Source organism: Theropithecus gelada, chromosome 2 (assembly GCF_003255815.1).
Source record: "Theropithecus gelada isolate Dixy chromosome 2, Tgel_1.0, whole genome shotgun sequence".
In the NCBI taxonomy this organism is placed as follows: domain Eukaryota; kingdom Metazoa; phylum Chordata; class Mammalia; order Primates; family Cercopithecidae; genus Theropithecus; species Theropithecus gelada.
Window position 1 is genome coordinate 192,526,254 of NC_037669.1, and position 57,879 is coordinate 192,584,132.

General features: G+C 54.4%; 1 protein-coding gene and 1 pseudogene across 1 annotated transcript; both read left to right on the forward strand.

Moving 5' to 3' along the window:
* The first annotated feature begins 2,231 nt into the window (after positions 1-2,231).
* MELTF (melanotransferrin) lies at positions 2,232-29,496 on the forward strand. Its single transcript, XM_025375636.1, has 16 exons — positions 2,232-2,395; positions 4,396-4,550; positions 5,544-5,643; positions 7,917-8,099; positions 9,263-9,419; positions 10,923-10,990; positions 14,822-15,009; positions 15,752-15,932; positions 16,597-16,748; positions 22,204-22,300; positions 23,180-23,374; positions 24,036-24,192; positions 24,277-24,344; positions 26,206-26,393; positions 28,877-29,075; positions 29,417-29,496. The coding sequence occupies exons 1-16, from the start codon at positions 2,347-2,349 to the stop codon at positions 29,494-29,496; spliced, it is 2,217 nt and encodes a 738-aa protein (XP_025231421.1). The 5' UTR covers positions 2,232-2,346.
* Positions 29,497-53,240: 23,744 nt separating this feature from the next.
* On the forward strand, positions 53,241-54,131 carry LOC112619067 (annotated as a pseudogene).
* The last annotated feature ends 3,748 nt before the right edge of the window (positions 54,132-57,879 follow it).

Here is a 57,879-nt window from a genome sequence, read left to right on the forward strand (position 1 = left end):
TAGAGACGGGGTTTCACCATGTTAGCCAGGATGGTCTCGATCTCCTGACCTCGTGATCCGCCCGTCTCGGCCTCCCAAAGTGCTGGGATTACAGGCTTGAGCCACCGCGCCCGGCCGGCCTCCTCTTTCTGAGGCTGCCTGTAGTGCATTCCCTCCATGTGATCTACTGTTCCTCAATTCCCTGACAAGCAAGCTCGATGCTTCTGGGCACTCTGAATCCTTGGAGAGCCAGAGCTGTGTCTTTGGCAAGAGTGGAGAAGAGCTCCTTGTGTTTCATACTATGGGGTAGGGCCAGGGAGTCAGGCAGAACTGCTTAGGCCCCAAAATCTTATCAAAGTGTTAGTGAAACAAGGTCCTTTAGTTTGTGTGCTCTCCCTCTAACCTCAATATGAGTCTAGAATGGGGACCAAACTAACCTCAGCTTCTGCTCCTCCAGAAGGCTGTTTGTGGCTTAAACTACTGGTTTATTACTCTCATTACATCACACCCATTTCTCTGGCACACTCAGGTATGTCTGGACCCCAGAAATGGCAGAATCCCGGCTCAAGCTGAGGCAGAGTTCCCCATTCCACAAAGGTGATACACGTTCAGCCAACCCTGGGCAAATGGGCCCCATGCAGAATCCCCGAGAACCCAGAGGCAGCAAGTTCACTGATGAGTCACAGGTGACTGACACCCAAGGGATAAGGGAAGAGCCTCATTGTGAAAGAGCTCAGCAATCCGCTTAGGTTATGGTCGTTCTCACTCCCTATCAGTGTCACTTGGAGTTTTGCCAAAGGAAGGACTTAGTCAATAAAGATGCTGCCAGGAACCTGGTGCCTCCTGGAATGTGCCAAATGAGCCTTTCTATCCTCATGGTCAGGAGGATGAGGCTTGTTAAGAACACTTCTGTTTATTCTACCTTCTTAGGACAACCCGTGAGCCCCTCTGGCAGGGCTGCCTGCTAGTCCATTCGGCACCTTTGTGCGAACTGGGAAGAAGGGACCCACCTGCAGGGGATGGAGAAACGGCTTCCACAGCGCCTGCGCTCTCCAGAGCAGACAGGAGAGGGGAGTGGGCGTGCCAGGGCCGTCCTGACCCACCTTTTACATACGGGGAACAAGCCCAGAGAGGGCAATAGACTTGCCCAAGGTCCGTAAGTCTTTGGTTTTTAAAAAGTGGAGCTGGAGTCTCCTGAAGCCCAGCCTATCTTCCTTCCCCGGATCCAGTGTGTGACAAGCAGTAGCTTCATGGCCCAACAGGAGGAGGGAGGGCTTCCTTCCCCAGGGCACAGAGCGAGCTCAAGGACAGACAGACTCACAGGGCTCTCCTCTCTCACTGTTTTACTTACCCGTGTCAGAGAGACAGACATCATTTCTGAGGACTCACGAGGGGCTGATGACACAGGTGAGGCCTAAATGGAGGCAGATGACTAACAACGTCTTCAGTTCGTTCCCCACATCCCCAGCCACATGGGGAGCGAAGCTGTTGCCTGCCCGGAACAGTGGTTCTCAACATTTGCAGTGCCCCAAAATAAAAACAGATTGTGGGCCCCGGCCCCAGAGCTGTCGATTCAGTGTTGGAGGTGGGGCCTGAGCACTTGGATTTCCAACAAGTTCCAGGGTGATGCTCACGTTGCTGGCCTAGGGACCACACTGAGAACCGCTGTCCTAGAAATATGGTCAACCCACCCTTTCCTCCCTCACCTTCTTCACTCTTCTTCCCCTTCTCTGCCTGTTTCTCCTTTTCTGCTTCCTCCAATTCCTCTCCGGTCCTCTTCTCACCTGCCACTGACTGGATGCCTGACCGAGTCACCTCCCGTCTCTAGGCCCGAGGAGAGGCCGTCGGCTAGGCCGAGATGCCCCCGGTAGCTGTTCGCTCGCCGGGCAGTGGGCCGGGGCTCCTCTGTATCCCTAGATCTCTGTGCAGGTGCGTTGGGAGGGAGCTGCTGCGGGAATGAGATGACCTCCCGGCTACCTCCAGCCCCGACCCTGGCATTCTGACCTCTTCTTCCTGCCACACCTGAGCTTTTCTCTCTCCAGTTAGACGTGGTGTTTGGAGTCTTTTAGGACAAGAGGAGGGGAGCATCCCTGGGATGCAGGCGAAGAGGCCGGAACCGCTGTGCCCGGGCCCGAGCGTCAGGCCGCGCTCCAGCAGGGGGCGCGCCGGGGCAGCCCAGGTGTGCGGTCCGGGCCCGGCGGGGGGCGACCTGCGCCCCAGGGGCGTGGATTCCGCCCGGGAACTCCCGGCCGCACTTAAGGAGCTCGGGCCCGCGTGAGGAGGCAGCGGGGAGGAAGCCCAGCGGCTGCTGACTCCCTCGGACCTGGACCCAGCCCCAGCCCGGCCCCAGCCAGCCCCGACGGCGCCATGCGGGGCCCGAGCCGGGCCCTGTGGCTGCTCCTGGCTCTGCGCACCGGTGAGGCCCCGCCGTGAGCGCCGAAGGCGGGCGGGTCCTGGGCCTGGAAATGTGCCCGAGCCCGCGGCTCTGGGGGAGTGAGGAGGGGACGCAGGGGCTCGGGGTGGAGAGAGGACGGCGGAGGGAACTCGCAGCGAAGCGCAGACGGGGATGTCTGGAAGGCTTCTTGGAGGAGGCGGCCTTGAGCCGGGCCTTGAAAACGTCCGGCGCTGCAGGGAAAAGCGCGGGCCGAGGCGTGGCGGGGAGGCCGCGGATGTGGAGAGGAGCTCCCCGAGGGCGGCCCCTCCTGACGGGCGCGGGAACTCAGGACGACTGTGGGGGCCAGAGCGGCTCTTTGCCCCGACCCCGCGGGAGAAGACTCAGAGGGACTGACCCGGAGGGGCGCGGGGTCCCCCCGAGGGGGCCTTGCACATGCAGGACGGAGGTGGGGGCGGAGGCTGGGTCCCCTCGCGTCGGCGCCCCAGGGAGTCGGGCCCGGGATGGTGGGACGGGAGGCGGGACCTCGGGGAGCGGCTCGCGGGGGTCGCAGGCGGCCACCGCCGGGGGGATGGAGCTCGCGGCACCGCTGTGGCCGCAGGCGACGCACTCATCGATGCAAACAGTGAAGCCACGACCACCCGCCGTCTGAACTTTGCCGTTTCCCGCCCGGGAGCTTGGAGCGCTGCGGAGGGGAGGCCAATTCGACTTTCCAGGGCGCCGCCGGGAGTGGGGAGGGGAGGGCTGTGCAGGAAGCTGCAGTCTCGGCCCTCGGACTGGTGGGGCTGCCACAGGAGGGTGACCTGGTTGCAAGGGAGGTCATGCGTTTCCCTCCAGCACAGGCCTCTGGCAGTGCTTGGCTGGGGCAGGGTGATTGGCAGAGGAGCTAAGGCCTGAAAGTCTTCAACCCCAAGGGGCTCCAGCACCCCTTCCTCTGGGGCCCTAGCCTGGAGGTCTCGGGGACCCTGACCCGGTCAGATCCTGAGGCATAAGCAGAGGTCCCCTGAGGATCTGTGTGTCTTGGGCTCTCTGTGTGCGTTTCCTTTCAACACAGAAGGTGGGGCTTTTTATCTGCTTTATCGGAAGATGAAGCAGGCTCCGAGAGGCTTGAACCCACCCTGATGGGTCCTCAGCCTCCCCTCTGTGCCTGCTGCCTTCCCTTGGCAGGGCCTGGCACTGTGCCCACCGAGGGTGGGTTTGCAGCCAGCGTAATCGCAGACACTCCCTGAGGGTGCAGGGCTCCCGGAGGGCAGTCCACCCACAGCCCCCTCACCTCACTCTCCTGTCACAGTTCATAAGAAAGGCCCAGGGACGGCCGGGCGCGGTGGCTCAAGCCTGTAATCCCAGCACTCTGGGAGGCCGAGACGGGCGGATCACGAGGTCAGGAGATCGAGACCATCCTGGCTAACACGATGAAACCCCGTCTCTACTAAAAAATACAAAAAACTAGCCGGGCGAGGTGGCGGGCGCCTGTAGTCCCAGTTACTTGGGAGGCTGAGGCAGGAGAATGGCGGGAACCCGGGAGGCGGAGCTTGCAGTGAGCTGAGATCCGGCCACTGCACTCCAGCCCGGGCGACAGAGCGAGACTCCGTCTCAAAAAAAAAAAAAAAAAAGAAAGAAAGGCCCAGGGACACTGCTGGGTGAGGGAACCCACACGAGCTCGCTCTTTGGGAGGCCTGGAGAAGGGAAGGAGCTTCCACTTCCAGGGCCTGCCGAGACTCCCTAGCCAGTGCTCCCATCAGGTAGGGGTAGCTGAGAAGCGACCTGTAGACCTTCCCACACCTCTGTAAAGGGCCGGGTTCTGGGCCATTCCATTTGCTAGCAGCCGTGTCCCTGGTCAGAGAGGCCCTGAGCACAGGAATACCAGCCCTTCCCCTGTCTCTGTGCCTGTGGGAGGGCAGGGCGGCCGTAGAGGACTGGCTCTCCAGGTGGATGGGCTCACACAGAACTGCTGGAGCCCCCTCCATGGTGGGCCGGGACTGGGCTTGGTGGGGGAGCTGGGCCTCACAGTTCCCTGCCCGCAGTGCTCGGTGGCATGGAGGTGCGGTGGTGCGTCACCTCAGACCCGGAGCAGCAGAAGTGCAGCAACATGAGCAAGGCCTTCCGGGAAGCGGGCATCCAGCCCTCCCTCCTCTGCGTCCAGGGCACCTCGCCTGACCACTGCATCCAGCTCATCGCGGTGAGTCCTCTCCGTTCCGCCCTGCCGGAAAACAGGGCTCTGACTCAGGAGGGAGCACACAATAGCCTCATTCAGCCGGAAAGGAGCCGACCCTGCCCTGCCGGGCCCAGCCGATAGGATCTCCCGAGTCTCCCTGGCAATGAGGCCAACTCGCCTTCTGCGGGGCCCAGGCCAGGAGGTGGGAGCCTCAGGAGGACCCACTGCTCAGAGGGGCGCCAGCAAGGAAAGGCACTTGAGAGGCTTCCCTTCCACAAGGCCCCTGCCAGGGGGCCCAGATGGTGGTGACCCCTCAGTGGCCGCAGGTGGCTGCTTGCTCATTTTGCCATGGGGCTTTCCAGAATGGGGCTTGTGTGGTTTCTGGGAAGGAGGAGCGGGGGCTGGACTCCCAGGTGGGTGAGTATGGGGTAGGAAGGCAGGTCTGCTGAGACCGGCTGAATGACACTGACAGTCCTCAGAGGCACCATGAGGGAGTGGCGTCCCTCCCAGGTGGGCGCAGAGGGAGCTGGCTTTTCATTCCAGCTCTGCCCCCAGTACGCCCCCAAGACCTCATCCAATCATAGGCCCACAGTGGGGCCAAGGCTGTGGGTCAGGCTCCATGTGAGGGCAGAAACCGCAAGCACAGACCGTCTTAGAGAAAAAAAGCTGGAAAACCTAGGGTGGCAGTAGAGGCACAGGGTGGAGGGACAGAAAGCGAGGGAGACTCACTTTTCACTGCCTGCCGTTTTCTACTATCTGATTTTTTTACTAGGATATCTGAGTCCTGCAAAACTAATGATTAGTATTTTTTTAAATAACATTATTAGGAAAACAAGGTGAATCCTTGGCCTGGGAAAGGGGGAGAGCCCTGAGCCCTGGTTGGACTCCAGGGCCAGATAAGAACAGCACAGCCCTCCGGGCCTTGGGGTGGGGCCCCAGGCCATCTGGTTGGTGTCCCAGGTTCTTTGCTGAACAGGCCAGCTGGGCCAGGCTTGGCTGAGCCACGTTTCCTTGCAGGCCCAGGAGGCTGACGCCATCACTCTGGATGGAGGAGCCATCTATGAGGCGGGAAAGGAGCATGGCCTGAAGCCCGTGGTGGGCGAAGTGTATGATCAAGGTAGGAGGGTGCAGTGGGAGGAGAGAGGATGGGCTGTGCTCCCCAGGCTGCCCTTGCTGGGCCTGGTCTGAGCTGACCATCAGCCCTGTCCACAGAGCAGTCCTGGAGTCCCAGCCAGACGAACGCCCTAAGTCTCTCTGAAATTCCCCAGGGGCAAGAGCTCGGGACACAGAGAGCTGCCCCAAGTCTGCTCTTCCCCACAGGGAGCCCTGCAGCCCCCTAGCCTGTGCCCACTCAGTTCTTACTGCAGGCTGCCCCGGGCGTGGTGCAGTGCCGGGCGTGGTGCTGCCCGGGGCCTGGTGCGGTGCCGGGCGTGGTACTGCCCGGGGTCTGGTGCGGTGCCGGGCGTGGTGCTGTGTGTGTAACTGCCTGGGGTGAGCAAGGTGTCCTTCATGCCGAGCCACCTGCACACTCAGTGCCTCCCTGTCAGAAGCTTGGCTCTGGGTAGGGAGGTGCTGCCTGGCAGCCGCACAGCTCAACAGACCCAGCGCTTCCCCTTCCCATGACTTCTGTGACCTTGGCCAACCGCCACTTCCCGGACTGTAAAATGGGGAGAGTAACACCTGCACTGTCACCCAGACTAAATGAGCCAGGCCGTGTGTCCACCTGATGTGGTACGTGCTGGAAAGCGTGAGTTCCTTTGCCCAGTGCCCGCATCACACACGGGACCTGCCTCCAGCTCAGCCTGCTCCTGCGTCTCCCCCGCCACCTCTGCTTGGCCGGCGCCTGGCCTCCATCACAGTCCAGCGCAACTGTCACCTCCTCCAAGGTGCTCCCTGAGCCCCTCCCTCCCTGGAGCGGGGCCTCTTGCCTGCACCCCCACAGCCTCTGCAAGCCTCTGCCTGCTCAGTCTCGTTAGTCCCCAGAGGAGGGTCCAGTCTTCCCCTGTGTCTATCCTCTGGAACTCCACACAGCGTCTCGCTTGGAGAAAGCACTGGCCGGTTCCTTGTTGAATTAATGACCATCCAATGACACACAGCACAGTCCAACCCTGCACACCCATCAGCCAGAACTAGCTCTGCTCCCAGGCCCCGCACCTCTTCCTCTTTAATTAACTCCATACCTCTGCTAAGCACCTGCCACCCGCTGGTCTGAGCATGGAGCAGTAAACAAAGAGACCTTCCTGCCCTCACAGAGCAGAGTAAACACACAACTCTACAGTGACACGTGTGGGGGTGCCGTGAGGAAAAGGAACAAACACACACAACTCTACAGTGACACATGTGGGGGTGCCGTGAGGAAAAGGAAAGGGCAGGACAGAGCAAACGAGGGTTGCGGAGAAACCCACTGAAATAGAGCAGGCAGGACGGTGCTCTGCGGAGGCGACGGGCAAGCTGAGCCCCGCAACGATCTCAGGCGGTCCAGGGAATGGGAAAGAAACAAGGTGGGTGAGTCAGAGGATGGCACCAGATGAAGCTACTTAGGTTGGTGGGGGCAGACCCTGGTGGGCAAGAAGGAACACTGACTTTATGTTCTAGAACCCAACTTCATTCTGATATGGCCTCCCATACCACCCGGCAGTTTGTGCGTGCGTGTATGCCTGTGTGTGTGCGCTCGTGCAATGGGAGACCCTCTGGTCATCAGTCCCCATAGCTACGTCATCTGTGTTTTGCCTGAACTGCCCCTTGGAGCCACCTTGGCGCAGGGGAACATTTCACAAGGCTGCAGAGCCCTGGCCCACCACACGCACCCTGCAGCCTTGAGGGTCGTGAGTGACTTGGGACCACGTTGCTAGGTCTCTCTGTCTCTCTGTCTCTGCCTCGTCTCACTCTCCTCCAACCCCCTCAGCACCAGGAAATCGCCTCTCCTCATCTGGGGAAGCCTCTCGCCTGCTCCCCTGCTCGTCCCAGCCACCCTTCTTCCCATGGCCCTGATACCGTTCCCTCAAACCCTCCAAGTTCTCCTAGGGGCCTAGGCTTTTGGAAAGCAAGGACTTGCTGGCTTCTTCTGCTTTCTGTCCAGCTAAATAACTCCCCTGATGTGAGCAAATGTGAACCAGCTAAGCACCAGCTGCTTAGGAAGAGGGGGAACTCAGTGAATACATCAGTATCTCAGGATCGTATCTACCTCAAGAGGCTAGAGGGCAGGGTGTCGTAGTACATGTGGATTAAGCCCACTTGCTGTCTTGGTAACGAGAATGCTATGCACACATCCATGATGTACAGCCATGCTCCGTGCACACACCTCTCCCACAGCCGGCCCCGGCAGGGTGCTGGTGCAGCCTCCCTTGAGGCCTCTCCCTGCTGCCCTCACCCGCTCCCCTCCCCTCCTAGAGGTTGGCACCTCCTATTACGCCGTGGCTGTGGTCAAGAGGAGCTCCCAAGTGACCATCAACACCCTGAAAGGCGTGAAGTCCTGCCACACGGGCATCAATCGCACAGTGGGCTGGAACGTGCCCGTGGGCTACCTGGTGGAGAGCGGCCGCCTCTCGGTGATGGGCTGCGATGTACTCAAAGGTGAGGGCTTTGGGCTGGGCAGGAGGGTCCCCAGGCCTCCCGCTCCTTTCCTTGGGATGCTTTCCTTTCCATGCTTGTCCCTTCACTGGGCAGCCTCCCTCCAGCCTCACCGCCATTCTTCATCCCTGGAAGGCGCAGCAACCTCCTCCGCGCCTCCCCGCACCGTCCACTCTGCCGCCGGCCCTGCGCGCCGCCACGTGACTTCCTGCTTGCTTGGCCCCTGTGGGCACCATTCTTGCTCACCCCTCACGGTGCCCCACATGACGGTCAGGCCCAGGCCCAGCCCATGAGTGGGAGGCAGTGAATCCCCCAGGAGTGCTTCCCACGCTGTCTAGAAATGTGTCCTCAGCTTTACAGGACCAGAAATGCTGTTTTTTCAGGATCCAAACAAGGTGTTGACTTGCACCCAGAAAGCCCCCAAGTGGCTTATCAGCCCAACCAGCCGTGTAAACCCACGAGAGCCTGGAAGCCGCACCCTCCCAGCTGGTGGCCAGGCGTGGGTGGCTCGCCAGGAACTTGGCATATTTATTACACACCTACTCCTCTGGGAGGTCACAGAAAGAAGACCAGGAAGGGGGCTTACTCTGGAAAAGCTCAGTCTGGCTGGTGATGAGTGTGGCCCGATGGGCTTGGGTGCCGGCAGCAGGGCCTTCTCGTGTGGCACAGGATAAATATTTGTGAGTTTTGGTGCCAGCCGGGCCTGAAGAACCATGCAGGGCAGCAGACCCTGACCTCGTCCCCCACGAGGCCAGCCGCCGGGTGTTTGCCTCCCTCCCTGTGCTGTGAGAAGTGTCTGTCTTTATTTCCCCTCTGTCATCAGTCACACCTCGCTGAGTTGGAAATGAAAGCCACGATGAGAAGAGCATCTAGTTGATGCTTAGTTATCCCGTGTGGTCATTTAGGAGGAAACTTGTAGTTCCCCCGAACCACTTTTAAATGACAGTCGCTCCCCAGTGCTCACTGCTCCCTTGGGGGACCCGGTTTGGGGTCACGGATCGGGTCCGGGGTCCGGCTCCCCAGTTTTGCTCAGACTGAAGCTGGAAGGTGGAACCGTTCTCAGCAGAGTCCAGATGAGACCCTGCAGGGCCCGGCCCCCCGCTGACCCTGGGGTTTTAACTTGGCTCTGAAGAAAGTTCTGAGTGGCCTCTGCCTCCTTCCCACAGCTGTCAGCGACTATTTTGGGGGCAGCTGCGTCCCGGGGGCAGGAGAGACCCGTTACTCTGAGTCCCTCTGTCGCCTCTGCAGGGGTGACAGCTCTGGGGAAGGGGTGTGTGACAAGAGCCCCCTGGAGAGATACTACGACTACAGCGGGGCCTTCCGGTGAGTGGAGCGGGGGCAGGGAGGGCCGGGCGGGGAGGAGCTGAGTCGTGCAGGCGGGCGGAGGCGCTACAGCCACGGATGCTGGGGAAAAGCAGCTTTGCCCAGAGAGGCCATGGAGGGGAAGTGGCGGTGTTGGCTGCCTCTCATCAAAGCGCGCTTTATATAGTTCTGTGCCCTGGTTAGTTTAAAAACATCCAACCGGAATATGCCAAACTGGATTTGCTCATAAAATCAACATGTTTGGTATATTTAGTGAGGTGAGGGCTCGGAGAGAAGAAAATGGAAAAAACAGCCTTTTGACCACTCCCATGTCCCCGTTCTCAGACCAGCAGGGACAGGGGGTTGGGGGACTGTGGCTTGACACCTGGGGCCGGCCTGTCTCTCTGCTGCTGGTTGGGGCTGGCACCTTGGGTAATCCTTCCGTGGATACAAGAGAGTCTCTAACAGTTCGTGGTCCAATTCTGTCTGCCTGCAGAGGAGGAAACGTGCTGAGCAGGACTGGAAAGGAAGCTTCTAGGGCTCCTCTAGCTGCCTCACGTTTCCACCTGGAGCAGGGAAGCCTGCTGGTGTCCCACGCTCCAGATGTGATCTGAGTGGATGCAGTTTTTGGCATAGAGAGAGGAAACAGTACTCAGCCCCTCTGAGCGGCAGAGCCTTGCCCCTCCCCTGCCCCGCGTCCTTGGCCACGCACACATTCTCTCTGACTCTCCTGGAGCCTCAGAGCCCTCTCCTGATGTCGTCCTCCCCGACCTGCTCTAATCCCTGCGTGTTTTCTGCCTGTGGGGACCTGAGCAGGCTCTTTGCCCAGCAGGTCTCACCTGCCTCCAACACTAGGCAGTGACATCAACAGAACATGTACAAGTCAATGGTCCCTCCCACTCAGGATCCTGCGGCATGGCATGAAAAGGCCTTCTAGCCCAATCCCCTGCCTCAGGGTAGAATGCTTTTCAAAACACCCTGAAAATTAGCCCAACATGGTGGCACACACCTGTCCTCCCAGCTACTTTGGAGGCAGAGGCAGGATGATCACTTGAGCCCAAGAGGTCAAAGCTGCCATGAGCTATGATTGTGCCAGTGCACCCCAGCCTGGGCGACACGGCGAGACCTTATCTCTGAAAACAAAATAACCAAAACCAACACCCTGAGAGTCGAGGCTGCTGGTATTATAACAGCAGCTGCCCTGGGAGTGCCTGCTCCCTACAGGCCTCAGCCAGGCTGGAGAGGGTCTGTACTGGGTTATAAAGAGCCTCTCATCCTCAGAGCAGCCCGATGGAGCTGCTTTCCCGCCCCCACTTTACAGGTGATAGGGACTAGGAAGGGGCCACAACTCAGCAAAGCCGCAAAGCCACACAGCCAACCAGCCAGGGAGCTGGAACCCAGACCACATGACTGGAAAGCCCATGCCGATCATGGCCACCCCTACAGCCCGAGCCAGGCCTCCAGAGGTGGAAGATGGGCAGGGGCCAGGGGCTCAGCCCATCCAGACCCACAGCTTCTCCACAGGTGCCTGGCGGAAGGGGCAGGGGACGTGGCCTTTGTGAAGCACAGCACGGTACTGGAGAACACGGATGGTGAGTGGGGGCGGGGCACGGGCCCAGAAAAGCAGCCTGCCAGCCCAGGCCGGCCTGAGGCAGGGCACCTAGATGGCAGAGTTGGGATCAAACGCCCTAGTTCAGTGCTGCTCTGAGTCTCTGGATGACCTTGGATAAGTCCCATAGTCTCTGAGCCTCAGCACTCCCAGCTGCAAAAGAGCAGAGGCAGGTGTCACCGGGGGAGTGCCCACTGCTCACAGGGCAGGAGAAGGGGGCCAGCAAGCAGCTCTGCTCTGCTCTGATCTGAATATGGCATTGGGTTCTGGTTCCACCTGAAGATGGGGGTCTGATTTTTTAAAGAATTTGCAAACCTCTCCACTGGATCTCACCTACCAGCCCTTCCTGGCATTTTTCTCCTCTTGCCTGGAGAATCTGTCCCTCATCCCTAGGTAGGTTTAAAATATAGGTTGGTGTTGAGGTGGGGCACGCTGGCTCATGTCTGTAATCCCAGCACTTTGGGAGGCCGAGGTGGGCAGATCACGAGGTCAGGAGATCAAGACCATCCTGGCCAACATGGTGAAATCCTGTCTCTACTAAAATACAAAAACCTAGCTGGGCATGGTGGTGGTTGCTTGTAATCCCAGCTACTCGGGAGGCTGAGGCAGGGGAATTGCTTGAACCCGGTAGGCGGAGCTTGCAGTGTGCTGAGATCGTGCCATTGCACTCCAGCCTGGTGACAGAGCGAGACTCCGTCTAAAAAAATAAAAAACAGAAAAAGATTGATGTTATATATTAAGCCATCATGTCACTTAAGTTTTTTAATCTTGAAAGAACTGAGCTTTGGAAAAGTTACAAGAATAACTCAAAGAGCTGCCTTCTCTTCTTCACCCAAATTCTAACTGTTTAGCATTTTTCCACATTTGATTTGTGTGTGTGTGTGTTCTGACCCATTTGAGAGTGTATTTGCCTATGTCATACCCCTTAAATACTTTACTATGTATCTCCTAAGGCAAGGAGATGTGTACCTAGCCACAGTAATCAAAATCAGGAAATGCAACTTTGATCCAATCCTGTTATCCAATCTATAATCAATATTGCAGATTCACTCACCGTCCCAATTCTGTCCTTCATACCCATTTTTTTCAGACCAGGACTGAATCTTTTACCACGTTTGGGGTTTAGTTGTTAGATCTCTTTAGTTTCCTTTATCTTGGAACAGTTTCTCAGTCTTTGTTTTTTATGACATTGGCATTTTGAAGCATCAGGCCAGTTATTTTATAGAATGTCCCTCAATTTAGATTTGCCTGAAGATTGTTTCTTTTTTTAAACTGAGATAAAATTTACATGCAGCAAAATTTGTTCTTTTTGAAGTATAGTTCTATGAGTTTTGCCAAATACATACAGTTGTATAACCACCACCAGAATCGAGATCTGGATGGGGCAGATGCTTCAGCCCAGGAGTTCCTCAGGGCCTGCTGGTTATCCCCCTGCACCTGCCAGCAAGGAGCAAACACACTGTTCTGTCTGCAGTTTGGCCTCTCCCAGGACATCTGATGACTGGGTTTTTTTTTAAGTCATTATCATTCTTTACTGTTATCAATCGTTGCCTTTTAAATCAGAAAGTCCATCATGAAGGCAAACATGGACCAGATCCAAGAAGGAGGAAAACAAGTGGCCTGCACACGAGGAAGCGTGTAGGATGATGCGCTCTCGTGCTGGGCAAGCCTGGAAAGGGGCTCCTGTTCACAGGCCCCAAGACGAGTCCGACAAAGGAGAATTTGGAAAATGGGCAAAGAGCAGGGATATGTTGGGTTAAAAATCAGCTTTTTCAGACTTGGGTTTTTTGTTTTTGTTTTTGTTTTTGTTTTGAGATGGGGTCTCACCATGTTGCTCAGGTTGGTCTCAAACCCCCAGCCTCAATTGATCCTCGCATCCCAGCCTCCTGAGTAGCTGGGATTACAGGCATGCACCTGGCAGCTTTTTCAAAGTTTTGACGGTAATCTAAGGCAATCTAAGGCAGTAATTTTTTTAAGTGACTTGATACAAAAAGATTGGTAAGAGCAAAAGGGTAGAAGTGGCATAAATGTCTAAAGCAGGGAAGTGACAGGACTTTCATTGTTCTTGGCTTTGAGAAGTGGAAGTGGCTGATGGAAGTACCTGAATGATGCATTTATCTGTGGGAAGGCAAAGGATGCCCCAGAGCTCTAACCAAAGGCTTTGCAGCAGCCTAAAAACAGAGAAAAGTTGGGAAGTGGAGGGGGGAGAACTGCACTGAGTCATTGAGAGTGCTGTCAAGTACCATGTGGCCATTAAAAATGACCTTTACGGAGTTTTCCAAACTGTTACTCTGGTGTGGGTTTTTTGGTTTTGTTTTAAAATAGCTTTGCAATGAAAACTTTCGTGACCATACAAATTATCTTTTCTCTTCCTATTTCCTTGTAGAGGTTTTTTCCCTCCTTGTCTTAAAGTCATAAAAATATTGTTCTGTGGGACCATCTGTGGTTTAATTATAGTCCTTAATATTCATCTTCTCAGTATCCCTAGTTGGTGTTAATAGTTACTCTTGCAAATTTTCTTTTCTATTGAGAAACAAATGAATTTATGGAAAGTTTCCAATACTGTGGAAAAATACTTTGCCAAGTAGGATGCAAAATTGCCTGTCAACTATGTCCTTAGCCAGGTTAAAAGTGGTCAAAAGGGGGCTGGGCACGGTGGCTCACACCTGTAATCCCAGCACTTTGGGAGGCCGAGGCTGGCGGATCACGAGGTCAGGAGTTTGAGACCAGCCTGGCCAACATGGTGAAACCCCGTCTCTACTAAAAATACAAAAATTAGCCGGGCGTGGTGGCGGCGCCTGTAGTCCCAGCTACTCGGGAGGCTGAGGCGGAAGAATCACTTGAACCCGGCAGGCAGAGCTTGCAGTGAGCCGAGATCACGCCACTCACTCCAGCCTGGGCGAGAGAGAGAGACTCTGTCTCAAAAAGAAAAAAAGGTGGGGGGATCAAAAGACAGGGAGTAAAACAGGAAAAAGGACTTGAAAGAAACCCATCCCAACGTGAATAGCTGGAGTTGCGGAGTTCCCCTTCCCTCTCTAGCCCGTGTGGGCAGATTCCATCCGGGTTTGTTCCCATCTTGGTCCCTGCTCCTGGAGCCCTGACCCCTCCCCCTGCTCAGAGCCAAACGTAGTGCCTCATGGCAGCCGCAAGCTCACCTTAGACTCTTAGTACATTTATCTCTCTCACCCAAAACTGTTCTTATTTTCTTGCTCTTTTTTTTTTTTTTTTTTTTTTTTTGAGACGGAGTCTTGCTCTGTCGCCCAGGCTGGAGTGCAGTGGCCGGATCTCAGCTCACTGCAAGCTCCGTCTCCCAGGTTCACACCATTCTCCTGCCTCAGCCTCCCGAGTAGCTGGGACCACAGGCGCCGCCACCTCGCCCGGCTAGTTTTTTTGTAGTTTTTAGTAGAGAGGGGGTTTCACCGTGTTAGCCAGGATGGTCTCCATCTCCTGACCTCGTGATCCGCCCGTCTCAGCCTCCCAAAGTGCTGGGATTACAGGCTTGAGCCGCCGCGCCCGGCCATTTTCTTGCTCTTTTTATCTTGAATAGTTATTTATAAGTATTGTATTACTGTCAGATGCCTCCAATCCACTTTAGCAACAGAAGTTGGTGAGAGCTAGAAAATGAGAGTAACGAGATAGAGTCTGTGTAGGTACTTGGAGTTGGGTGCAGCCACCAAGCTCTGCCACCTTCTGAATGCTGGGTTCTCACGTCCATGACACCCAGCCACCCCCCAGAATCCCTCTTCTGGGCCTTCCTTGCCACCCGCCCCAACCCCTGTCGTAGCTGGGTCAGCCCAGGCTTCCTTCTTCCCAGGGAAGACGCTTCCCTCCTGGGGCCAGGCCCTGCTGTCACAGGACTTCGAGCTGCTGTGCCGGGATGGTAGCCGGGCTGACGTCACCGAGTGGAGGCAGTGCCATCTGGCCCGGGTGCCTGCTCACGCCGTGGTGGTCCGGGCCGACACAGATGGGGGCCTCATCTTCCGGCTGCTCAACGAAGGCCAGGTGGGCTCAGAGTCCCCCAACCCCCCTGCACAGCGTCCTGGATGGTGCTGGGCCTTGTGGTCGCTCAGCAGGGTGGGATCAAGAGGGGCAGGACCCAGAGACTGTCCTTGGGATGGACCCCAGCATCGGGCCAGGTCAGAGTGAGGAACCAGCCGGCTGTGCTGGCTGTCCAGGAGGAGGGCTGGCCAGGGGAGGGGGACCCAGAGGAGGGGCACCCAGGGACCCAGGCACCCTCAGAAGAAGCTCCTGATACTTGTGTCTCTGAGAGCTAAAATCAAAACATATGAGCAAATAAACGAAGTGACAAAACCAAAGCCTTTCAAAGCATTCACCATGAATTACATGTGGCGAATAAGGTTTGGCTCAAACCGCTGCTTTTGACAGCGATATACTTCTGACCGCTGGCGCCCCAGGCTCAGTTAGTTTTGTCCCATCCAGGCTGCCACTACCAGCCCCACGGCGTGTCCTCAGGGCTGTCCCACCCCTGGCCACAGTCATGTGTCCAAACAGCTGAGTGTGATGAGGCCAAATGGACTCAGAGCAGACCCAGAACTGGCAGGGCCCAGGGGAAGGAGACAGCGGATCAGGGGAGGCACCGCAGAAGAGGGAGGCCTCGCCTGGCCCTCACAGTGGGCGCCTGGTCTGAGGTCAGGGAAGAAGCAGGTAGGGGCGGGAGTGGGAGGAAAGGATGTGGCCCATCAGCACCCTCACCACCCTGTACCCACCCCCTCTTGACACACAGCGTCTGTTCAGCCACGAGGGCAGCAGCTTCCAGATGTTCAGCTCTGAGGCCTATGGCCAGAAGGATCTGCTCTTCAAAGACTCCACCTTGGAGCTTGTGCCCATCGCCACGCAGACCTACGAGGCGTGGCTGGGCCAGGAGTACCTGCACGCCATGAAGGGTCTGCTCTGTGACCCCAACCGTAAGTCTACCCGTCCCGACTGCTGCCAGCTCCAGCCCAGCTCGACCTCGGGCATGGCAAGGCTCTCGGGGAAAGCGGCTGGGGGAAGATGCTCACCAGGGAGGCCTCTGTAGGAACCTGTCATTTCTGTCCTCTGCCTCTGGGGCTTTGGGGAGGAAGCCCCTCTTCAGCTGCACCGCCTGTCGTGCCTCGGAAGCCCCACCTGGCCGCAGCGGAGTAGGATCCAGGCCCTCAGAATCTGCCTTGGGAAGGGTCTCCTCGCGCCTCCATCCATGGCCGTGGCGTCCTGTCAGTTCTTCTACAGCCTCTCGCTCCTGCTCCCCGCCTCTACCCCATGGCTACAGCCCTGGCTCAGTCGCTGTCTTTTGCCTGGACTGGTGCAGTAGTCTACAAGCGAACTTCTTGCCTTTAGCCCTCCAGCCCCATGTATCTTCCACCTACAGCCAGGGAAGTGGGCACCACACACTGAGTTAGACACACGACAGCCGTGGTCTTCCTCAAACCTCACAGTTGCCCCTTTTCTGTATGAGGAAGTGGGATCCGATGGTTAAATAACTTATCCCAGCCACACCGGAGAAAGGCCCAGAATTTCCCTTGGGTCTGACTCCAAGCTCTTCCATGGCAGTACCGGCCTGGCAGTGACCGCTTGCTTGCCCCACCCCAGGGCTGCCCCCCTACCTGCGCTGGTGTGTGCTCTCCACTCCTGAGATCCAGAAGTGTGGAGACATGGCCGTGGCCTTCGGCCGGCAGCGGCTCAAGCCAGAGATCCAGTGCGTGTCAGCCAAGTCCCCCCAGCACTGCATGGAGCAGATCCAGGTGGGGGTCGCGCAGGTGCCGCGTGGGCCAGGTGGGCAGGTGGTGGCAGTGCCTGGGCGGTTCTTACTACCCACTCCCCCTGCTGCCTGGGGAACAGAAGAGTGTCTACTGCAACAAGGCCACAGAGACAGGCGGGAGGAGCGACCACAGGGACCAGCACCCACCCCAGGGGACAAAGACGGCGGGGGCGGAGCAACTGCAGGGACTAGCACCCACCCCAGGGGACAGAGACAGGTGGGGAGGAGGGACCACAGGGACCAGCACCCACCCCAGGGGACAGAGACAGGTGGGGAGGAGGGACCACAGGGACCAGCACCCACCCCAGGGGACAGAGACAGGTGGGGAGGAGGGACCGCAGGGACCAGCACCCACCCCAGGGGACAGAGACAGGCGGGGAGGAGGGACCGCAGGGACCAGCACCCACCCCAGGGGATAGGCAGATAGGAGTGAGTCCCCTGGAGAGCCTGCGAGCTCCTCACTGAGCGGGGGCACCAGCAGCCAAAGGAGCACTGGCCCAGCTGGGCGCTGACGCCCTGTAGCCTGGGGCGAGCCCCTTCCCCTTTCTGAATCTCAGCCTTCCCTTGTGCAATAGAGAGTGGGCGTGGCCGGGCGCGGTGGCTCAAGCCTGTAATCCCAGCACTTTGGGAGGCCGAGACGGGTGGATCACGAGGTCAGGAGATCGAGACCATCCTGGCTAACACGGTGAAACCCCGTCTCTACTAAGAAATACAAAAAACTAGCCGGGCGAGGTGGCGGGCGCCTGTAGTCCCAGCTACTCGGGAGGCTGAGGCCGGAGAATGGCGTGAACCCGGGAGGCGGAGCTTGCAGTGAGCTGAGATCCGGCCACTGCACTCTAGCCTGGGCTACAGAGCGAGACTCCGTCTCAAAAAAAAAAAAAAAAAAAAAAAAGAGAGTGGGCGTGAATCATTGTTCAACCTTTTTTTTCTTTTTTCCTAATTTTTCTAAATAGACAAATAGTAATTGTGCATATTCATAAGATACATGGTGATGTTCCGATACATAGAATACATGGTGATCGGAGCAGAATAATAATTAGCATACTGTCATCTCAAACATTGCTCATTTCTCTGTGTGGAGAACATGCGGTATCTTCCTACCTGTTTGAAACTATGTATTATTGTTAACTCTAGTTATCCTACAGTCTATAGAACACTGGAGCTTATTCCTCCTCTCTCTTATTTTGTATCCTTTAACAAATCTCTCCTGGGCGTGTTGGCTCACACCTGTAATCCCAGTACTTTGGGAGGCCGAGGCGGGTGGATCACTTGAGATCAGGAGTTCAAGACCATCCTGGCCAACATGGTGAAACCTCGTTTCCACTAAAAGTACAAAAAAATTAGCCTGGCATGGTGGCACGCAGCTGTAATCCCAGCTACTCAGTGGGCTGAGGCAGGAGAATCGCTTGGACCCGGGAGGCGGAGTTGCAGTGAGCCGAGATCATGCCATTGCACTCTAGCCTAGGTGACAAGAATGAGACTCTGTCTCAAAAAAAAAAAAAGATCTCTCCCTATTCCTCCTTTCCCCCACCCTTCCCAGTCTCCAGTATCCTCTGTTCTACTTTTTACTTCTGTGAGATCAACTTTTTTTAGCTTCCACATATGAGTGGAACATATGGTGTTTAACTTTCTGTGCCTGGCTTATTTCACATAACACAGTGTCCTCCAGTTCCATCTGTGTTGCTGCCAGTGACAGGATTTCATTCTTTTTTATGGCTAAATAGTATTCCACGATGCATGCCGATGACATTTTCTCTATCCATCCTCTGTTGTTGGACACCTGGTTGATTCCATATCCTGGCTATTGTGACCAGTGCTATGATAAACATGAGGTGCAGGCATCCCTTCCACAGGCTGATTTCCTTTTTCCTTTGGACGGATTCCCAGTGGTGGGATTGCTGGACCGTACGGTAGTAAATAGTTCGATTTGTCGTTTGTGGAGGGACTTCCATACTGTTTTCCATAGCGACTCTCTGGGTTTCCATCCCCACCAACAATGTAAGAGTTTCCTTTATTCTGCATCCTCACTAGCATTTGTTATCTTTTATCTTTTTGATAACAGCCACCCTAACTGGGGTGAGCTGATACCTCACTGTGGCTTTGGCATGCATTTCCCTGATGATTAGTGCTGCCTGCTGGCATTTTGTATGTCTTCTTTTGAGAAACGTCTGTTCTGGTCATTTGCCCATTTTTAAGTCGGATGATTTTCTGCTGTTGAGATGTTTCCGCTGCGTGTATATTCTGGATATTAATCTCCTGTCGGATGAGTAGTTTGCAAATATTTTGGCTCACTCCGTAGGCTGTCTTCATTTCGCTCTGACGATTGTTTTATTTGCTGTGCAGAAACTTTTTTGTTTGGTATAATTCCATTTGCTTATTATTGCTTTTGTTGACTGTGCTTTCGAGGTCTTTTCATAAAATCTTTTCCCAGACCAATGTCCCGAAGCGTTTTGCCTGTATTCTCTTTAGCCCTTTTATTGTCTTGAGCCCTGCATTTAGGCCCCTGATCCGTGATGCGTTGACCCCTGCGTAGGGTGTGGGGTAGTTTAGGGCCCAGTTCATTCTGCACTTGGATATTCCACCTTCCTAGCAGCAGCCACTGAGGAAGAGACCACTGTTTTCCCAATGAGTGTTCTTGGAACCTTTGTCAAAAATCATCCGGCTGTAGACCTGTGGGTTAATTTCTGGGTTCTCTATTCTGCATCATTGGTCTCTATGTCAGTTTCTATGCCTCTGTCTTTGTTCTTTTTGCTTAGGATTGCTTTGGCTATTCAGGGTCACTTGTGGTTCCATACAAAGTTTAGGATTGTTTTTTCCAATTTGGTAGAGAATGTCGTTGGTATTTTCATAGGGAAGTTCAACTTTTTTTTTTTTTTTTGAGACGGAGTCTCACTCTGTCGCCCAGGCTGGAGTGCAGTGGCCAGATCTCAGCTCACTGCAAGCTCCACCTCCCAGGTTCATGCCATTCTCCTGCCTCAGCCTCCTGAGTAGCTGGGACTACAGGCGCCCGCCACCTCGCCCGGCTAGTTGTTTTTTTTTTTTTTTTGTATTTTTTAGTAGAGACGGGGTTTCACCATGTTAGCCAGGATGGTCTCAATCTTCTGACCTCATGATCCACCCGTCTCGGCCTCCCAAAGTGCTGGGATTACAGGCTTGAGCCACCGCGCCCGGCCGGAAGTTCAACATTTTTGACAGCACCGTGCACTTGGAAATACATTTTACATTGACCACAATCTAGTGCACAAAAAGTTTTCTTTCAGATATAAATGAAAAAAATATATGTCCTTTATATACAGAGATATGACACAAACAGTACCCGCTACTTCTCATGTATTCTATTCTAATCCTTTTTTTCCTGACACTTGTCATGACCCATTAAATGGATTTGGCCCCCACGAACAGGCTCACCATCCGCAGCTAGAAACACCAGCTGGCCCGGTCTCTCGTGCCCGTTCGGCTCCTCCCTGGTTCGCTTCTCTGCCTGGAGACTGATGCCAGATGCAGAGGAGGCCCCAGAGGCTCTGCAGTCCGGGAGGACTGCTGTGGTCACGGGTGTCCAGCCTTGGCCCAGAGCCCCGGCTGTCAGCCCCTGGGTGTCCACACTCCCCAGATTCTGTTTTTAGAGCAAGTAGGTGGGGTCTGTTCAGGGGGTCCCCAAGCACAGGCCCCTCAGCAGTGCCAACCCTGCCCAGGCCAGGGAACCACATTGACTGGAAGGCCACAAAAAAGAGACCGGGCAGGAATACAGGGTGACCAGGCCTAGGACAGTGACCATCGCACAAGCTGACACTCGCTGTGCGTCCCACACAGTGAGGGCCGTTGTGTGGATCATCTCCTGTGACCCTCACAGCAGCCCTGGCAGTTGGTGTGACCATCGGCCCCACTTTTGGGTCTGAGCGGGGAGAGAAAGGCTGGGGAAGTAACTTGCCCAAGGTCACCAGCCAGGATGGGCTGTGTGAGCTTCCCCACACCACTTTGCCTGAGCCAGGCCACAGCACTGTCTCCACACCTGTGGATCGCGAGAGTGGAGACCACCCCAGCCTCAGGCCAAGGAGTACCCAGGCCCAAGGCGGGGGTGTTCCGGGAGCTTCCGCAGGCACCGATGGAAGCCTGTCCTTGTGCAGAGCCGAGAGCAAGTGTGTGAGAGCAAGTGTGTGTGACGCTGCCAGGGGAGCCTCCGCTGGAACCTGGAACGGAGGGAAGGGCTTGGGGGAGGGTCCTTATTTATTTATTTCCCAATGCCTGGCAGGCTGCCCTATTGTTCCAAGCGCCCCAGAGGAGGGAGATGTGCTGGGAGGAAGGTTTCAGCTCCCTCTGAGTGCCAGCCTTCTCTCAATCTGGGCTCACAGAGGGCCAGGGGGCTGCCCTGCGGCCTGCGGGAAGAGGAGAGACCAGGGGCTCCTCAGAACCCCAGCAAAGGTCTCAAAGACCCTCAGTTCTAGCTTCTGAGGTTCTCAGAGAGATGTCCAGTGTGGCTGTGACACCCATTCCTGCCCTGCCAGTTACAGGCAAGGGACCATCAGCCAGAGGGCCTGGGCTGAGGTACAGGGTCTGTGTCCTGCCCACAGCGCAATGGGAAGAAGGAGGTCTGGGCGGTGGAAAAAGCATCCCGAGAGGTGCATCCTCCTGGCCCCAAATGTCAACGCCGCTGCCTGTTATTCCACCACCATCACTTCACGCCTCTTCAGGAATGGTGTGGGACACCTTCCTGGGGCACAGGTGTCCCCATTGTCCCCCACTGTCATCCCCTTCCCTTGACGTTAATCACACTCTACTATGGCTTTGTTGCCGGTTAGCCCCTTGGCGGGGTCCTGGGGCCACTTGTCAAGAGGCTTCTGAATGGACAAGTGGGGTGGGTACAGGTGACCTGGAGGCCCCAGGAGGGTCCTGGGAAGAAGGCGCTGGGTCCTCCTGCTGCCACGGCAGGCAGAGCTCCATCCCTCAGCCCTGGAGCCTCCTCCCTAGGCCCTGAGACTGCCATCGTTTCAGATCCGTCATTCTTCCATCTGTACAGGCATTTAACAGACAGGCATTGCACCACACGGTGTGTTGGCCCTTGGCCAGGTGCTGGAGAGGTGGTGCCTGGCCGTCTGGGGGCTGGCAGTGCACAGGGAGGCCCACGCCAAGCATGAGGGTAGGGATCGCGCTTGCTTTGCTCAGAGCAGGGACACAGGGGACCCTGGGTAGCCACACGCAGGAGTGCTGCGTGGGTGTTTCAGTCCCTTGGTCCTCCAGACACCCCTCCCGGTCAGGCGTCTTCACAAGGAGAGGAAGGGGCAGGCTGCCAGGAGGGGGTATTCGCCACCCAGATTCCCCAGGGGAAGGAAGCCTGAGGCCACAAACCCCTAGAGACCAGGCCCTGCCACCTCCGTAGGACCCTGACATCCAGAACCATCCTGGGTCCACCCTGGCCCAGTTGCTGCTTCTGTTCCCTTCAGGCTGGGCAAATTGACACTGTGACCCTGAGCGGCGAGGACATTTACACGGCGGGGAAGACGTACGGCCTGGCTCCGGCAGCTGGCGAGCGCTATGCCTGTGAGTGCAGGGCCTGCCGCCTGGCCGCAGCCAGGAGGTGGGGAAAGTTTTATAAATATAAAAGAGTGCCCCTCTCAGCTATTTCCACAAGCTCCCTGCCTCTCTCCTGGGGATAGTGACTGTCTATCACCAGGCCTGCCCCTCCTGCCCCAGGCCTCAGTTTTCCCAACTATTCCACATACGTCTCTAAGGGGCTGGCAAACTTTCTGTAAAGGATTGGAGGATAAATACTTGAGACTTTGCAGATGACAGACAGTCTGTCTTTCAATAACCCTTTCAAAATATAAAAATCATTCTCAGTTTACAACCCAGGCCATACAAGAGCAGGCGCGTGGTTTGCCATCTTGAACTACTGGGGCCTCCTCAGCCTCTTCTGGCCCTAACCAGCCATGGAAGGTGGCCCTTCGGAGTCCCCCTGCCAGCTCATTTGCACCTTCTGAGGGGCCTGGGCTGGGGCTTTGGCCTCTGTCCTCTTACTGGTGGCCTCAGAGGCCTGGGTCCCTTCCACCCGGTGTGAGCAGTCTCTGGGCTGTGAGAAATGCTTCTGCAGCCTCAGCTGTGACTCCACTTTCCTCCCGGGAAGTGAGAAAAATACCACCTGGGTTTAAGGAAAGAAGGAAATCCCTGTGGGGAAGGACTGCTGGGGCCAGAGGAAGACAGGGCTGGAAAGTGCAGCCAGGAGGCTGCATCTCACCGGGGTCACAGGCAGGGCCCCTGCTGGGCCTGCTCCCGGAACACCCGGTCTCAGGCCTGGGCACTGTTTGGCCTGCACAACTCAGACAAAGAGGCAGGAAGGAGTGGGTTTGAAGGAAGGACCCCACAGGCCCTTGCCCGGGCTCTCAGCTGAGGGGCCCCTCGCATGAGTCCCTCTCTCCCCAGCGGAAGACAGCAGCAACTCGTACTTCGTGGTGGCGGTGGTGAGGCGGGACAGCTCCCACGCCTTCACCTTGGATGAGCTTCGGGGCAAGCGCTCCTGCCACGCTGGCTTCGGCAGCCCTGCAGGCTGGGATATCCCCGTGGGCGCCCTCATTCGGAGAGGCTTCATCCGGCCCAAGGACTGCGACGTCCTCACAGGTACCCCCCTTTTAGGAAGGCAGACAAGGGAAGCCTTCTCTGGGGTTAGCTTCTCTGAGGTTAGTCCCACAGCCAGTTCTGGAGGGGACCCTTGTGGGAAGGTGGCCAGGCTTCTGCATAAGTGCCCAGGTATCTCCACAAGTTGGGGACAGAAGCACCTGCCATATACGGTACATGAAGCCCTTTCCGTGTGTTAGATCACACAACATTCATGGAAACTGGCAAGATCCTTGAGCTGACAGGCCAGACACCTCTGTCCTGGCTGTTAACTCAGAAAACATACAGGCACTTTTTTACTAACCACTGACACAAGCACACGGAGGGCACTAGGATTGGCAGCTCCTACTCCCAGACAGCTGGACGGCTGCTCTGATTGGAACAAAATAGTGAGGTAGTGAGTTCCCTGTCCCTGAGGGAGTTCACGCGAAGGCTGGGTGGTGGTGTTCGGTGATGGGGTTCCTGTATCTAGACAACCTCTGCATTCCCCCCACTGAGATCCTCCAGGAGACACTCCGCTCAGAGCCGAGGGGAGCAGAGCAGACAGGCGGCCTTGCAGCGTAGGGTCAGGTGGGTGGGCAGACCTGTAGGGGAGCGGCCCGCCCAGCTCCCGGCCATGCTTTCCGCTGCTGGCCCCTCATCATTGCCCTTCCCTCCACCCCAGCGGTGAGCGAGTTCTTCAATGCCAGCTGCGTGCCCGTGAACAACCCCAAGAACTACCCTTCCTCGCTGTGTGCGCTGTGTGTTGGGGACGAGCAGGGCCGCAACAAGTGTGTGGGCAACAGCCAGGAGCGGTACTACGGCAACAGCGGCGCCTTCAGGTACTCGGGGGGCCTGGCGGTCTGGGGCTGTGTGCAGAGGCTGGGACCCTCCTGCCGACGGCTGCCCTGCCCTCTGTGTGGCAGATGCCTGGTGGAGAATGCGGGCGACGTTGCCTTCGTCAGGCACACGACCGTCTTTGACAACACAAATGGTAGGTGAGGGCCAGAGCAGGGCCAAAGGTAGGTCGGGGGGACTGTTCCCCATTCTCAGCACCATCCAGACACCATGCTGGGCTGGGGCCGAGCAGCAGCTCAGTGAGGCTGAGTCTAGAAGGCTGTGCCCCCTAGGAAGCTGGGAGCCCCACGGGTCACAGGGTAAGACCAGACCTCAGACCACACATCCAGGGGTGCTGGATACATGACGGTCTTCGCTGGTCTGGAATTCAAGTCACTAATCCACTGAAACGGTAGAAACTCAGTCCCAGTCGGTTTGGAAAAACCCCCTTCTAGGGATATTTATGTAGTGCCAAGGTGTGAGGTGGGGTGACGTGAGCCTCTCCATGGGGTCATGAGCTCAATCAGTATCTGGTCTGTGTTCCTGAGCAAGTCACTGCCTCCTGCAAGGAAATCTCTCTGCAACCCCAAGCCACACCGAGGCAGGGCACACCCGACACACCACACAGGCAGTTTTCTTCCTGGGGCCACCTTCCTGGGCTCCACCTGGGGTAAAGAACTCAGGGACGCTCTGCCCCGGGACCCCCGCACACGCATGGTCCTATCAGCACACGCCTCCCCAGCTTACATCACTTCCCCTCTTCTTGTTCTCCGTGAAGGAATCTGAAGCCTAGAGGCTGTTTTCCTCCAACACCAAAGGCTTGTACTTTCTACATTCCCTGACTACACCCCAGGCTTTGAAACCCCAAATGCTGGAGGCCCAGTCTTCTCCACTCACTCCCAACATGTTTCTTCCTAGAGACTTAGCCCAGAAAGGCACAACTGTGGCCCGGTGGGGAGGGGACTGGACAATGGGAAGTAAGACATGCAGGGAAAAAAACTCCAAAAACATCAGTATTTCAAAACTTGGATCTTGCTTCCTATGGGGGTCACCAAGGTGGTAGGACCATTTGCCCCAGCAGAGCTAGGGAGGGCTCCAGGCCCTGAACCCTTCCCCTGCACAGCCTCCTACCAAGAACACGTGGAACCCTCCCCCAGAGAGGGGCTGTGTGCTCCTGCCTGAGCCCGGTGGGCCTGCCTGGTCCAGACCTGTGCACGGTGTGGTCTGGGATGGGGTCGGGGCGGCTGGCAGGTGCTGGAGAGGCCTTGGAAGGTTCACTTGCAGTGAGTCACCCGCCTCCCAGGGCCGCTCCTTTCCCTTTGTCTTTAGCTCTCGTGGAGGCCCACCTGGATTTCCTGGAAATGGGAGGAGGATGGATACTAAGTGAAGGCAGAGACACGAGAATGTGATTCCTGAGAGCAGCATTTTCTCAGGCAGCCCCGGGACTGCGTGCTTTAGAATCACTGGGATGCTGGTTTAACATGCAGATTCCCGAGCCTGATCTGAGACCTCCTGAATGAGATTCTTTGCAAGCAAGGGCCCTTGAAGCTGCCTTTTACATCCACAAGTGATGCTATGCCCTGTTCTATTTGAGAACTTCAGCCTTTAGGGGCAATCACCCACCATCTTCAGGGAGCCACCCCACCCTCAGACTTGAGGATGTAACACATAGATGGGGTTCTCTGCCTAGGAGTGATTAACAGCCTCAGTTTGCTCACCTGTAAAATGGGGACACCACCACCTGCCCTGCGTTACTGTTGTGGGGATCGAGCAACACTTGTAAAGTGCTTGTCACATAGTAGGTACTCCCTACTCCCTGCTAATGGCATTAACACAGCTGGGTTCTTTCACCCCGGTAACACAGCAGAGCACTTGGAGAATGGAAAGGGTTGGGGAGCTGGCCAGATGTTGCCACCTCCCTGTAGCGAAGGCCTTGGAGGACCCAGGATAGCAGCCTGTCTTTACACTTCTCCCCACTCCCCTGAACGTCCCCACACACACTGCTTTACCCCTCTCAGGCCACAATTCCGAGCCCTGGGCTGCTGAGCTCAGGTCAGAGGACTATGAATTGCTGTGCCCCAACGGGGCCCGGGCCGAGGTGTCCCAGTTTGCAGCCTGCAACCTGGCACAGATGCCACCCCATGCCGTCATGGTCAGACCAGACACCAACATCTTCACCGTGTATGGACTGCTGGACAAGGCCCAGGTGAGCCAGGCAGGGCTACCTCATTGAGGGGTGTGCAGCAGAGGTAAGCTGAGCCCCTGGGAGGCCTCAGTGTACCTGGAGCAGACCTCTAGAGAAACTGAGGAAGCCTGGGGGAAATTCGGTGATTTTCACTTACACAAGGACATACCTCCAGAAACTACCCCCCTGCCTCCTGCATTGTTGATTTTCCCTTCTCAGTTGGACCATTTTCACCAACACGAAACATGCTGTGATTTCTGCCATCCTTAAAGAACTAACTAACCTCTTGCTCTCACATCCATCCTCTTGCAGCTGTAATCCTGCTTCCTTTTTTTTTTTTTTGAGATGGAGTCTTGCTCTGTCACCCAGGCTGCAGTGCAGCGGCGCGATCTCGGCTCACTGCACGCTCCGCCTTCCGCGTTCACGCCATTCTCCTGCCCCAGCCTCCCGAGTAGCTGGGACTACAGGCACCTGCCGCTACGCCCGGCTAATTGTTTTTTTTTTTTGTATTTTTTTTTTTTTTTTAGTAGAGACGGGGTTTCACCGTGTTAGCCAGGCTGGTCTTGATCTCCTGACCTCGTGATCCTCCTGCCTCGGCCTCCCAAAGTGCTGGGATTACAGGCGTGAGCCACCGCGCCCGGCCAGTCCTGCTCCCTTTCAAAGCAAAACACTTCCAGAGAGTGGTCTGCTCTGGAGTTAACAGTCCTCTCCTCTGGCCTCTCTTAAGGATGAAGACTGAGTTAACAAGTCCTCTCCTCTCCTCTCTCTTGAGGATGGAGATTACCCAGACAGGCTCCCACCAGGGCCCTGAAGCTGTTCTTGTCAATGTCACAGTGACCCATGTTGCTAAACCCAGTAGCCATTTCTCAGTCTTCATTTCACTTGACCTCTCAGCGGCACTGGCCACAGCTCTCCCTCCTGCAGGCACCCAGTTCCTCAGCCCTGGCTCTCCGCTCACCTCTCTGGCCACTCCTCAGTCTTCTTTGCTGATTCCTTCTCATCTCCCTGACCTGTTAGCCCTAGGATTCAGTTCTCAGCCCTCTTCCCCGTCTACAGCTGACCCTTGATCTCATCCAATCCCAAGTCATCAAATACCATCTATCTACAGATGGCTTCTGAATTTACATCTTCAGACTTCAGTCCCAAACTTGCATATTTAACTACATACTTGACATTTTGATTTGTGTTTCTAACAGTCATCTCAAACGGATCAAGTCCAAAGTTGGACCCCCGTTCCCCACTTCAATTAAGAGCAACTTCAGCTTTTCCATTTCCTTGGGAGTCATTTTTTACTCTGGTCTTCCTCTTGTGCTCTATATCCAGTCCATCAGCAAATCCCACTGGTTGCGCTTTCAAAATACACCTAGAATTTAAACCCAGGTTGTCTGACAATGGAGCCACTGGTTTCTAACCACTCCCCCTCCCCCAACTTATGCTGAAATTGCCTTCTGCACACCCACCAGCACCACAAAACTCCAGAGCTGGCTGGCTCGCCAGGCCTGTTCCTAAACTTTGACATTGTGAAATTATGCATGTTCCTGTCATCTCCCCCACAGAACCCCTCTATCCCAGGAGTGCCATACTCCGGGTCCTTGGGCTTCCCTAGGGTGTTGCTAAGTTCTCTGAAGCAATGTGGGAGAAGAATCTTGGGTGGATGTGCATTTTTCTGGGGAGAAGGCTGACAGCTTTCATCAGCTCTTTAGGAGGATCTGCGAGTCCCTCCAAAAAGACTGAGAGCCACCTGACTCCTTTGTTCCTCCTTGATCAGTACTTAACACCTGACATAGACATTCATGCATGTTCTCCAGATGTCCTTTATTTATATTTGTATTCATAAGTTCTCATACGACTTCTGGTCTTTTTAGTAGCTCTTTTAGGGCTGTAGCCACAGAACGGTCATTGCAGTGATCCTGAGCAGGGTGGAGGAGTGCAGCGTCCCTGGGCGGGTGGGTCAGTGAAGACACGCCCAGCTCACCTGTTATTCTGTGGCTGGTTGCAGAACGCACGTCTCTCTCGAAATTGTTTCGGTTTGTGCGGAGACGGCTGTAAGACAGAGTGAGAAAGCCTTATGGAAAAGGCCAAGAAATGCTGAGCAGGCCTAGCACAATGCTCAGGAATCGCACCCACACCATCCCTCATTTCTGGGTCTTTCTGTCTGAACATCTCAGGCCTTAGGCCTGCATCCAGGAGCTGGAGCACTGCAGTGCTTGTGAACACCTACCTCTTCCAGTGGCGCCTGTGGGCCTAGTGTCCCCACACCCCCTTGGGTGACAGAGGCCGATCAGTTGTCACGCTTATGACTTCCAGTCAGAGTCGTGGGGCCCTGAAATTACTTGTTCTTTGGGTCACTGTTACCTAAAGCAATTTGCAGCAAGCTGCACCTGGGCGGGTGGCCCTGCCTGAGCCCAGGTGAGAAGCCCAAAGCAATCTGCAGCAAGCCGCACCTGGGCGGGTGGCCCTGCCTGAGCCCAGGTGAGAAGCAGGTCTGCTTGCGGTGCTTCCAGGACCTGTTTGGAGACGACCACAATAAGAATGGGTTCAAAATGTTCGACTCCTCCAACTATCATGGCCAAGACCTGCTTTTCAAGGATGCCACCGTCCGGGCGGTGCCTGTCGGGGAGAAAACCACCTACCGCGACTGGCTGGGGCTGGACTACGTGGCGGCGCTGGAAGGGATGCTGTCTCAGCAGTGCTCGGGCGCAGGTAGGACAGGCCCGCCCCGCCGCCTCCCCGGTGCCGTTCAGACCGGCCAGGAGGGCAGGAGCCCGGCGGGTGTCCCAGACGAAGCTGGGTAGTGAGTGTAAACGCTCAAAACGCGGTGCGGGGAGGATCTGAGGCCACGGCAGAAACATGCATGTGGTGTGTTTTTGGAAGGAATGAATATGTAAAGGCAGCAGGGAAAGGAGCGTTGCAGTCGAGCAGAAAGAGGGAGGCTGGGGCGAGTTCGGTCCCGAAAGATCCCCCCACGCCCACCCCAGAGTCGGGGCCTGAGGCGGCCACCGCGGCCCGGGCTTCGGGGCCTGACCTGCTGCGTTCGTCCCCAGCGGCCCCGGCGCCCGGGGCGCCCCTGCTCCCGCTGCTGCTGCCCGCCCTCGCCGCCCGCCTGCTCCCGCCCGCCCTCTGAGGCCCGGCCGCCCCGCCGGAGCCCGCGCCCTGGGAGACCCGCCGCGCCCCAGAGCTGCCGGAGCTGCGATTCCCGCCCGGGGAGTTTCCGCGGCGGCTTCGCGCTGGAATCCAGAAGGAAGCTCGGGAAGGCCGGGCCCGGCGCGGGCGGGAGCAGGCGCCTCCCCGGGAGCCCCGCCGCCCACGGGCGCCACCTGGCGCTGCTACCTGAGGCGCCGCCCCCGGGCCCGCGCGGCCCTTCCCGCCAACCGCCGCCTCCCGCCACCTGGAGCCGCGCGGGCCGCGCCGGAGGAGGCCGGTTGCCCAGGAAACCGCTGAGCCCGGGCTTCCCGCCGCCCGCCCCGCAGAGCCGCCGAGGGGCCGGCCCGCCTCCTCCGCGCAGCCCTGCGCCCCCGTCCGCGAGGCCCCCTGGGGACGCGGTGGCCACCGAGGCACCTACTTCCGGAGGCTGCAGCCAGCCGCTCCAAGGAGGCCCGGCCCCGGCGCCAACGGGACAGCGGCCTCTGCTGGCGGGGGAGGGAGGGAGGCCGAACCAGGGCGACGGGGAGAAACCCGCCGGGGACCCCTCGAGGAAGGGACCTTGTCCAGGGTGGGGGCTCGAGTTCCTCCGACCGCCCATGCGCTGGGAGGGAGGCCGGCCCCGGGGACTCTGTGTGCCCCGCCTCGTCCCCCACTGTGGCCGCGCCAGCTCCAGCCCGGGCCAGCCGTCCGCGGATCCCCCTCCTGAGTCTCCTCAGGCTCTCGCCTCCCGCACCCCCATGGATGCCCACCGCCCGCACCCACGCCCGAGCTGCCCCGAGCCGCCCCGAGCCTGAAGGGAGCCGGAGGCGAGCCCCCTGAAGGGCCGGGCGTGGGGACACGCCGTTCCTCCGGGTTCCGAACGGGGTGGGGGGTGAGCTCCGGCTCCTCACTCGGCCCTGCACCTACTGGGCCCGGGACCGCTCACACCCCGTTCCCGCCCCTGCGCGAGGCCGCAGAAAGAGCCTGGCCAGGGCCTCTCTCTACTCCGTTTTGCCAGTTGTCTGAGAAGCCAAAAAAAGTTTCTAGAACTGCCAGCCCTTAAAAAAAATGAAAAGGAAGAGAAGAAATGGGAGCAGGCAGCCCTCGTCAGCAGACTGGGAGCCGCGTGGGCCCGGAGCTATTTGCATTCCGGTCTGCGGGGGCTCGGGGATGCTGGTGACAGGCCTGGTTCCTGGTGGCTCGCCCCCACCTGTGGGCGTCGGGAAGGATCCCTTCCATCTCTCAGCGGCAGAGGAGGCCCTGGCATCGTCCTGGCTGCAGCCGGGCAATCCCAAGGAGTCCTGGTCACCGTCACCCCGCCGGGAGGGGCCACAAGGACCTGGGCCTCTGCCACCAAGCTTTGTCCCCTCTTGCTGTAGGGAGCCAGTGATTCTCCTCCGACCTGATGATTGCTTGGTTTCTTTAAAGGGAGATTTGAGGGGTGAGAAGTGCGTTTCTGTGTGGCTTCTCCGGGCTAGTGTGCTTGGGTCATTGAAGGTGTGGCCTGCGTGGGTGCAGTGACGTTGGATTGTCAGGTGGCAGTAGGGGAGCCCTGCTATGTCAGTGCTAATGAAAGATGTTGGTTTGTTTCTGAAATAAAGCTAAACAAGCCTGCACATGCAGAGGCTTGGACCCTGGTAGAAACTTCCCGCTGCCAATTTGTTTTGTTTTGTCAGGGGTCAAAGGCCTACCTGCTCCACCCAAAATGGCAGATTCCATTCTCCAAGAGCCAGTCAGGGACCACTCTCATCCTCTAGTCAGTGAGGCTCCCAACGCCCTTCTTCCACCCGGACTGGTTCTCTGGCCCTTGCAGGGCCTCGCTGTCCTGCCACATTCCAGCTGCCTCCACCCCATTCCAGCTGCCTCCACCGCATCAGTCTCTGGGGTGTCTGCCCTTCTGGGGGCGGGTGCAGATGAGGGTGCAAACTTCTCTGCTGCCCCCTGCCCCACACCTCCAAAATAAGCTGCCCACATCTTTTCTCTGGCAAGCTCACTGCTAACTCACTGGAGGGGGAGGCGTGGGGAGCTGATCTCCAGAGACCCTCCAGTGGGTGCTCTCTGGTATGTACTGAGAGCGGGTGGGCCCGGCTGGTCTTTGTCAGTGCTCTGCTCTCCCTCTGGAAGGGGAGGTTTTCTCTGTTTCCCTCTCTCATGGCTTCACTTGGCCCCCACACCATCCCGCCTCACCACTGCGGCCATCTCCCAGAGCCAGGTCTTGCCCACCACTGCACACAGGCCATTTTCCATGAAGTCGGCTCAGTTATCACAAAGCCAGTCAATTTCTGGGGACCTGGATGGCCAGAGTTGACCCATCTTGTCTCTGCATCACATGGCCCAGTCTCAGCTGCACTGTCACCCCAGCTCGCCTCATGCTACCACTTCCCCATCCTGAACTTTTGGAAAAGGAAAGTTAACCTTTGGGCACCCTAGCTCCTCATCTGAAAAACACACAGAGTACGATCACCGGCATGGTGAGGCGGTTGTGAAGATCGAATCTAAGACGCAAAACACTCAGCACAGTGCTTGGCAGACGGCGGGTGCAGGAAGGATGTTCACTGTCACTATTGCTGTTACTCTAGAACCTGTTTTCTTGTCTTCAATTTCAAATTCTTGGGAGAGATCATCCGATTGGCCCAGTGTGCATCAGGCTTTCAGGTGTCTATCACTGGACCAGTCAGCACAGGCCAGAAGCAGGGTCTGTTCGCTGACACATGGCCACCGAAGCCCCAGAAAAAGGAAATGAAATCCTTGTGAGTCAGGCAGCCATTCCCCAGCACCGCCATGGCTACCAGGTCTGTGGTAGGTCTATTGGCCATTGGTCCAGCAAATACTTACTGATACCTACTGTCAGTACCAGGCCGAGACCTAGGCAAGAGGGACCCTAGTCCTCAGTTTTGTGCTTTCAAGCAGTGCTTTTCAGACTTTGATGTGCACATTAATTGCCTGGGGATCTTGTTAAAATGTAGATTCTGGTTCAGAAGGCCTGGCATGAGGCTGAGAGCCTGCAGTTCTAACCAACTCCTAGTTGGTGCCTGCGCCGGTGGTCCGGGGACCATCCTTTGAGACGCAAGCCTTCAGAGGCCTCTGCCAGAGCCCTCCCCTAGACCACACTCCACCACCCACAGAGGGAGGAATCACAGGGAAAAGGGATGCGTTCACTCAAGGGTCTTTGTTTTTTTGAAACGGAGTCTTGCTCGGTTGCTCAGGCTGGAGTGCAGTGGTACAATCTTGGCTCACTACAACCTCCGCCTTCTGGGTTCAAGTGATTCTCCTGCCTCAGCCTCTCAAGTAGCTGGAACTACAGGTGCCTGCCACCACGCATGGCTACTCTTTGTATTTTTAGTAGAAATGGGGTTTCACCATGTTGGCCAGGATGGTCTCGAACTCCTGACCTCGTGATCCGCCCACCTCGGCCTCCCAAAGGCCTCCCAAAGGGATTACAGGCGTGAGCCACCACACCTGGCCTCAGAGCCCATTTTTCACACCATGTTCCAGATACCCTGAATCCTGGAATTCATACCCCAGACAGCCGTGAGCCAGCTTCCAGGGTTTGGAGGGCCCCTTCCCTAGATCCTACCTCCCAAGGCAGCCAAAGCCTTAGAGGTTCCAGTGAGCCATGATGGTGCCGCTGCCCTCCAGACCACACCCTGTCTCAAAAAAAAAAAGATATTCCAATTTTGTGGAATAAAAACCAGCTCACTCACCTAAGATTCAGGAAACTTGAATTCTAGTTCCACTTTGGTGTTCACCCTGGGCCGATACTTTCTCCTCTCCCCATTTCAGTTCCCAAATCCATAAACTAAGAAGTGGGTATGGTGCCTTGACGATTTCTAGCTCTAACAGTAATTCGTAGACTAAAACGCATCTGAGTCTTCACAGGGTTGTTGCCTGTGCTGAAGTGAGAGGACCCGGGTGGACTCCCTTTGTTTCTGACTTTCTCAGCTGCCTGTGAGTTGGTGCTAACAGGCCAGAAGCTGGGTTTCACAGCGGAGAGTCATATACATCAAAGGCTCTCACCTTGAGCATGTGCCAGGATCACCTGAGGGCTTATTAAAACACAGACTGTGAAGCTGGGTGCAACGGTGTGTGCCTGTCATCCCAGCTACTGGGAGGTTGAGGCAGGAGGATTGCTGAAGTCCAGGAGTTGAGGTCAGCCTGGGCAACATAGTGAGACTCCCATCTCTAAATATATATATATATATATATTGGCCAGGCATGGTGGTTCACACCTGTAATCCCAGAACTGTGGGAGGCTGAGGTGCGAGGATTGCTTGAGCCCAGTAGTTCAAGACCAGCCTGGGCAACACAGACCCAATCTCTACCAAAAAAAAAAGAAAAGAAAAAGCTTTTAATTAGCCAGGCATGGTGACGTGTGCCTGTGGTCCCAGCTACTCAGGAGGCTGACAACGGAGGATCAGTTGGGCCCAGGAGTTCGAGGTTGTAGTGAGCTCTGAGCTGTGATTGCGTCACTGCACCCCAGCCTGGCAGGTTCCCAGCTGGTCCAATGGTGCCGCTCACTCCACCTCACTTTGAAGAACACTGTTCAGGTCAATGTGAGCTCACACGCCATCAGTGCATTAACAGGTGCCTGCCCCAGGGGCTCCAGGGCTGGGGTGGGAAGGGCGAGTGGTTTCCCCTAACCAGGGGACCTCATGGAGGAGTCTGGGCCCAGCCTGGAAGAAAAGCCAGGTCTGTGTCCATGGGCCCCGGGAGCTCCATGTGGAGAGGTGGAATGTGTGGGAAGGTGCCTCAGCGCCTTGCCCGGGTCTCCGAGCAAGCGGGCTGCAGGTGGAATGGCGTTCTGACTTCACCCTTTCCCAGCGTGTTGCTCCCCGGTCCCTCTGGCCCTGCACTCCCCACCTCACGATTCTGAGCAGGGCCCTCAGGAAGAGGAGAGAACTCAGAGGTTAGCATAGGAAGGTCGTTTGTGGTCAGAACCCCCCTTCCTCCTTGCTAGCTTCCGAGGTCCCTGGAAACCTCCAATTCCACAGAAAAACCAAATGTTCTCTCTCTACTGTGGTCAGTCTTTGGGTTGTTGGAGGTTGAAGAGAAGGGCCTGGTGGTTTACCGGGCAGGGCATTCTTAGCCAGGATCCCCATCCGACGACTATGTGGCAGACTCTGCTGCTGGTCTTCTCCCCTTCTTCCTGTCTAGCAGACCCCGATTTTGTTCGGGTGGCAATGCGCCCGACTAAAAATACTCACTCATGCATGCCCAGGCAACTCAGTTCTGGCTGAAGAAACCTAAGAAGTTCCAGGGCGTGGGTTTCAGGGAGGCTTTTTAGGAGGAACTAACAGCTGGCACAGCCCATTGCCCCGGAGCCCTTCTCCCTCTTCCTGCCCAGAAAGTGGACAGGATTGCTGGAAAATGGAGCAAGAAGCAAGAAGGAAAAGGACCGCGTGGTCAGGAGAGCAAAAAGGCAGAAGCATTCGGCTCAGGTGACAGCGCCCAGGCCTGGAACAGTCTAGACTCCCTGACAGCTGATTCCGGCCTTCTCTTGTTTCAGCCAGCTGCATTCTGAATTGATGTAAGTGGTAACAGTGGAAAGAGCCTGAGATGGGCCCTTGGGGCTCCTAGGCTCTTGTCCTGGCTTTGTGTGGCTCAGGGAAAGTCATGGCCCCTCCGTGTGACCCGTTTCTTCATCTGTGGGGTGACCTGAAGGCCTCCAGGGTCTCCTCAGGCCCTTCTGTAGCTCGGATTCAAGAACCAGAGCTGGTCCCAGCTGAAAGTTCCCGAGATGGGCATAAGTGGGGGTTTCAGGGATGGGGCAGGAAATCACCTTGCGAACAGGTGACAACTGGGGTTGGTGTCTTCTCAGTGTTCAGCCAAAAGGAAACCTTGAAGCACAGAATTCAAGGGGTCTGTCAACGACAGTCCAGTTGTTGGAAGCCTTTTAACACCCCAAAGGGGAATTGTTTCTAAGTATCTCCTTGATTGTGACCTTGGGATTCACATTTGTCCCTGGAAGAAGCCCCTGGGGATCGCTGCAGACCAGTTCCCGGCCCCACACGCCTTGTAAGTTAGGTGGGATGGCCGGTTGGAGCTGCCTCAGAGGGAAGCCTGAGGCGCTTTTGATTGGTGGCAACCAGGTCATGAGGCAACCTCTGTGACGTGTGAGTCAGCTTAGGCCTGTGTCCTGTGGCAGAGCCCTGGTTGTGGAGGCAGAGCCATCCCCTCCAGAAGTACAAGGCCTGAGACTGGAGACGAGGAAAGAGTAGGTACCATCAGGAAAGAATGAAAGAATGGGAAATAGATGCCGGCTGCCCCAAACCGCACCATCCTCCACCCTGGCCCAGCCACAGCCCTGTCCTGGCGTGGATTCCTTAAAGCACCTGTCGGTTCTGTGGGCTTTCTAGGGAGGCGGGAGGGTGGGGGCCTATGTCTCAGAGGCAGAATGCACCAAAAGCACTTTTCAAAGGCCATCTGTGGGCAGAGGCACTAACTGGAGATTGCAACAGATGTTTTCATGATCGAGCTAGTGTGAGTCGGCTCAGGAACAGCCACGCTCCACAGAGGCAACCCGTGAGCCTCCGTTAAAGAGGATCATTGGCCAGATTCCACCACGAAGCCTCTGGGAGTCTGCCTCTCCCTCCTTCTCTTCCTGCCCCCTTTGGAAGGCCTCCTCCAGACTCCAAGCCCAGCCGGTGATGGAATCACCGTAGCCGCAGTAAACCCATCTGTGACCGTGGGACACACTGCAGGGGTGGAGAGGAAAGCTTGCCTTTGAACACAGTAAAATAGATTCACCTGTCTCTTCCCTTGGTAAAAATCCTCTGTGTGTGTGCGTGCGTTGTGTGCATGTGTCTGTATGTGTGTGTGCATGTGACTGTGTGTGTCTGTGTGCACGTGTGTGTACATGTGGCTGTGTGTGTGTGTCTGTGTGCACGTATGTGTACATGTGGCTGTGTGTGTGTGCGTGTGTGTATGCATGTGTGTGTGCGTGTGTGTGTCTGCATGTGTGTGTCTACATGTATGTCTGTGTGCTTGTGTGTGTCTGTGTGTGTCCATGTGTGTGCCTGTGTGTCTGCATGTGTCTGCGTGTGTGTCTGCATGTGTGTCTGTATGTCTGTGTGTCTGCATATATGTGTGTCTGTCTGCGTCTGTGTGTGTGCATGTGTCTGCGTGTCTGTGTCTACATGTGTGTGTCTGTGTGTGTGTGTGTCTGTGTGTGCATGTCTGTGTGTGCATGTGTGTGTCTGCGTGTGTGTGTGTGTGTGTGCGCGTGTGTGTCTGTTGGGGGCAGGGGAGTTGCAGTTTCACTGCAAGGCATAGTTTTAAGAAAGGAAGGCTAACTACAAATGTATACACAATGGTGGCTGCATGTCGTTATGGACACATTAGTCCAAATCCACAGAGACACAACTGTGGGCTGAGTGATAGTGCTGTGTAAGGGAAAGGCTGTGAATTGTGACACACACACCCCTCTGAGGGATGGTGATAGTGAGAGCTGCGCCTGTGTAGGGGCAGGAGTAGATGGAAGATCTTTGTACCTTCTGCCCAGCTGGCCTGCTCTTTAAACTGCTCGTAAATATAAAGAAAGTCTGTGTTTTGTTTCAAGGCCTCACCTGGCCAATATATCGACCATAGTCTAATCATGGAGAGACTACCCCATCGCCTCCCAGTCCCCGTTTTTATCATCCACCCCCCGACCAAGTGCATAGGAACTGTCACCCCGATGATCATCTGGCTGTGGGTCTCTCTTCTTCCCCCTGTGAGCCTGACTTCTTCGATCCCACCGTCTCAGCTCCTATGCCGGAGCCTGGAGAGAAGCAGCAGCACCAGGCCAAGGCTTCCATCCCAGCTGGGATGCCCTCAGCCTGCCAGCCGCATCCGGCCCCAGTTTCTTTAGCCCACGTGCCTCCTGGAGGAAAAGCCGAGCGCGCCGCAGAGCTGCAGGCTGTCCTCAGGCCCCCAGACTCCAGCAGGAAGCCGAGCAGACTGTCATGGGGACGACTAGCCACGACTTTAGATATGGACTCGGGGCGAGGGCCCGTCTCTGCCTCTCCCCCAGAACTTCCCGAGGAGAAGGTGTCTCTTTGTGTGTGTAATTCTGCTGCCCTGGCCCCTTGGGGAGGAGCCCTGGATTTCCTGGAAACGAAGATCTGCCATTGCAATGAGGCAGCGCCGTGCCCTTACTTGCTGTAGGGAGTGTGTTCTTTAAGACCAGCCTGCTGAAATGGACCTGAAGACAGCAGCTGGACGGCCAAGACGGAGGTGCCATCGTGCCCATCCCTCAGTTTTTTGTCATGAGAGACATACTGGAAACAGCCTAAATGCCCAGTATCAGGTTGGGTGAATGAAACACGGTCCATGCTTTCCTTCCCAGTGGAATGCGATGGATGATGGTCTGCAGCTGTTAGATGAAGGGCAGAGCTATATTTACCGATGTGGAAAGAGTTCCATGGCATATTGTTGAGTAAAAAGAGCAGGTTATGAAACAGTATATAATCCCATTATCATAAAATCTCACATACAAACTCACACGCACACTCACACACACAGAGCTGTCTGGAAATCTGTTCACCAAACTGTTAACAGTGACTAGCTCCAGTTGGTGGAATTTAAGGGTAATTTTTACTTTCTTTAAACTTTATTTTAGTTTCTTTAACTCTTTATTTTGAATTTTAAAGCCTTTTAAATAACTATTCAATATCATTTTGGAATGAATAAATAAACAAGCAAATAAAAAGTAAAAGAGCTGGGCGCAGCGGCTCATGCCTATAATCCTAGCACTTTGGGAGGCCGAGGCAGATGGATCATCTGAGGTCAGGAGTTCGAGACCAGCCTGGCCAACATGGCAAAACCCTGTCTCTACTAAGAATACAAAAATTAGCCAGGCGTGGTAGCAGGCATATATAATCCCAGCTACTCAGGAGGCTGAGGCAGGAGAATCACTTCAACCCAGGAGGCAGAGGTTGCAGTGAGCTGAGATTGCACCACTGCACTCCAGCCTGGGCGACAGAGCAAGACTCCATCTCAAAAACAACAACAACAACAAAAAAGTAAAACTTCCACTGTCCCAATCACAGTCCCAATATCACCTCTCAACTCTGAACAATGCAGGTGGCCTCGATGAGGAGGCTGAGGGGGCTGCAGAAGGAGCTCTGGCTTGAGCTACTCAGTCCTGGATGTGGAAGTGGTGGATGTGGCCCTGTGACTAGCTGTGTGGCCTTCAAGCAGTCACTTAGCCCTTCAGAGCCTCCATGTCTTCCCTGAGTGCCTGCCTGTGGGCTGGCTGGGTGGGGGGATGCAGGGAGGCACCCACAGCCCAGAGGCTCCTCAAGGCTCCACTGCCCAGAAACCTGTGCCTGAGCAACGTCCTCTCCAACTTCCCCAACTGCTAATGGTCCTGAGTGCACGCTCCTGCCAGGCTGGGACAGACGCAAGAGGAAGAAAGGGAAGTCCAGGAGGCAAGGGCATCCTGAGGAAAGTACACTAAAATCCAGGCTCAGCTGGGTCAGCGACAGGCGCCCTAGCACCGGAACCTGGGAGGACTTGGGGGAGGAAGAGGAGGGCCTGAGCCCAGGATGAAACAGGCTGCTTCGGGCAGCGTGGGCCCCAGAAAATCTCCTCCATCCACTACCCTTCGCTTATTCACACTCTTAGCTCCAGGGCTCTCCCATCCCGCCCAAACCCCTCTCCCTAGTTCTCGGGCTTGTGTAGGATGCTAGAGCTGGAAGGGACCACAGTGAATCAGCTTGGCCAATCAGCTCGCCTCACCCCCTCATAGTTCAGGAAACCAAGGCGTTTAGGAGACAGGACTTCCTGCTGATGGGGAGGTAGTCGTCACAGCTCCGGACCTGAACCCAGGGTCTGGTTCCCAGCTGCTGCGTCACAGGACACAGTGTGCGGGACCAGCCTCCATCAGCACATCCCTCCCACCCGCTCCCCACCCGCTCCCCGGCGGGCAAGTTGGAACAGCTGTGCCACAGCCATGTGCCTGGTCCTCCTTGCCAGCCGGCCGGCAGGGCACCCAGCCCCAAGGTCCCATTTTAGAGTCTGTTCCTAGGATCCTTCCTGGCACCAACTGTCACAGGTCGGGTTCCCAGGAAAACACTCGAGGACGAGATTTGTGTGCAGGCTTCTCAGGGAGTGCTCTCACAGGCAGTGCCTGCCAGGGGGAAAGAAGCCACGGGACGGGCAGAGAGAGGAGTGAGTGCCATGCAGTAGCCAGGAAGGCCCGGCTGGTGAACCTTCCGAGCTGTCCTGCCTTGAGGCAAGAGAGCCTGGCCTTTCTGTCCCTCATGGACGCAGGTTTGGAGATGGGGCGACCTTGAGCAAGGTGGTTCTCTTCAGCTGAGGGCAAGTCCTAGAGAGAAACCCAGCTGGGCCCCACCAGCCATCGACACTCCCGGCAGCTGCAGGAATGAGAGCCTCTGTCCCCCACAGCGGGCACTACAGAGAGGGTGGTGACCTGCCCTAGATCACGTCACCCGTGAGTGGTGGCCCTGAATTCACTTCCAGAGGACCAAAGCCCACACCTTAATCCCGGTAAACACATGAATATCTAACACTTAGAGGGTGTGCTTACGTGCACTAAGCACTGCCTATAAACGTCATTGTTTAACCCTCAAAGCAACATCATGAAGTATTAGTATTCAAGACACATTTTACAGATGAAGAAACTGAGTCTTGGAGATGATAGTGTAATGCCCAGACCGTTTGTTCCCCAAAGAAGACCACCAGAGTCCAGAGTCAAAGCCAAGCAGCAAGGATCTTTTACTGCAAGTTCGAACTTGGTCCCTCCCTTCCACAGCGTACAAGAGGGCCCCGAACAATGCGAGTGCTTGCTTTTTATAGCCCGATGTAAATAGGATACGTAAAGTTACAGAGGAACAAGGGAATTCTTTTGGTTACAGCATTACAATTGGTTTACATTTTAAGTTATACACTTAGCAGTTTTCTATTGGTTCCCGCGCTTTCAGTAAAACCTCAAACGGCTGTGTCCTTATCGGGGATTTTCCAGGTGGTGTTTGTACTGGGCTCAGGAAATTGAGAGATATATGGTGGGATGTGTTTGTACTGGGCTCAGGAAATTGAGAGATATATGGTGGGATGTGTTTGTACTGGGCTCAGGAAGTTGAGAGATATATGGTGGGATGTGTTTGTACTGGGCCTGTTTGTGTTGAGCCCGGGGCTGAGGAATGTGCCTGATTTCTTTCATTCCCCCCTTTTCTTAGGTACCTGTAGAGCCAATCTTGGGTCTTATAAGTCTGATTCTGTTTCAGCGTTTACAGGTTGGTATTGGGCTCTGAGGACCATGAGCTGTACGGTGTCAAACCTTTCCCTGACAAACTGTAAAATTCTGTTAACAACACAAGGTCCTACGGTAAACAGAAATAGTAGACTCAGCAGGGGTCCAAGGAAGGGGGCTAACAGGGAAAACACAGAGGAATTCCACCATTGGTCTGCAGCTGAAGCAAACTGCCGTGTTTTTACTTCTGTGCTTAACTTGCGTAACTGTTGGACCCGGTTCTCTACAAGCCCTGATTCATTTATGTAGAAACAACAGTCTTCCTTTAGAAACATACATGTACCACCTTTTTCAGCAGTGAGTAGGTCTAGGGCTCTCCGGTTCTGCAAGGTTACCTGAGCTAAGGATGTGAGCTGTTGCTGAAGGGAGGCAAGGGACTCAGCCGACTCCTCCATAGCAACGGCAAATTGTTGGTATAACTTGTTGTTTTCTATGAGGGTGTGACCTAGGGCTCCCCCCGCCAGTCCGGCCGCAATGAGGGATGAGGTGAGGGAGATTCCCGCAATGAGGGGGAGAAATATGGCTCATGCAGGTCTCGGTCTAGGGACTGGGTGAATAGCAGTACTAGTCCAGTTACCGGTGTACCCTAGGAACTCGCCGGCAGTTAGTAGAGTCAACCGGGGAACTAATGTGACAGGAAGACACAGTAGGTTGGTAATAGAGGGACCAGATAGGTTCTTACATAATGTTCCATTACACCAGAAGAATGTGCCCGGCGGAGCCCTTAGGGTGATATTAGGGGGCGTTGCAGTGATGTTGCAGAGGCTGGAATTAGTTCCTGAGAAACAGTAGGGAAACTTCTCCTGACTGGGGTTTAGGTATAATGGCACGTTAGGGATAGGGGCATATGAGAGGTTTCGGAGGTTGTTAGCTTGGGCAGAGGTAGAGGATCCCCATGGCAGAGGGACAGCGGTTAGCGGTGGATGCCCTAGAGTGGCACACAGAAAGCAGCCAGACAAGCTGTGAAGTCCTGTAAGGTTAGCAAGTTCTAATCCTTCTTGTAATAATTTTAACCAGGAGAAAGGACGTAAGTCTTGTGTTAGTCTATTTTCTTGTCGTTGGATATTCCCATGGACCAGGGACCGTACCTGCACTAGACCTCGCCACAGATAGAGGTGACTGCTAGGCCATGTGGAGGAGGGGGAGTAGTATACAGCCCCATGTTGAGGCGTGGTCCAGCGGGAGTTCCAGGGGTCTCTGACTATCCATGTATATGAAAAGTCTCCGTCCCGTCTACGATGGAAGGGCCACTTAGTATCTAACTGTTCTTCCTCACCCCAATAATAGAATTGATGGATGTTATAATAGTTATAAGGGCAGCCGGCATTTTGGTGCCACCAGTAATGTTTACAATTGTATTTAGTCTGATCAAACTCAAAGCATATTATTGGTGCCATTGGTTTGGCTATTTGAAAACCAGTAAAATTTAGTAGAATTGGGCTATTGCACCCTGAGGAGGCGGAATCAGCACTGGCCAATAATTTCCCGGGCTTATGAGGTTGTCCAGGGTAGGTTTGGTTTTCATAAAGCCAGAATCTCCAGACAAAGGGATTAAGAGCTGGTTTTGTGTTTTCCCCAGCGGCCACTAGGGCGACTAACGTTAGGGTTAGACTACCTAACTGCATGTTCGCAGTGAGCTATGCTGCCGGCGCAGGGTGAGTTTTAAGGGGTTGTTCTTAGCTCTGTCCACAGTCCACGTGGCCGGTGCTTCAGCCGCCGCCGTGATTGGCCCCAGAAGGTCGGAGTTTGGGTCCACGGGCTTGACGTGGGTGTAGTGGATCCACGACGCGATGCCTTCTACCTTCAGGGTGGTGGGTGTGGTTAGGAGTACCTGGAGAGGTCCCTTCCACCTGGGTTCTAGGGTCTCTTGTCGGTGTCGCTTAACCAGGACCCAGTCTCGCGGCTGGTACGGATGGGGTGTCGGTGGGGGACTGGTCTCATATAGTTCCTTCAGCTTGGGCCAGATTTCTTGATGAATTCTCTGCAAGGCTTGTAGGGAAAATAAGAGTTCAGAGACATTTTCTGTTTCAGACTTGAGCAGATCATCTTTTAGGGTGGGAACCAGGGGTGGGGGTCCGCCATACATGATTTCATAAGGGGTAAGGCCCAGTCTGTAAGGGGTATTACGGGCCCGGAACAGAGCATAGGGGAGAAGGACCATCCAATTAGCGCCAGTCTCCATAGTCAATTTAGTTAAGGTCTCCTTTAAGGTCCGATTCATCCTCTTTACCTGTCCTGAACTCTGGGGCCTGTAAGCACAATGTAGTTTCCAATTTGCCCCAAGGATGGAAGCCAAATCCTGACTTACCTTAGCGACGAAGGCCGGCCCATTATCTGACCCTATCTGGACGGGGAAGCCATACCTGGGGAGGATATCTTCCAGAATTTTCTTTGCTACAACCTGAGCAGTTTCCCTTTTGGTTGGGAATGCTTCAGTCCACCCTGAAAAAGTATCTACAAAGACAAGTAAGTACCGATACCCGTATTTTCCTGGCTTTATCTCAGTAAAATCTACTTCCCAGTAGATACCAGGCCTGGTTCCCCTGAGCCTTGTTCTCATTGCAGCCTGGGATTGGGGGTAGGCGTTGTTAAGCTGGCAGACTTTGCAACTTGTCACGATGTTGCTGGCCATCTCGGCTGTATGTCTGATTTTGAGCTTGGAGCGTCTGATCAGGTCTATCATCCGCCGGGCACCCAGGTGGGTGGTTCGGTGGATGTGTTCTAACACTTGTTGTCCTAATTTTTTCTGGTAGGATGGTTTGGCCATTAGTATCAGTCCACCACCCATTCTGGATCTGTTTCAGGGGAAGTTTGTCAATCCACTGGAGATCTTGTTCTGAATAATCAGGGAGATATGGCAAGTCCCGGGGGCCTGGATCAGGGAGCTGGAGTGCAAGGAGTTGGCTGGGAGCCTTTGCCACACTCCTTGCAGTTTGGTCTGCCAGAAAGTTGCCTTGAGCAATTGGAGTGGTTGGTTTCTGATGCCCTGGGCAATGTACAATAGCCAATTTTTCTGGTCTCCATAGGGCTGTTAACAGGGCTAGGATCTCTTGCTTGTTTTTTATCTCTTTTTCTTTAGTCGTTAGTAACCCTCGCTCCCTGTAAATGGCCCCATGTATGTGCGCCGTAGTGAAAGCATATCGGCTGTCTGTGTATACTGTCAGTTTCTTCCCTGCCCCTAAGGTAAGAGCTTGGGTGAGCGCTGTCAGTTCGGCCTTCTGGGCCGATGTTCCCGGGGGCAGGGGTTCCGCCCAGATTACCTCAGTCTCTGAAGTCACTGCCGCTCCAGCGTACCTCTGGCCTTGGTGTACGAAGCTGCTCCCATCAGTGAACCAGACTAGGTCAGCGTCAGGAAGTGGGTGGTCCTGCAGGTCCTCTCGAACTCCGTGCACCTGAGCTAGTATCTCGGTGCAATCATGGAGCGGAGCGTCCAGGTCCAGGTTGGGCAGCAGCAAGGCAGGGTTTAAGGTTGTTGGGGGCAGGAAAGTTATCCTGAGGGGATTTAGTAGTAGTCCTTGGTAGTGGGTGAGCCGGGCGTTACTTATCCATCGATTAGGTGGCTGTTTGAGTACACCCTCGATGGCATGTGGGGTAACGACCCGTAATTCTTGACCCATGACAAGTTTATCAGCATCTTGTACCATCAGGGCCGTGGCTGCAATCATTCGGAGACAAGGGGGCCACCCGGCAGCCACTGGGTCTAATTTCTTTGACAGGTAGGCAACCGGCCTTCGCCAGGGGCCTAAGTTCTGAGTTATTACCGCCTTGGCGACACCCGTATTCTCGTCCACATATAGGTGGAAGGGCTTGGTAACATCAGGTAGCCCCAGTGCAGGCGCAGAGAGTAAAGCGGTTTTGATCTGTTGGAAAGCTGACTCGGCTTCTTCTGTCCAATTAAATGGCTGCTGCCCCCGTGTTGCCTGATACAAGGGTTTAGCCAGCTCTGCGAACCCAGGTATCCATAGTCTATAAAATCCCACCGACCCCAGGAATTCCCTTACTTGTCGGGTGGATTGTGGCCTGGGGATCTGCAGAACAGTCTGCTTCCGGGCGTCTGTTAACCAGCGCTGCCCTCCTTTTAGCAGGTACCCCAGATATGTCACTTCTGATTTACAGATTTGAGCTTTCTTTGCCAAAGCTCGGTAGCCTAGGTTCCCTAGAGCTTGTAAGAGACCCTTGGTCCCTTGAATACAAGCTTCTTGGGTCTCAGCAGCAATCAGGAGATCATCAACATACTGTAGTAAGGTTATTTCAGGGTGTTTGCATCGGTACTCACCCAGGTCTTCATGGAGGGCCTCATCGAACAGGGTAGGAGAGTTTTTGAATCCCTGCGGCAGCCTGGTCCATGTCAGTTGGCCACTTATGCCCCTCCCAGGGTCAGTCCACTCGAAGGTGAAGAGCTTTTGGCTCTGAGGGGCTAAAGGCAAACTGAAGAAAGCATCTTTTAAATCTAAAACAGTGTACCATTGATGTTTAGGGTTTAGGGTACTCAGGAGGGTATATGGGTTAGGCACAGTTGGATGTATGTCCATAACCCTCTTATTGACTTCTCTCAAGTCTTGTACAGGTCTGTATTCTCCGCTACTAGATTTTCATACCGGCAACAATGGAGTATTCCAGGGCGAGTGACATGGGCGAAGGACCCCTTGGTCGAGGAGCCGGCGAATATGTGGTGCAATCCCTTCTTTGGCCTCTAGGGGCATCGGGTATTGGCGTACCCGCACGGGGTCTGTCCCAGGCTTGAGTTCAACAAACAAGGCAGGACGGTGTTTTGCTAGTCCTAAGCCCCCCGTTTCCGCCCAAGCGCCTGGATATTGCTGGAGCCAGGTTGCTATGTCCTGGTCAGGGGCCGCTCGCTCCTGGTGGAGCCGGTACTCATCTTCTAGGGTTATAGTCAGGACGGACACGGGCTGATTTTGGGAGTTGGTTACGATGGGCCCTTTGGGGAGGAAATGGATCTGTGCTCCCATTTTAGTTAGCAGGTCTCTCCCTAATAGGGGACAGGGGCTCTCAGGGATGACCAGGAAAGAATGGGTTACATTCCTGGCTCCGAGGTTTACTGTTCTTTGTGTTGTCCAGGGCTATTTCTTAATTCCTGTGGCCCCTTGTACCCACGAGGACTTGGAGGATAATTTTCCATTAGTTTTAACTAGAACCGAGTGCTGTGCTCCCGTATCAACCAAGAACTGAACTGGGGACCCCTCCACTTGCAAAGTTACCCTAGGTTCGGGGAGGGGGTCCAAACCCCGTCTTCCCTAGTCTTCGTCTTGAGTGACTAGTACGGGTGTAGACCTAGGGGGTCCCTGTCCTCGTTGTTTCTTTTTGGGGCAGTCTCTTACCCAGTGGCCAGCTTCCTTACAGTATGTACATTGGTCTTTGCTCAGATTATCATGTCTGGGGGACCGCCTAGGTTGGGTGTTCTCTGGCTGTAGATGCTCTTTCTGTACTACTGCTGCCAGGACCTTGGTCATTTTTTCAGTGGACTTAAATTGCTTTTCTTCTGGAGTATCTCTGTTATTGTAAACCCGCTGGGCTATCTGAAGGAGGTCCTGAATCGGTTTTCCCTCTAAGTCTTCTAATTTCTGGAGTTTCCTTTTAATGTCTGGGGCCGCCTGATTTACGAAAGACATTACGACAGCTGCCTGACTTCCTGGAGCCTCTGGGTCTATGGGGGTGTATTGCCTAAAAGCTTCCATTAATCTTTCTAAGTAGGTAGCTGGGCTTTCTGTCTTTCCCTGCAGAACAGAGTATACTTTAGCCAAATTAGTGGGCTTGTGAGCAGCTCCCCGGAGACCGGCCATTAGAGTCTGGCGGTAAAGGTGTAGCCGTCCCCTACCTTCTGCCGTGTTGTAGTCCCACGCCGGCCTGGTCAGAGGAAAAGTCACATTTATGAGGTCGGGGTTGGCAGTCGGTTGACCGTCGTCCCCCAGGACCAGCTTTCTAGCTTCTACCTGTATTCTCTCTCGCTCCTCCATTGTGAACAAGATTCGGAGGAGCTGCTGACAATCATCCCAAGTGGGCTGGTGGGTGAACATGACACTATCCAGTAAAGCCATTAAATCTTTGGGGTTGTCTGAGAACCGAGCACTCTGAGTCTTCCAGTTATACAGATCACTGGTGGAGAATGGCCAGTACTGGAGCCTGGGGATTCCCATGTCATCTAGGGGTCCTATTTCCCGAAGGGGTAGAGCCACTGTGGAGTCAGGTGGCTGGGGGGGGCTAGCCCGCAAAGTGCGCCCTCGCGTCTGCCCCACCGGCCCTTCAAAGTTACTTTCACTTTCAGCGGGTCCGGGTGCGCCGGCCGCCTCCCGTCTGCCTGCTCCTTCCCGCGGCTCAGCCCGGGGGGCTGGGGCCTAGGGCCCAGAGGGATACAGAGGGGGTTCTGTGGACAGTGGGTCCCCGCTATCAGGTAGAACAGGATGGGGGGGGCAGTTGGTTGCTTGGATTTTAGCGGCCGAGCAACCAGTGTCTTACAGGGTTCAGGGGCTAATTGGAAAGGGGACAGCCAAGGAGGCGGGTTCTCAACAAGGTCCTGCCATATGAGGATATATGGGATTTGATCCAAGTGGCCCGCACGCCCAGGTAGGAAAATCTTGGACTTTACTCTAGTGATGACAGGAAGTCGGAACGTCCCTTCAGGTGGCCACCCCACATCAAAGGCAGGCCATTCAGAGCGGCACAGAGTAATTAGCTTTCCCTTCCTGATTTCCATACTAAGATCATGGCCCCTTGCCCTAACATCCTTGAAATTACTTGTAAGGAGAGATAGGGGAGTGCTCTGGGTATTACCCATCCTGTAATAATTTGTAGTCTCTTCCTGTAAAAGAATATGGGTTAGAATTCCTGTAAAGGAAATCTGGCGTATAAATAATATCTAGCTGCAAGCGCACTCCGGAAGCCCGGGTCAGAATCAGTTCAGATAAAAATCTAGATCAGACGAGAGCCAGGGGACGTCTCCCACCGGTCTCTGCTGGCCGTCTTATAGCGCGTCCGCCAGGACTGCATCAGCTTCAGTTGCAGACCTCGCGAGTCACAGATACAGGTTCAGAACAGACACAGACAGACAAACAGAGACGAGCCGGCTCACCTATCAGCAGATCGATCCTAGTAGATCCGTTGACCAGGGGTCTGGTGGGCTTGGGGAATCCCGGACGAGCCCCCAGATGTAATGCCCAGACCGTTTGTTCCCCAAAGAAGACCACCAGAGTCCAGAGTCAAAGCCAAGCGGCAAGGATCTTTTACTGCAAGTTCGAACTTGGTCCCTCCATTCCACAGCATACAAGAGGGCCTCGAACAATGCGAGTGCTTGCCTTTTATAGCCCGATGTAAATAGGATACGTAAAGTTACAGAAGAACAAGGGAATTCTTTTGGTTACAGCATTACAATTGGTTTACATTTTAAGTTATACATTTAGCAGTTTTCTATTGGTTCCCGCGCTTTCAGTAAAACCACGAACGGCTGTGTCCTTATCGGGGACTTTCCAGGTGGTGTTTTTCTAAAGTTGAGATACATGGTAGTCTCTGAGTTGAGAAATGTGTTTGTACTGGGCTCAGGAAGTTGAGAGATATATGGTGGGATGTGTTTGTACTGGGCTCAGGAAGTTGAGAGATATATGGTGGGATGTGTTTGTACCGAGCCTGTTTGTGTTGAGTCCGGGGTTGAGGAATGTGCCTGTTTTCTTTCATCCCCACCCAAATCTCATTTGAATTGTAGCTCCCATAATCCCCACGTGTCATGGGAGGGACCAGGTGGGAGGTAATTGAATCATGAGGGCGGTTCCCCCCTGCTGCAGTCCTTGTGATACTGAGGCCTCATGAGGTCTGACGGTTTTATAAGGGGCTTTTCCCCCTTTTGCTCAGCACGTCTCCTTGCTTCCCCCTCCACCATGATTGTAAGTTTCCTGAGGCTTCCACAGCCCTGCAGAACTGTGAGTCAATTAAACCTCTTTTCTTTATAAATTACCCAGTCTCAAGTATGTCTTTATTACCAACGTGAGAATGGGATTAATACCACAGGTAATTTGCCCAAGGTCATTCAGCTAATAAACCAGGACTGGAGCCCAGGCAATCCGACACCAGAGCCGTTACATGATCAGGCCACACTGGTACACTGGACCTTGCCCAGTAGCTTGTGGATAATGTACATTTCGGGGAGAGAGTGGTGAACTTTGACTTTGGCAAGCTGGTGGTCTGCAGGTTGATGGCAGCTCGGAGGAGGCAGAAGCTGCCTGGGATCTTTCCATCCCTGCAGGCTCCTTGCCCTAGGCCCCCTGAGCTCCAGTGCTCAGCAGGGCGCAGCCTGGCTGGAGAAGTCATCCCCTGTGGGGAAAAGAAAGAGAGATCAGACTGTTACTGTGTCTATATAAAAAGAAGTAGACATAAGAGACTCCATTTTGTTCTGTATTTGAGATGCTGTTAATCTGTGACCCTACCCCCAACCTTGTCCTTGCAAGAGACATGTGCTGCGGTGACTCAAGGTTTAATGGATTTTGGGCTGTGCAGGATGTATCTTTGTTAAACAAGTGCCTGCAGGCAGCTTGCTGGTTAAAAGTCATCACCATTTCAACTACCCAGGGACACGAACACGGCCAAAGGTCACAGGGACCTCTGCCTAGGAAAGCTAGGTATTGTCCAAGGTTTCTCCCCATGTGATAGGATGAAACAATGCTGCTAAAAGGTTTATGGAGATGTTTGCATATGCATCTCAAGGCACGGCATTTTCCTTTAAACTTATTCATGTCACAGAGGTTTTTGTTCATATGTCTTACTGCCGATTTCCTCCGTACAATGATCCTGTTGTCCTGCCACTCCCTTATCTTTAAGATGGTAAAGATAATTATCAATAAATACTAAGGGAACTCAGAGACCGGTGCCGGCGTGGGTCCTCTGTAAGCTGAGTGCCGGTCCCCTGGGCCCACTTTTTCTTTCTCTATACTTTGTCTCTGTGTCTCATTTCTTTTCTCAAGTCTCTCGTTCCACCTAACGAGAAACACCCACAGGTGTGGAGGGGCAGGCCACCCCTTCAATGCCCCTCAGCCCTGCTCACAGCCCACGTCTGTGTAGAGCAGCAGGTGCCAGTACCAGCCAGGCAGACTGGGTTTGGCCACACAATCTCCGCAGAGCCCTGGTGCCTTGGTTTACACAGCTGTAAAACAATAGATTGTCCCTATTATCATCACGCTTGTGGCTCCCTCAGGTCTCTCTGAGAGGGCCGCTGATGAAAAATGATGATGGCACACACAGCAAAATGCGGGTGCTGGCCGTGTTCTGCAGGGTCACCAGGCCCTGCAGAGGTTGACTTGGACAGCCAGCCACCCCACGTTCCTTGGGAGAGGCACCTTTCCTACCACCTGTGAGAAGCTGTCCTGAGAACCAAGATCTTCATTCCTCAAAGGCCTTGCATGCGTGAGAAAGGAGGCTGCCCTAGGGAAAGAGACCAGAGGTCCCTGGGCCGTCCTTCAGCCCAGCTTCTCTCCGTCACACTCCATGAAGAGCCTGTATTTGGGAAGTGCCTGTCTCCCTTCCAGGCTGCCAGCGAGCCCTTTAAGGGCAGGGACAGAGCCTGCCCCCTGCCCAGTACATTCCCGGTGCCCAGCCTCACCTGCCACAGAGCTGTCGCCCAGACAGAGTTTGCTGAACGCATGAATGAGATGAGACATTAGTTTTGCCTCCCGGAAGTTGGACTGTTCCCGGGGGAGTTCCGGGAATACTGAGGAACTCGGTCCTCCCTGGCAACTTGTAGAGTGCAGAGCTGATTTTAAAAAGAATCACTGTTGGCATCAGGGCTGGCCAGTATCTACCCCTGGTCCGGAGGCTGACCCCTTTCCCAGGGCATGTGTGCTGGTTTGCCAGGGCTGCCGTAACAAGGTACCACAACCTGAGCAGCTTTTACGTGACAGAAGTGTATCGTCCCACGGTCCCGGAGGCCGGGCGTCTGACACTAAGATGTCAGCAGGGCTGGTGCCTTGGCCTGCAGAGGCACCACCCACACTCGGCCTCTGTCTTCACACGGCACTCTTTGTACGTCTGTGTCCAAATTCCTCCGTTTTAGGAGGACATCAGTCATACTGGATTAAGGCCCATGCTAATGACCTCATCTTAACTAATGACATCTCAAACAACCCTGTTTTCAAATAATGTCCCATTTCGAGGCAGTGGGTGGGGTTAGAACCTCAACACAGGAATTTGGGAGGGACACCACTCAACCCATAGCAGCTGATGATTGTTCTGTTGGTCAGGGCTGGGCACAGAACACCCCATAGGCTCTCTGTTGCCCCCCTCCTTGTTCCTGTGTACACCCTCACCAATGCTAAAATATGAAGACGATGAACATGATGCCTGGATGACACCAACCCAGAGAGATCAAACTGTCAGGCAGCACTATCCCAGCTCCAAGGCGTGCCCTGACCCTCTGCTTAACTTCCCTTGGTGAAGAGGTGAAGGACGGGTCTCACCTGCAGCCAGACAGGCTCAGAGTTCTCTCTGGTGCTAGTTTTGGTACCTCTGGGAGGGAGAAGAAGCTGGCTTTGCCAATACCAGGCTCTGGGCACCAGGCTTAGTGCCACTGGGGTGAGCTCATGCCCAACCCGCACTCATTCACTCTGCTTTCTCTCTTCCTTTCCTCCCTCTCCAGCTCTTGCTGTTGCTGTTTCCTAGAACCCAGACCACCCATCGTGGGCTGGAAAGGAAGCAAAAGGGCCCCAGATTTCCCAGGAATGTTGCATTTTGACAATCAATTGCCAACCTTAGGTGTGACCTCCTCTTCTCCCTCCCAGCTCCCCACAGGGGGGTATCTGCATTATCCCCATTCTACAGGACTGGGAGGTGAGGCTGTGAGAGTGAGGAACTGAGGAACTCGCTTGGCTTTGAACACAGGCACAGCCAGCCCCAGCGGGTGGTAGTGGTGAGTCTCCACCAGGCCTGGCTGGGAAGCCTGTGTGCCACAGGCCTGGCTGGACCACCTGCCTGCAGCCTCCAGGACACTCGAACCAAAGTCCAGGTGCAATTGCCTTTATCACGTCTGCTCCAGTTCTGACAATCATCTCAAGGATACTGGCCAGGTGGCCCCAGGAGCAGGAGGCTGGTCAGCGTTTGTCAGAGCAGAGCTCATCACTGATAACAAAAGTGCTGGCCACGCCAGTGCTGGAGACAGGCTGGGACTGCACTTATCGTTGAGAGGACAGAATTCCACAGTAAAACTTCAGCCTGCACTGGCTGCTCATCTGAGCCTTGGTCAGGGCGTGAGGCCCGCCCCCTCTTGCTGGGCGTAACCTAGAGCAGAGAGCCGTTCTGCCTAAAGGCCTGTCCTGCCATTGGCCCTGCTGGGTGAGGGGTCTTTGGCCCTGCAGCAGAGCATGGGACTGGCTAGGAAGGAGTGACTTGAAGGGAAAAATAGGGCCACCTGCCCAGATACTAAGGCACGGAGAATGGTGTAACATATTCTGTTTTTTTTTTTGGTTTTTTTGTTTTTTTTTGAGACGGAGTCTGGCTCTGTCGCCCAGGCTGGAGTGCAGTGGCCGGATCTCAGCTCACTGCAAGCTCCGCCTCCTGGGTTCACGGCATTCTCCTGCCTCAGCCTCCCGAGTAGTTGGGACTACAGGCGCACGCCACCTCGCCCGGCTAGATTTTTTTTGTATTTCACCATGTTAGCCAGGATGGTCTCGATCTCCTGACCTCGTGATCCGCCCATCTCGGCCTCCCAAAGTGCTGGGATTACAGACTTGAGCCACCGCGCACGGGCAGGTCCCCATGTGGATGTGACGGATGCGTGTACACAAGGGTAAGCACGCGCACCCCTGTTTCCAGGCCTGGCCCCCTGCAGAAAGACGGGGGAGCCGGATCCTGCTCAGCAGCGGACAACAGGATCCGCCCTCACCCAGGACGGCCTCAGGACTCCAGGCGCTGAGACCTCACTCTACTCCCGTTTCACTTCCGTTAGAGGCTAAGAACTTGTTAAGAGCCAGGCTTCCTTTCTTTCTGCTCCAGCTTCAAGTTCCTTCTGAGACCTCACCAAGGAGGGGGTGGGGGTTGCTTTGAAATGCATCTGCTTTGCTTAGTCTCTTCTTAGGTGACTTTTTAAAAATTGTGATAAAAGGCACCATTTTCAGCGTTGTAAGTGTACAGTTCTGTGGCATTGACACTGTTGTGCAGTCATTGCCCCCCCATCCATCTCCAGAATCCTTTTATCCCCAACTGAAACTCTGACCCATTAAACACGGACTCATTTCCCCAGCCCCTCAGCCCCTGGCAACTACCATTCTACTTCCTGCCTTTATGAACTTGGTCGTTTTAGGCACTGCATATAAGTGGGATATACATACTGTATTTGTCCTTTAGCGACTGGCTTATTCTGCTTGAAACTCAGCCTTCACGTTTCATCTATGTTGTAGCGTGTATCAGAATTTCCTTCCTTTTGCCTTTCTGCGCTACCTGCAGAGGGGTCCATCCGGTGTCGTTCTGGATCCCATCGTAACTTAAAGGAAATTTTCACAATGTCCGGAGCCCTTGATGTCCTTCAAATGAAGAAGGGGGATGTCCTTAAGTTCCTTGCAGCAGGAACCCACTTAGGTGGCACCAATCTTGACTTCCAGATGGAACAGTCCATCTATAAAAGGGAAAGTGATGGCATCTACTTCATAAATCTGAAGAGGACCTGGGAGAAGCTTCTGCTGGCGGCTCGTGCCATTGTTGCCATTGAAAACCCTGCTGATGTGAGGGTTATATCCTCCAAGAATACTGGCCAGAGGGCTGTGCTGACGTTTGCTGCTGCCACTGGAGCCACTCCAATCGCTGGCCGCTTCACTCCTGGAACCTTCACTAACCAGATGCAGGCAGCCTTCCGGGAGCCACGGCTTCTCGTGGTTACTGACCCCAGGGCTGACCACCAGCCTCTCACGGAGGCATCTGACGTTAACCTACCCACCATTGCTCGTAACACAGATTCTGTCTGCGCGATGTGGACATTGCCATCCCATGCAACAAGGGAGCTCCCTCAGTGGGTCAGATGTGGTGGATGCTGGCTCGGGAAGTTCTGTGCATGCGTGGCACCATTTCCCTCGAACACCCGTGGGAGGTCATGCCTGATCTCTACTTCTACAGAGATCCTGAAGAGCTTGAAAAAGAGCAGGCTGCTGCTGAACACACTGTGACCAAGGAGGAACTTCAGGGTGAATGGACGCTCCAGCCCCTGAGTTCACGGCTGCTCAGCCTGAGGTTGCAGACTGGCCTGACGGCATGCAGGTGCCCTCTGAGCCTATTCAACAGTTCCCTACTGAAGACTGGCGTGCTCAGCCTGCCACGGAAGACTGGTCTGCAGCTCCCACTGCTCAGACCACTGACTTCAGGCCACTGAATGGGTAGGAGCAACCACTCAATGGTCCTAAGCTGTTCCTGCACGGGCTCTTCAGCAACATGGAGATAAGGTTAATGGAAAATAAACATCAGTTTCTAAAAAAAAAAGAAGACTGTCCTTCCTTTTTAAGACTGTATAATATTCCTATATAATACATGTAGATATATAATATATAATATAGATAATATATAATTACATAATATATAAATAATATTATATTTCTACATATTATATAAGAATATTTTACAGCCTTAAAATATACATTATATGAACATATAAATATATATAAATATACAAAATATTATATATTATATAAACATATAATATATATAATATATAATATATAATATTATAACATATAATATATAATATTCCTGTATATATAGTCTATATATTTTGGGTTTGCATTCATCCGTCAATGGGCACTTGGGTTCCTTCCATCTTTTTTTTTTTTTGAGATGGGGTCTCACTCTGTCGCCCAGGCTGGAGTAAAGTGGTGTGATCTCGGCTCACTGCAAGCTCCGCCTCCCGGGTTCACGCCATTCTCCTGCCTCAGCCTCCCGAGTAGCTGGGACCACAGGCGCCCACCACCACACCCAGCTAATTTTTCTTTTGTATTTTTAGTAGAGTCGGGGTTTCACCATGTTAGCCAGGATGGTCTCCATCTCCTGACCTCGTGATCCGCCCACCTCAGCTTCCCAAAGTGCTGGGATTACAGGCGTGAGCCACCACGCCCGGCCAGTTGCTTCCATCTTTTCAATGCTGCTATGTGCATGAGTATACACATCTCTGTTTGAGTCCCTGCTTTCAAGTCCTTTGTCTGTATACCCAGAAGTGGGATTGCTGCATCCTGTGGAAAGTCTGTGTTTAATCTGGGGGGAGTCATCATACTGTTTTCCACAGTAGTGGTGCCATTTGACATTCCTACCAACAGGGCACAAGAGTTCCCATTTCTTCACATCCTAACACTTATTTTCCATTTTATAAAAGTCATCCTAGGTGTGAAGTGGTGTTTCATTGTGGTTTGGATTTGCATTTCCTTAATGATTAATGATGTTGAGCATCTTGTCATGTACTTATTGGCCATTTGAATATCTTCTTTGGAAAAATGTCTATCCAGGTCCTTAGGTAACTTTACATTTTAAAAAAACTCCTTGATGCTCTGAAGGTTGTCATTCGGGACCATTTCTCTCTGAGATTTCCTGTGGCCCATCCCTGGGCTTCGCTTGCTCCCAACACAGACGTTCCTCTGGGAGCTGGAGGTGAGATGGGAAAGGGAGCTGGAAAGACAGACATCGCCCAGCCTTGGGACCAGCCTGGAGAACTTTGCTCTTGGGAATTTCAAGCTTGTTGCTTGAGAAATCCAGAAACTCAAGCTAAGCTGTGGCCAATATGCTGTGCTTCCCCCGAGACAGAGAGGCCAACTTTGAGGGGACTTTGTCTGGGCTGGGAGGGCCGCTGACACTGCGCTCCTGGCAGGAATGTGCGGCCCCTGCCTCCAGACCCGTCTTCGGGCCCCCAGCTTGTGAATTTCCAGGGAGAACCTGCTGCCCCCTGGTCACATGACACCTACGGTCACATGCACAAGCCTTTCTGCTGATAGGAAAGATTGTAATCACACCTGGAACTGGAAGGTGTGTACAGGGCTGGGCTCATCATCCACCTCAGTTCAGAGTTTATTGCCAGCATCAGCCTCGAGGCCCTTCTCCTGTTTCATTCCTCTTCCCCCCTTCATCTCTGGGCCCAATTCCTGTCCCCACCTTCCCCTCGCCCCACCATGGCCATCCATTGCAATGTGTCTGATGTGTATCCTTGCATCTTTGTCAAATGCATATTTTTGTGTGTGTGTCTTTAATATACACTGTCCTGTGCTAATAAATTGCATTCCCTTTCTCACTTTATTGTTCACTTACGTTTTAAAAACCATTCATACCTCAGTATGTGTTTCTAATTCATAGAGGATTCCATCCTGGCTTCCATATCTGGGAGATAGACAGACAGGTAGCACCATTTCTTGATACACCTGCACTCTTTTTTTTTCTGAGTCTCGTTCTGCTGCCCAGGCTGGAGGGCGGTGGCGCCATCTCGGCTCACTGCAACCTCCGCCTCCTGTGCTCAAGCAATTCTCATGCCTCAGCCTCCGGAGTAGCTGGGATTACAGGCACCCACCCCCATGCCCGGCTAATTTTTTGTTATTTTTAGTAGAGGCAGGGTTTCTCCATCTTGGTCAGGCTGTTCTGAAACTTCTGGCCTCAGGTGATCTACCCGCCTTGGCCTCCTGAAGTGTTGGAATTACAGGCGTGAGCCACCGCGCCTGGCCCCAATACACCTTTACTCTTAAGTTAGGAACTAAATGAGTCTAATCATATATGCCTTTGCTTGCTTTTTCTATGGAACTATCTCTTCCTGAGAAGGTGGCTTCATGAAGATCTCCAACTACAATTGTTGAGCTGTTTCTTCCTACAGTTCTGCCAGTTGTTGCTTCATAGTTTTTTCAAGACTATTGTTTTGTGTGTGTGTGTGTGTGTGTGTGTGTGTTTGTCCATTTTATCATATGCTATGTCCCTCTTTGATAATATGATGGTTTTGCCTTCAATTATATTTTGTTAGCTGTTAATATCACTACTCTTTCTTTGGTTCATATTTGCCTGCTGTATCATTTTTCTGTCTGTTTCTTTTCAGTCTTTCTCTATCTTTTTAAGTATATTCCTCACAGTTCTGAGTATCAAGACTAAGAGTTTCTGCCGAGATATTTTCTGCCTTTTTATTTAGCTACTGACATTTTATTTATAGTTATTATAAATACTGTTACTTTAGGACTTATTTGTATCTTATTTTATATATCCTATTTACCATCTGTTTTGTTAACTTTTTTCCCTTTCCTTCTGCTGGTTTGAAAGTGTGCTTTACCATCCTGGCTGACACGGTGAAACCCCGTCTCTACTAAAAAATACAAAAAACTAGCCGGCGAGGTGGCGGGCGCCTGTAGTCCCAGCTACTCGGGAGGCTGAGGCAGGAGAATGGCGTGAACCCGGGAGGCGGAGCTTGCAGTGAGCTGAGATCCGGCCACTGCACTCCAGCCTGGGCAGCAGAGCGAGACTCCGTCTCAAAAAAAAAAAAAAAAAGAAAGTGTGCTTTAGAACCCTGTAAAGTGCACCATTGAAGAGAGGGCTCTTAGGAGTCATGGTGACAGAGAACATCACAGTATCCTGGCTGGGGTCCTGGAACAGAATTGAGCATTTGTGGAAAAACTGGAGAAATCCAAATGAAGTCTTCAGTTTAGTTAGTAATGTTATAGCAATGTTAATTTCTCAGTTTTGGTAAATATATTGTGGATATATAAGATGTTAACATGAGGCCGGGCGCGGTGGCTCACGCCTGTAATCCCAGCACTTTGGGAGGCCGAGGCGGGTGGATCACAAGGTCAGGAGATCGAGACCACGGTGAAACCCCGTCTCTATTAAAAATACAAAAAATTGGCCGGGCGCGGTGGCTCAAGCCTGTAATCCCAGCACTTTGGGAGGCCGAGACGGGCGGATCGCGAGGTCAAGAGATCGAGACCATCCTGGCTAACATGGTGAAACCCCGTCTCTACTAAAAAATACAAAAAAAACTAGCCGGGCGAGGTGGCGGGCGCCTGTAGTCCCAGCTACTCGGGAGGCTGAGGCAGGAGAATGGCGTGAACCCGGGAGGCGGAGCTTGCAGTGAGCTGAGATCCGGCCACTGCACTCCAGCCCAGGCGACAGAGCGAGACTCCGTCTCAAAAAAAAAAAAAAAAA

Excerpts from the sequence above, each read along its gene's own strand:
- MELTF (XM_025375636.1), top strand. The coding sequence starts at position 2,347 with ATGCGGGGCCCGAGCCGGGCCCTGTGGCTGCTCCTGGCTCTGCGCACC. Across the intron at positions 15,933-16,596 it reads TCTGCTCTGTGACCCCAACC|GGCTGCCCCCCTACCTGCGC; the intron begins GTAAGTCTACCC and ends GCCCCACCCCAG. Across the intron at positions 22,301-23,179 it reads AGCTGGCGAGCGCTATGCCT|CGGAAGACAGCAGCAACTCG; the intron begins GTGAGTGCAGGG and ends CTCTCTCCCCAG.